We start from the raw sequence: 71,894 nt of genomic DNA, 5'->3' as shown, positions 1-71,894 counted from the left end.
TCCAGGTACAGCAGGGTTTCCGACTTTCCAGAAGGTGTACTTGCAGGTACAGGAGTGTTTCCAGTAAATGTACTTGTACCACTTACACACACACAGACGCACACACACACACGCAGTCCCACAAAGGGAGGGGGGCCGCGCTGCACTTACATACACACACAGACGCGCGCGCACACACACACAGACCCACAGAGTGACTTGAAGCATTGGGACTGATGCCGTGCTCATTTATTGGCTCGGCTGCCCGACTCTTGACTCTTATGCCTACCAACACATTTTTTTGTTGGTGGCGACTTGGACTTTCTTTAAGTGTGTCTTGAAGTACACAAATGTGAAATTTATCGTACCTTGTTGACAAAACCTTCTTGATGAAAAAGATTGATCAAATTTGTCGCTAGGGAGTGTGACTCCTAGGGAATCTCGGACCCAAGTTGGAGGGACACCTATGAATAGTTTGGCAGCGCTAGGGTGTGGCCCTCACAAGTGGTATCAGAGCAGGTTCTTGACTTACTCTGAGATGCTTGTATGAAGGCGGCTTGACCAACCATACCATCTCTGCCACAGCTTCCTTTTCTAAAACTCTGCTAGGAGACCGATTAATAAGATGAACTGCCGTAGCCACTGCCTCTGCCCAATACCCATTAGGCAACTCTGCATGTTCCACTTGGGAGAATGTCTCTGTGCTTAAGAAGTACTTTCCTACCTTTGTTTTCGAGGACGAAAACATTTCTCCAAGGGGGGGGGGGGGTAAATGTGAGGACAAGAGTCCCCAGATAGGGTCTGGCCATGCATGCTAGGTGGGCATCCTAATGTGAAAGGGCTAGGGGCCGAGGGCCAGGGGCTATAAAAGGACATGGTTAGGTGGTTACTAGCATGGGTCATTATCGCAAGTCTCACAAGTGGTCACCATATGGTATGCTCAACATGTACCTCTATGCACTCTCTTATCTGATGAACAGTGACCAGTTTTGATCATCCAGGCATGTAGAGCATATTCACTGGGGTCTAAAAAGTATGTTGGCACTCAAAGATGGATTCAGTAAGCATATCAGAACATAAAAATTGTGTCTGACAATACACAAAACTGATGATAACAGATGAATTAAAGCTCACATTCATGCACCAGCATGCTCACTATGATGTACATTCATAGAGCAACATAACCATGCAGAGAGATGTGTACTGTATGTTGAACAGCAAGAGATCGCGATCTCTTGTTGGAGGACAAATCTTCAGCAATGATGTCCAACTCTCTACCACAATTAATTCATGCTATTTTAAGTTGTTCTATCATTCCAAAATCACTTTCAACCTTTTAAAACACTCTGAAACAAGTAGATAACATAAATCTACTCAATGCATGCCAATGAGCGTAGTCGCCGTATGGCTACACTCGCCTTGCAACCTGGAAGAGCAGAAAACAGATATAATGCGATGCCGGAGCCATGTATCTCGTACCTAGACGAAAGGAGGCTCCCGTCAATGCAAACGTGCACTAATGAGGTCGATGTCACTGCCGTCGATGTCGATGTCGTCGTCGATGCCGATGCCGAATCGCAATGCCGATGTCGAAAACGCAAGTGAAAATGCCTCCGCCGCGGGCGTAATCGTGAGCGTGAACATGGGCTCGTGGACATTGTGGATGTGAGCGAATAGCACTCTCGGATGCTAGAACCGCTCGATGTGGAAAAATCACTGAGAAAACCGCCTGTTTCGCAGCTGCCGAATGCTAGAAAATGATGCTGGGAAGAACTGCGTGGGAAGTAGCTTTTGTAGCTTATTAATTAAAACTTAATTAATAACTAATTGAGCTAAAAGCTCTCTGCAATAGCAAAAAAATGTGTGTGTGAAGAAAACGTGAAGCTCTCCTTCTCTCTCTTGTTGCTCTGTCAGGCACCAGGAGTGGAGAACATACTCTCCAGCACACTCTCTCTCTCACGTTTTTGAACTGAAGAGCTCTCTCTCACCAACGCAGGTAAAAAACGAGTGTGTGTGTGTGTGTGTGTGTGTGTGTGTAGCGCATACACAAGATATCTGCTCTCTCTCTCTTGCAAGCTACTGCCAGTTCACAATCTCTCAAGCAGAAGCACACAAACAAGCTCTACAAGCTCTACACCTTCTACAGAAAAACGATTTCTGCAGCACGCTTTCTCTCACCTTATCCTCCCCAGCTAAGAGCTCGTTCTCACGCGCGGGATGCCGGGATTGCGAATCCAAGCTCTGATACCAATTGTGGGCACTGCGGAAGCGCGTACGAGCTGCGGGAGCGATGCGCGGTGAAGCTAAGCTAGAGCACACACAAAAGTAGGGTTAAAAGTGTTAGTGTTCTATTCACAAGAAAGAAAGATATACACGCTATGGGCGCCCGGCCATCCCGGCCATATGGGCTTTATACCCCAACACAAGACCCATTGTAGTTATTTATATATAATGTTTCAATTGTATCTTAATATTAATAAAACACAATATATATGTTCAAATATGGAAAAGGTTTCGAGGGTCAGTAGCAGCAACTCGTCAAGGGCCTTCAAAGGAAAGCATGGACTTAGATGCCTTGATAAAACTAAAGAAGGAGTGCACTTACGAGTTCTTCCATGGTAGGGACAAGGCAAATCCAATGAGGAGTGCTTTGTAGTTAAGATGTCAACAATTGGTTTGGCATTTGGCCTTGCCTTGGTGAATAGGATGAGGCAAACTAGAACGGGTGACCTTCGTCGAGCATGGGTCCAATTTGACCACACTAGATAAACAATTGACATCAGGGTGACTATGGCTTGCCATGTCTATGACCCCAGGTAACTCACAACACTTTGCAACAATATTTTTAGATCTCATAGTGGAGATTTATGGTGTCGTTATCTTACACATGTATTTATGTTTAGCATGCAAGATCTTTTGATAATAGCTACTTGCGAGATGAAGGAGGAGGATATGGACGCTCAGTGTTTATTTTGGGAATGTATCAATGAAGTGATGACAACCCATGGATGTGAAGCTACCAACTTTCATGGTTCATGGCTGACGAGGCGCAAGCAAATTGGAATGTAGTCCACCATGTTTTCAACAAGGACAAGAAGAATGTGATGGTGGATTGTGAAAGGTCTTGCCATTGGCATTGGTTACAAGCATGCACCTCCACACAAGGCTTGTTCATGTGGAGTCCTAACAAGAGCACAAATAGATGTGTGAAAAGTGGCATCTCGCTCATACAAAAGAGGTAGCATTAGCTGAGTCATGGCTACTACGTCAATGGTGGCGCAATGGAAATGTAGCCAAGAAGAACATTCCATCAATGGATTGTTGGTTGACTTGGTGGGAGGTGCATATCGCGCATTGGGGAAGTGTAATGACAAGGGTGGAAGACAATGGTGATGGCCCTGACACTCCAAGAACAAACTTGTTAGAGGGTAAGCATGGTAGCTGGCTACCAAGAGAAGGATTCCAAAGGAAAATATCCCTATATGATGCGTACACCACTGACATGGCAAATGCTATACTCCAAATCATAAAAGCAAGCTCCTATACAAAAGGGAAGAACATTGGGAAAGGGCCTAGCCTTGAGTAGTTAAGCGCAAAGAGAAACCCATAACTAGCCCAAGTAGTGAGGAAAATTAATTAGGCAACTGAAGGTACTCCTATGTATAAAGAACCTTCACCTTTGTCTAGCAACAAGGAGACATTTCTTAGAAAACGTCCAATCAAGGTCCTGGAGGATGTAGATGATGATGCAAGTCATCATCTTGAATACATTTATGAGGTGTGATATTGCAAATAGAAGGACAGGCCTAGACAGATTCACTTCAAGGACAATGTCACCGAAACTCCACCCCCATGGAGAAACGATACAAAAGTTGTGGCTGTGGTAGTAGTGAAACACCCTCCCGTCACGTAGTCCTAAGTCTCAAATACACTGTAAATCACTCTCAAGGACCTCACAAATAACTAAAATACTAGTTTCCTCTAGGCCCTAAAGTCACAATTAACATTGTTTATGTCCCAAATAACTTGGAACACTTTAATTCACAGGTCTCAACTTTAAATCACAAACCAGTCACAATCACTACTCACTAGCACTTAGGTTTCCAAATTGCTATTAACACTTAGGTTACAACTTGTTCAAAACATGTCATGTCATACTCATTTACCACAGCACACACTTATATGGAAACTCCAATATTTCATTTATTTCTCAGGAAAGATATTCAATTTTTTAGGCAAAATGTAACACCAACTTGCAAATGTTAATGTGAACTTTCATCACTGAAATCATAAAATAGACACAAAGTTTTGGCCAAAAATCAAATATCTGTTTTCCTTAAAAAATGTCTTTCTATCTTCCCTCAATTTCCCAGAATATGCTTTAATGGTTACTAATATGCCATATCATGCACTAGAAAAATCAACATGCATTTCTATGTATGCATATGCACTTAACATATTCACTGTATATACCGCTCCTATGCATTCAACTTAAATCGATCTTTATGTATCTTTTTTTTATGATTTAGTTCATTGTTTTTTATGGAGCAATGCGAATCTCAAAGGAATTATTTTTATGTTTTTGATTTTAGGAAATCTGAAATATAAACCAACCTGAGATTCCAATAAAACAACGAAGCGCTGGGTAAGTCCTTCTTTTCGACTTTAGTTTCACCACTCTAACCCCGAACTCCACTCTCCTTCTACCTCTCTCTCACTCTATCACTCAAATTGGCTCTTATATATGCATACACACTAACAATCATACACATAACCCAACATACATACACACACACTCTAAATGATTAAGCATTTCTCTTCTTACTTATAAAATTCTCTCTTTATTTTCGTGCTCTGTTTTCTGCTTGTAAGCACACACACTCCCTAATTAATCAAGCACACACCACACACACACTCTAATTAGCTACTACCCCCATACTATCAACCCTACACACACAAACATAGATACACACACACTTCATACATCAATTCTCTCTCCTACACACAGACTTCATCAATCACGCACAGGTAGCCATCTATTCTAACACACACACACACAAAATCACGCAGGCAAGCATACATACACATGAAATCTCCTTCTCTCTATCTAATGTTATCCCTCTCTCTCTCTATGGAGTACACATATGCACATACATTCAAGCAGGCACACGTACACACAGACGCATATACTCCTACCCACACACCCACACAAACATGCGCATACATTTTCTCTATTTCCCTACTTCTTGTTGTCTCCCTGGCGACGCTCACCACTAGACACTTGATCATACATAACAAGTCCACAATGTACCACTCACAATGCAACGGACAAGCAAAATCCACAATCGGGGGAGCTGGCAAAGTTCTTGTACAAAAACATCATGACTAAGTTTAGATGTCCCATTGAGTTGGTGAGTGACCAAGGCACACACTTCATAAATGAAGTCATTAAGGAGCTCACCACTAGACACTTAATCATACATAAGAAGTCCACAATGTACCACCCACAATGCAACGGCCAAGCAGAATCCACAAATAAGACATTGATCAAAATACTCAAAAAGATAGTGGAAGGCAACAAAAAGGACTGGGACAGGAAATTGGATAGTGCCCTCTAGGATTTCAGGGCATCTTACAAGGTTACTACAGGCATGACACCCTTTAAGATGGCCTATGGGTTAGAGGCAATAGTGCCCATGGAATTTATTGTACCTAGCTTGAGAATAGCTTTTCAAGAGAAGCTCCTCATGGTGGAGTTCAGGGCACACAGAATACAGGATTTGCTCGAGCTAGACGAGGCAAGGCAGGAGAGAACCTACCTGGTTGAAGCAATATAACGAAGGAAAAAGGCCTGGGTAGATAGGCATGGCAAGAATAATCTGTTCAAAAAAGAAGACAATGTTTTGGTGTTCAATTCTAGGATGGGCAAGCACCTGGGGAAGCTTAAACTGAGGTGGATTGGGCCATGTGTAGTAGAAGAGGAAATAGCCCCATGAACCTTCACTGTAAGAAATCTTGATGGTTCCATGTATGCAGGAAAAGTGAATGGTTACAGATTGAAGATATATTTTAGATCTCCGAGATCCGGGGAAGTTCTACCTCAAGTGTTGAGTATTAGGATAGAATCTATTGCAGGAAAATGACAATGTGCTAAAACTCCAGAGGAACAGAGGAACTCTACTAGTCTTGAAATGGCAACAAAATAGCAAGGAAAAAGCACATAAAGAAACATAATTTAAAAAATCAAAATTAAAGAAAAATGAGGAGGCCTGTCATGATTCTACAAAATCACGCAGATTCCCTTAATGATGGTAACCATATGCAAAAATGCCATGACATGCAAAATAATCTCACAAACACTAGCGACGAGAGAACGAGAGAGAAAATGCAACACAACCAAAGCAACCAACACACTGAAGCCACTCAATATGCAACTATAACCATGACAACCAGGTAGGCAAGCGACAAGGAAAAGGTGAGTGCCAAAGAATTGCAACCAGTTAAGCTGTCATGCCTCCTTGACCTGAACAAAAAGAAAAATGATGAATGGGCTAGCAAGGTAGGCTTCAAGCAGATGATTGACCAAGATTGGGATGCTTTGGCCACCCCTGAGGGAGCAAAACTACTTCTCCAGACTTTTGTAGACAACTCTTTGGTAACATGCCTATGCGCGTGGATACTCAGTTGGTAAAATTTGCGTTGGGGTTACCCAATGAGGGCACCACTGAAGCAGACAAGTCTTATAATGTGCCAGGAGAAGTGCCAAGGAAGGGAGCTATGCATTAGGTCAAGGATGTGGCAGACCCGGAAATAAAAACACAGCTTCAATTCTACCTGTAGAACATCACCTTAATGGCCAAGACAGAGAATATGTATGCCAAGAACTACAACAGACTAGTGGCTATAGAGAAAGGCCACTCAATTAATTGGGCAGCAATATATTTGGAAAATCTCTGAGCTAGAGCAAGGTCATCATTGGCAAAAGGGGGCAACACTGTTGAACATGCCCATCTTAAGGCTCTAGCCAGGGCAGCCCCAGATGATGATGACTCAATAAAACGGATAAGGGAGAGGAGAACAAAGCACAGAGAAGAGGGCACCTCATCTAAGAGCAGGGAGGAAGGCAAGTGGAGAAGCTATACATTAGTTTATGCGTGAAACAGCCCTCATGTGTGTGTGAGTGCCTATAAAAGGCTTCGTAAACTGAGAGAGCCCTTTACATGTACACATTTTGGCTAATGCACGTGGGTGTGAGCGAGATGTTTTTGAAATCAGCTTTTGTCTATCTCTCTCCACTTCTTGAACACTCTCTCTACTTCTTGATAGCTGTAGGCCATGGCTATGGCTGCTCTAAGCTTGAACCCGGTTTACATTTGGCGATCCTGCTGATAGAAATCTCACGATTTCTAGTGAGAGTACTTAGAAATTAGGAAGCTTTAGAGTTTGTAGCAGCCATGGAGCAGAAATCTAAGTTTCTGCAGTGGTGGGAGAAGTTGGAGAAGAAGGTCACACACAGGTGTAAGATCTGTGAATCTAAAGCTCATTCTTGGGGAGCTTGCCCTTCTTATTTCAAGAATTGGAAAGATGTTCTGGAAGATGGAGAGTGCAGCCATGAGGAGTTACTTGATTGCATAGAACTCGCAACAATATGGTGGCAGCAACACCTGGGTAAACTCTTTGATTATGGAGAGCATTGTACAGTTTGTGGGGAGTTGGGACACTCTACAAAGAGGAGAGATTGTCCAATTCTGGCTGTCCAAAAGCTTGACAAGATTCATCAACAAGTTTGGGAATATTGGCTGACGCAGACGAAGAAGTGTACAAATGTGGTTCCAAAAGATGATGATAATAGAGTCCAGCAAGCTTTCACGGATCCTCAAGCTGAGGAAGAGAAGGCTTTGAGATCTGTAAGGGCTGAAGAGACAGGGCGCACTTCAAGAGGCTGCAAGGGAGAGGGTGAACCATGCACCAAAGGGATGGTGGTAGCCTTACACAGCAGTATGGGAAGTGTACTTGTGTATGAGAAGCACTTGGAGGCTGTGGAACTTGAAAAATCAGCAATTGAAGAACACTTCATTGACTACAGCCATAGATTGGTGCAGACGGAAGAAGAATTCATGGAATTAAGTATGTGTGTATCAGAGAATGAGGACATGTATGAAGATGCCAAATATCATGATGATGAAGAAGGAATTTGGGGGCCAATTTGTAGCAGCCAAATGAGAAAATCTGTTTTCCAAATTATGTCTACTTTGGTGTGTTTCATTCAAGATTGTTTCTTGATCTGTATGATGTTTTGGAGGCTGATTTATATTCTATATGATGAGTTTTTTGAGCAATTCATCATTGTGGCTGATAAAAATTTAGAACTACTTGATAGTTGGTTTGAGAAGGTATGCAATTTTCTCATGCATATGAGCAGCCATGTTAATTGTTGGACTTGGAGTCTGCAAGGTCGAAGGGTGAATATGCTCAAATCAGCGCAGATGGAGTTTATTACATTTCGTTCTACATGTGTGTTGGTATGGTGGGCTCAATTAATCAAAGACGTGCATGATGATGCTTTTGATGAAGATGAGCTGCATGTAGGCCAATTGTTCTTTTCAATATGTGGGCAAGATAGCGCTTACATAAAGCAAGACAGTGGCTGCTATCAGGAGCAGCAATGGACATATGAGCCATTCTTGGTGAAGTGCTATGCGGAACAGCTAATTATAATGGCAACACAACATGTGTTCAAGCAATCACTATGCCAGCTGCAAGAACATTCAACTCTGAGTGCAAGATTGGTGTGGGATCCTGGTGGATGACATTCTTTCTTTTTGGGGGCTAGCAAGGTTGCTAGTTACCCCATGGCAGTGTGTGTGCCAAATAGTAGCTCTCTGAGGAAGTGTAATACACACTGATGGCTGCTTGATACACACTGGTGGCTGCTTTGATACACACTGATGGCTGCTTGATACACACTGAAGCTTGCCAGCGCATACACACTCAGACATAAATATCTGAAAATGATGTACCAGTCATCGTCAGCACCAAACCTCTGGTGGTACCAGCAGTACTGTGTGTGTGCAGGCCCAACAGAGCAGCTGGATGCTAAGGGATTTGACCAACGTTGCTGGTCTGAGAGAGAGAGACTCTTGGGCTGCTAGAGAGGCTTGAAACTCATAATGGAGAGCCGAGAGGAAGAGGCAGACGCTCAGGAGCAGATGGCCAGCGCTAGAGAGGTTTTAAAAAGCATAAAATAAAATGATTAGGCTGCCTCTGCTGTTGACGACAAGCATGGGGAAGTGTGGGATGATGAAGCGATGGGTGGCAGAGATGCAGACGGGTCATCTCTTAAACCTTTGACCATAGTATCTGATGTGCCAGATGCCAGAGTGCCAGAGACACTTCCAATATGATGATATTCAGCACTCGAGATTTAGCATCTCTGAAGAGATCAGCCACCATCAGAAGTCATGGGTCAGCATCAGCTATCAGATATAACATCTGATATCTGAAATCTGAAGCTGATGGACCAGCGTCAGAGATATTTTTATCTGATGGGCCAGTGTCAGATAAATAGGCAGATGCAGATATATCTGATGGCCAACAGAGCCAGATTATGTATGGAATTAGCGGCCGGCAGCGATTTGATTTGATGGGTCAGCGCCAACGCCAGATACATCTGATGGGCCAGCGCTTCCATCTGATGACAATCAGCATTTCCATCTGATCTGCTAGAGAGAGAGACTTGCAACTCATAACAAAGAAGGCCAGATGCTTGAGGCCATAGCTTGTATCGGATAGAGCCAGTGTTTCAGTCGTCAGCTTATCAGAGTTCAGAGGCAGAGTCAGATATTCTCTGAAAATGGTCAGATATTGTTTGATGGACCAGCACCAGCAAGCTAGCACCAGAGATTTTTATCAGATAACCGAGCAGCTATCATTGCACGTTTTTATATGGAGCGGGGGGGTGTGTGCCGTTGCTGGTCTGCGAGAGAAATGGTCATGTGTGGGTGTGCAGGCTCAATGGGGAAGCTGACTAAACCTGGCTTGGGATGCTCATAATGGAGAGGACCGAGAAGAAGAAGCCAGCGCCAGAGTTTTCAAAGCCAACATGCATGGCGATGGCAGAAGTAGATGGTTAGCGCGCCAGAGGCAAAAGGCCAGCGGCCGGCGGCAGAGGCAGATGGCTAGAGGAAGAAGCCGGCCGTGGCGGCTACTGATCTTCTCATGAGCTGCTAACTTGAGATGCTTTATATCTCTAATCATGAGATGCTTGACCTCCAACTTGAGATGGATAATAACTGAGACTAAGGGCACATACATACATACTTATGCTGGGGAAATGCCAGTCATCTAGCCCAGTGGTTATTAGTCCATTTAGACTGGGCACAAAATGCATATATTGCCCCTTATGCTACTGGTCGGCCAGTCAACCTGCTGCCCAGGTCCACATCTGCTCCTACTTGGCCTTACTCTCTGCCAGCTACTCCCTTGACCTTGACACATGCCAACTGCCATACATACCTGCTGGATCTACTGATTGGACATGTTCACTAATTGCTTGTTGTTAGTACCATGGGTGTAGGGTACCTGTACACGTGAAAGATTAACAATGTAGGAATGTGGGGAGGGAAATGAGGCAGAGTAATGTAAATAGCCCACGTGTGAACATCTTTGGCATGGAGAACACTTGGACAAACAGGCCGACCTGAAGTGGTCTGGCTAACTAGGATGAAGCTAGCTAACTAGCAGTATTCTAGCCGACCCAACACTTGCCTCATCCTATAAAGAGAGACTACTCCAGCCATTAATCTATCTATCATCAAGGCAACAAATCACCATCATCAAGCCCTACACATTAGCAACAGTAGGGGGGCCTAAAGCATGTAGCAGAATCAAAAGAGCCTCCAACATCAATTTAGCATTAATCAAGAAGTAGAATACAAAGTTTCTGCATCAGTAGGCTCAGCAAAATAATGTCAATTTATTGGCTAATTTCTTTCAGCTCTCCTATAGTTTCAAAACTTATTCTACATAAATATGAAAACCAAGAACTTTCAGTAGGACAAATGCCTCAAAAAGTTCTATAAAAGGGATCCAGTGCCTGGCCATTATCACATCCTGAATCTTACACTGCTTTTCTGTATTTCAGCGGCGACCTGCTGCTCCAGCCCCCGAACCTACTGCTACAGCCCCAACACTGTCGCTGCTATGTTTCAGCGACAACCTGTAGGCTCCAGCCCCGACACTGTCCAGACAGCTTCATGATAGCTGCGTTTTGCTGTCTTGCTTCTCCAAATGCTGGTCAACTGCATCCGGACTGCTTCCACTTTTGTTTTAGCAATTGTCAACTAAAGGATTGCTGCATTTTGCTGGTTGTATACTTATTTATGAAGTCTTCATGTGTTGCAAAGCTCGTGTGCTGACATGCTGACAATATGATGAGCAGACATAGCAGCAATACTCAGACCTGCATACACTCCTGAGCTTCTTGTCGTCCATCCAAGTTTCTAATGTCATCAAAGCTATCCCTGCCCACAGATGAGCCTGCTATTACTGAAGTGTTCGAAAAAACTACTACATCCATTAAATTTGATTGAGATCAGATTAGTATCAGGACAAAACCCAAATTCCAAGCTCACAATTGGCTGCAATCAAATGGGTATTGCTCACAGTTGGCTACAATCAGCACTCCATGAGGAGATAAACCTCTGAAATGCCTATTATTTACTAAAGGGCAAGTATATACACAGCAGAAGAAGCAAGTAAGAACAGTGGATATTTTAGCAGGTTGACTTGTGGAAGCTATTGCTATTACTAAATAGATCATCATCATTAGAAGCATTCTCAAAATAGCTCTACAAAAGCTCACATTGTGAGTGTTGGCTCTCATTGAAAAACAGTTACACAGCAGAAGAAGCAAGTAGGAACAGTGGATATTTTACCAGGTTGACCTGTGGAAGCTATTGCTATTACTAAACAGATCATCATCATTAGAAGCATTCTCAAAAGAGCTCTACAAAAGCTCACACTGTGAGTGTTGGCCCTCATTGAGAAACATACTGCACCAAAACTTGAAGCTGACCAAAGAGATCATTTTCTCCTCCTCCTCGTATCTTCCTTCAAATGTTGAATGGCTCTGCATAACCAGTTCTCCAAAAACAAGTCACAATTGTTCTTGTCCACAATACCACATAGAGGTTTAACACATGGCATACCCACTGAATATTTCAGTTTGGCATGTCATTTTGCATTCACCCTTCTTATCTTATAATGCTCATCCATGGAACCACAAAGATCCGTCATAGGTGTGGTCAACAAGCTGAACATAACCTGTAGCACACCAATCTTTCAATTTGCTCACAGCTTCGTCGTCTTTGAGATGAGAAATTCTTTTCCCACTGTTATGCGTATACATCGTATCTACATCCAATGATGAGAGAGCGCTTGTCTTGTTCACCTCTTCTCCTGTCTTCATTTGGCATAAAACTGGCAAATATTTGCAGAGGCTAGGTACATATAGCATAAAGATAACATCTGGCCCACAATCATTGTCCGGACCTGTACGAATGTAAGTGGAAAACGAGCCATTGGATTCGATCGCATTGATCCAATCAAGCAACCTATACTCAGGACTCACATCTTTTACGAGACATGCTAATATTGGGTCATCAGATTGGACTAAATATGCCTTCTCTTTGTAGACATCGCCTATCATTTCTGTAATGCCACTATGCAGCATTTCAATTGGTGCCTTGCCATCAAAAAAGCAGCCCAAACCACTGGCTGCATACAGCTCATAGTCCTCTCCAATCTTGGAGTCAGATGCTTTAGCACTATGAACATATCTATTGATACAAAGGTTGCCAAACCGAATAATATTTGATTTCAAGTAGCTCAGCAGCCCTCTCTGCACAATGGGCTCATCGATCTTCACACATGCAAATACATCATACTCTCCATCAAATGGAACTTCACCTTCGTAAAAGAAGACCTTCTCGCCTTCGTGACATTCGATTGCTAGCCTTCCAATGCCATATTCTACCATCTTGAGGGCAGCTAAATCAACAAATTGAATACTCGACATGCCTCCAAAGTAAAAACCCAACACCATGTCAATCAAAAAGGCAATTTGTTTAGGATCATTCTTGTTAAACAACTTCACTATGTCATCCTTGACAGATCTGAATAGCTGCAATTCCACACCACTTGAATTGCATAATGCGATGACAAAGTTGACAAAGAAATTTGTGCTACCATTGCACTGCCCAGCCATGTATCTCTCTAAGGCGGTTACAAAGAATCTATATCTTCCCTTGTAGATACTGAATATCTTGTTCATGTCTAAATTATGAGTATCAACAAAATTATCTGCATAAGCTATCATTTCTTCCTTAACCTCAAACCCTTTGAAATCCAAAACCTCCGTATACTCGAAGCGTTGTTTTACTGATCCAGATTGGAACACCGATTTAAGCTGAAGAAGTGTTGCTCCTGTACCGGAGACGACAATGGCTGGAGTCCTTGGGCATTTTGAAAGCTCTACCAGCATCGGATTGAGAATTGACCTCTGTCGATCTCCCAGTGATACCGATGCAAATCTGTTACTGAGGTACCGATTTATCTCTTGACATTCGTCTATTGCTATGAAGCCATTCCAACCTAATTTCCCTTGCAATTTCTCAATCATTTGCCAAAACATTGTGCACACCTCAGTCCAATGCAAATCATCGTCTTTCAAAACGAATGTGTTCATAAGTGCAAGTGTCAGCTCTTCAAAGACATCCCTCACACCGAGCCTCTGAGATTCTAGTTGAAGACACATCCAATCATAGCTGGTGATCTCAGGTCTTCCTTCCTTGCACTTTGCCCAAAGAAAAAGCCGTGCAAATACTAAAGCTCCGATGCAACAAGATAGTGCTGTCGTATCAGTAATTGGCATCTCGGTACCGAACAATTTGAGCATGTGTTGCGCTACAGCCAAGACATCTCGTGACCCAGAATATCCTCCCACAGTTGAGTCTGCCAGACCGGTGAAGAGAAGGCAATTCCTTTGGAGTCCCCATTCCAAAATGGTGCGAGTCTTTCCGACGCCGCTTGCACCAAGGACAACTATCAAGTGCATCAGACTGTTGTTGTCAGAAAAGATCTGCTCTCCATGGAGCTCCGATGTCTTGGATGGAGAATCCAATGCCGTCCATAGGAGACTTGGCCTTGTAGGTGAACCAAAAGTGCAGACTTTGTGGCGTCCAGGACTGTAAACATGTTGCCAAGCTCCATGGCGGGGTATGCTATCCAAGGATGCATGGGTAGAATCCCAAACACGGTTACATAAGTGCATGACAAGCTTTTCCCCTACAAAAGTTCCAGAAGGACTGTGTAAGGGGACATTCGATTGTAGCAGTTCCAACTCCAAATACGCCTCAAGGTCTGTCAACAAGGGTGGATCGTGCAGGTGCTTGACAGAAGACATGATCTTTGTTGCCGCTGCATCAAGGTCATCCCCAAGAGCTCTCAGCAGCCTCACGCGCTTCGTGGGCGACCAGCCTTTCACGGCCTCTCTGACCAGCTCCATCGCAGCAGGTGTCAATTGGAGGCCTTAAACATAAGCAAGCGCCTCCCTCTCTGTGTATCTCCCTCTCTATTTCGCTTTCTATCACCCCTCCTCTCTCTATCTCTCTCTCTCTTTCTCTCTCTATCTACATATATATACACATATATATGTATATATCTCTTTCCCTTTCCCTCTCCCACCCTCGTCAATATCACACGGTGGCTTTAAGAGATATATACGTATATATGTGTATATATATGTAGATAGAGAGAGAAAGAGAGAGAGAGAGATAGAGAGAGGAGGGGTGATAGAAAGCGAAATAGAGAGGGAGTACACAGAGAGGGAGGCGCTTGCTTATGTTTAAGGCCTCCAATTGACACCTGCTGCGATGGAGCTGGTCAGAGAGACCGTGAAAGGCTGGTCGCCCACGAAGCGCGTGAGGCTGCTGAGAGCTCTTGGGGATGACCTTGACGCAGCGGCAACAAAGATCATGTCTTCTGTCAAGCACCTGCACGATCCACCCTTGTTGACAGACCTTGAGGCGTATTTGGAGTTGGAACTGCTACAATCGAATGTCCCCTTACACAGTCCTTCTGGAACTTTTGCAGGGGAAGAGCTTGTCATCAACTTATGTAACCGTGTTTGGGATTCTACCCATGCATCCTTGGATAGCATACCCCGCCATGGAGCTTGGCAACATGTTTACAGTCCTGGACGCCACAAAGTCTGCACTTTTGGTTCACCTACAAGGCCAAGTCCCTATGGACGGCATTGGATTCTCCATCCAAGACATCGGAGCTCCATGGAGAGCAGATCTTTTCTGACAACAACAGTCTGATGCACTTGGTAGTTGTCCTTGGTGCAAGCGGCGTCGGAAAGACTCGCACCATTTTGGAATGGGGACTCCAAAGGAACTGCCTTCTCTTCACCGGTCTGGCAGACTCAACTGTGGGAGGATATTCTGGGTCACGAGATGTCTTGGCTGTAGCGCAACACATGCTCAAATTGTTCGGTACCGAGATGCCAATTACTGATACGACAGCACTATCTTGTTGCATCGGAGCTTTAGTATTTGCACGGCTTTTTCTTTGGGCAAAGTGCAAGGAAGGAAGACCTGAGATCACCAGCTATGATTGGATGTGTCTTCAACTAGAATCTCAGAGGCTCGGTGTGAGGGATGTCTTTGAAGAGCTGACACTTGCACTTATGAACACATTCGTTTTGAAAGACGATGATTTGCATTGGACTGAGGTGTGCACAATGTTTTGGCAAATGATTGAGAAATTGCAAGGGAAATTAGGTTGGAATGGCTTCATAGCAATAGACGAATGTCAAGAGATAAATCGGTACCTCAGTAACAGATTTGCATCGGTATCACTGGGAGATCGACAGAGGTCGATTCTCAATCCGATGCTGGTAGAGCTTTCAAAATGCCCAAGGACTCCAGCCATTGTCGTCTCCGGTACAGGAGCAACACTTCTTCAGCTTAAATCGGTGTTCCAATCTGGATCAGTAAAACAACGCTTCGAGTATACGGAGGTTTTGGATTTCAAAGGGTTTGAGGTTAAGAAAGAAATGATAGCTTATGCAGATAATTTTGTTGATACTCATAATTTAGACATGAACAAGATATTCAGTATCTACAAGGGAAGATATAGATTCTTTGTAACCGCCTTAGAGAGATACATGGCTGGGCAGTGCAATGGTGGCACAAATTTCTTTGTCAACTTTGTCATCGCATTATGCAATTCAAGTGGTGTGGAATTGCAGCTATTCAGATCTGTCAAGGATGACATAGTGAAGTTGTTTAACAAGAATGATCCTAAACAAATTGCCTTTTTGATTGACATGGTGTTGGGTTTTTACTTTGGAGGCATGTCGAGTATTCAATTTGTTGATTTAGCTGCCCTCAAGATGGTAGAATATGGCATTGGAAGGCTAGCAATCGAATGTCACGAAGGCGAGAAGGTCTTCTTTTACGAAGGTGAAGTTCCATTTGATGGAGAGTATGATGTATTTGCATGTGTGAAGATCGATGAGCCCATTGTGCAGAGAGGGCTGCTGAGCTACTTGAAATCAAATATTATTCAGTTTGGCAACCTTTGTATCAATAGATATGTTCATAGTGCTCAAGCATCTGACTCCAAGATTGGAGAGGACTATGAGCTGTATGCAGCCAGTGGTTTGGGCTGCTTTTTTGATGGCAAGGCACCAATTGAAATGCTGCCTAGTGGCATTACAGAAATGATAGACGATGTCTACAAAGAGAAGGCATATTTAGTCCAATCTGATAACCCAATATTAGCATGTCTCGTAAAAGATGTGAGTCCTGAGTATAGGTTGCTTGATTGGATCAATGCGATCGAATCCAATGGCTCGTTTTCCACTTACATTCGTACAGGTCCGGACAATGATTGTGGGCCAGATGTTATCTTTATGCTATATGTACCTAGCCTCTGCAAATATTTGCCAGTTTTATGCCAAATGAAGACAGGAGAAGAGGTGAACAAGACAAGCGCTCTCTCATCATTGGATGTAGATACGATGTATACGCATAACAGTGGGAAAAGAATTTCTCATCTCAAAGACGACGAAGCTGTGAGCAAATTGAAAGATTGGTGTGCTACAGGTTATGTTCAGCTTGTTGTAACCACACCTATGACGGATCTTTGTGGTTCCATGGATGAGCATTATAAGATAAGAAGGTTGAATGCAAAACGACATGCCAAACTGAAATATTCAGTGGGTATGCCATGTGTTAAACCTCTATGTGGTATTGTGGACAAGAACAATTGTGACTTGTTTTTGGAGAACTGGTTATGCAGAGCCATTCAACATTTGAAGGAAGATACGAGGAGGAGGAGAAAATGATCTCTTTGGTCAGCTACAAGTTTTAGTGCAGTATGTTTCTCAATGAGGGTCAACACTCACAGTGTGAGCTTTTGTAGAGCTCTTTTGAGAATGCTTCTAATGATGATGATCTGTTTAGTAATAGCAATAGCTTCCACAGGTCAACCTGGTAAAATATCCACTGTTCCTACTTGCTTCTTCTGCTGTGTAACTGTTTTTCAATGAGGGCCAACACTCACAATGTGAGCTTTTGTAGAGCTATTTTGAGAATGCTTCTAACGATGATGATCTATTTAGTAATAGCAATAGCTTCCACAAGTCAACCTACTAAAATATCCACTGTTCTTACTTGCTTCTTCTGCTGTGTATATACTTCCCTTTAGTAAATAATAGGCATTTTAGAGGTTTATCTCCTCATGGAGTGCTGATTGTAGCCAACTGTGAGCAGTACCCATTTGATTGCAGCCAATTGTGAGCTTGAAATTTGGGTTTTGTCCTGATACTAATCTGATCTCAATCAAATTTAATGGATGTAGTAGTTTTTTCTAACACTTCAGTAATAGCAGGCTCATCTGTGGTGGGCAGGGACAACTTTGATGACATTAGAAACTTGGATGGACGACAAGAAGCTTAGGAGTGTATGCAGGTCTGAGTATTGCTGCTATGTCTGCTCATCATATTGTCAGCATGTCAGCACACGAGCTTTGCAACACATGAAGACTTCATAAATAAGTATACAACCAGCAAAATGCAGCAACCCTTTAGTTGACAATTGCTAAAACAAAAGTGGAAGCAGTCCGGATGCAGTTGACCAGCATTTGAAGAAGCAAGACAGCAAAACGCAGCTATCATGAAGTTGTCTGGACAGTGTCGGGGCTGGAGCCTACAGATTGTCGCTGAAACATAGCAGCGACAGTGTTGGGGTTGTAGCAGTAGGTTCGGGGGCTGGAGCAGCAGGTCGCCGCTGAAATACAGAAAAGCAGTGTAAGATTCAGGATGAGATAATGGCCAGGCACTGGATCCCTTTTATAGAACTTTTTGAGGCATTTGTCCTGCTGAAAGTTCTTGGTTTTCATATTTATGTAGAATAAGTTTTGAAACTATAGAGCTGAAAGAAATTAGCCAATAAATTGACATTATTTTGCTGAGCCTACTGATGCAGAAACTTTGTATTCTACTTCTTAATGTGATCAATGCTAAATTGATGTTGGAGGCTCTTTTGATTCTGCTACATGCTTTAGGCCCCCCTACTGTTGCTAATGTGTGGGGCTTGATGATGGTGATTTGTTGCCTTGATGATAGATAGATTAATGGCTGGAGTAGTCTCTCTTTATAGGATGAGGCAAGTGTTGGGTCGGCTAGAATACTGCTAGTTAGCTAGCTTCATCCTAGTTAGCCAGACCACTTCAGGTCGGCCTGTCTGTCCAAGTGTTCTCCATGCCAAAGATGTTCACATGTGGGCTATTTACATTACTCTGCCTCATTTCCCTCCCCACATGCCTACATTGTTAATCTTTCACGTGTACAGGTACCCTACACCCATGGTACTAACAACAAGCAATCAGTGAACATGTCCAATCAGTAGATCCAGCAGGTATGTATGGCAGTTGGCATGTGTCAAGGTCAAGGGAGTAGCTGGCAGAGAGTAAGGCCAAGTAGGAGCAGATGTGGACCTGGGCAGCAGGTTGACTGGCCGACCAGTAGCATAAGGGGCAATATATGCATTTTGTGCCCAGTCTAAATGGACTAATAACCACTGGGCTAGATGACTGGCATTTCCCCAGCATAAGTATGTATGTATGTGCCCTTAGTCTCAGTTATTATCCATCTCAAGTTGGAGGTCATGCATCTCATGATTAGAGATATAAAGCATCTCAAGTTAGTAGCTCATGAGAAGATCAGTAGCTGCCATGGCCGGCTTCTTCCTCTAGCCATCTGCCTCTGCCGCCGCTGGCCTTTTGCCTCTGGCGCGCTAACCATCTACTTCTGCCATCGCCATGCATGTTGGCTTTGAAAACTCTGGCGCTGGCTTCTTCTTCTCGGTCCTCTCCATTATGAGCATCCCAAGCCAGGTTTAGTCAGCTTCCCCATTGAGCCTGCACACCCACACATGACCATTTCTCTCGCAGACCAGCAACGGCACACACCCCCCCCGCTCCATATAAAAACGTGCAATGATAGCTGCTCGGTTATCTGATAAAAATCTCTGGTGCTAGCCTGCTGGTGCTGGTCCATCAAACAATATCTGACCATTTTCAGAGAATATCTGACTCTGCCTCTAAACTCTGATAAGCTGACGACTGAAACACTGGCTCTATCCGATACAAGCTATGGCCTCAAGCATCTGGCCTTCTTTGTTATGAGTTGCAAGTCTCTCTCTCTAGCAGATCAGATGGAAATGCTGATTGTCATCAGATGGAAGCGCTGGCCCATCAGATGTATCTGGCGTTGGCGCTGACCCATCAAATCAAATCGCTGCCGGCCGCTAATTCCATACATAATCTGGCTCTGTTGGCCATCAGATATATCTGCATCTGCCTATTTATCTGACACTGGCCCATCAGATAAAAATATCTCTGACGCTGGTCCATCAGCTTCAGATTTCAGATATCAGATGTTATATCTGATAGCTGATGCTGACCCATGACTTCTGATGGTGGCTGATCTCTTCAGAGATGCTGAATCTCGAGTGCTGAATATCATCATATTGGAAGTGTCTCTGGCACTCTGGCATCTGGCACATCAGATACTATGGTCAAAGGTTTAAGAGATGACCCGTCTGCATCTCTGCCACCCATCGCTTCATCATCCCACACTTCCCCATGCTTGTCGTCAACAGCAGAGGCAGCCTAATCATTTTATTTTATGCTTTTTAAAACCTCTCTAGCGCTGGCCATCTGCTCCTGAGCGTCTGCCTCTTCCTCTCGGCTCTCCATTATGAGTTTCAAGCCTCTCTAGCAGCCCAAGAGTCTCTCTCTCTCAGACCAGCAACGTTGGTCAAATCCCTTAGCATCCAGCTGCTCTGTTGGGCCTGCACACACACAGTACTGCTGGTACCACCAGAGGTTTGGTGCTGACGATGGCTGGTACATCATTTTCAGATATTTATGTCTGAGTGTGTATGCGCTGGCAAGCTTCAGTGTGTATCAAGCAGCCATCAGTGTGTATCAAAGCAGCCACCAGTGTGTATCAAGCAGCCATCAGTGTGTATTACACTTCCTCAGAGAGCTACTATTTGGTACACACATTGCCATGGGGTAACTAGCAACCTTGCTAGCCCCCAAAAAGAAAGAATGTCATCCACCAGGATCCCACACCAATCTTGCACTCAGAGTTGAATGTTCTTGCAGCTGGCATAGTGATTGCTTGAACACATGTTGTGTTGCCATTATAATTAGCTGTTCCGCATAGCACTTCACCAAGAATGGCTCATATGTCCATTGCTGCTCCTGATAGCAGCCACTGTCTTGCTTTATGTAAGCGCTATCTTGCCCACATATTGAAAAGAACAATTGGCCTACATGCAGCTCATCTTCATCAAAAGCATCATCATGCACGTCTTTGATTAATTGAGCCCACCATACCAACACACATGTAGAACGAAATGTAATAAACTCCATCTGCGCTGATTTGAGCATATTCACCCTTCGACCTTGCAGACTCCAAGTCCAACAATTAACATGGCTGCTCATATGCATGAGAAAATTGCATACCTTCTCAAACCAACTATCAAGTAGTTCTAAATTTTTATCAGCCACAATGATGAATTGCTCAAAAAACTCATCATATAGAATATAAATCAGCCTCCAAAACATCATACAGATCAAGAAACAATCTTGAATGAAACACACCAAAGTAGACATAATTTGGAAAACAGATTTTCTCATTTGGCTGCTACAAATTGGCCCCCAAATTCCTTCTTCATCATCATGATATTTGGCATCTTCATACATGTCCTCATTCTCTGATACACACATACTTAATTCCATGAATTCTTCTTCTGTCTGCAGCAATCTATGGCTGTAGTCAATGAAGTGTTCTTCAATTGCTGATTTTTCAAGTTCCACAGCCTCCAAGTGCTTCTCATACACAAGTACACTTCCCATACTGCTGTGTAAGGCTACCACCATCCCTTTGGTGCATGGTTCACCCTCTCCCTTGCAGCCTCTTGAAGTGCGCCCTGTCTCTTCAGCCCTTACAGATCTCAAAGCCTTCTCTTCCTCAGCTTGAGGATCCGTGAAAGCTTGCTGGACTCTATTATCATCATCTTTTGGAACCACATTTGTACACTTCTTCGTCTGCGTCAGCCAATATTCCCAAACTTGTTGATGAATCTTGTCAAGCTTTTGGACAGCCAGAATTGGACAATCTCTCCTCTTTGTAGAGTGTCCCAACTCCCCACAAACTGTACAATGCTCTCCATAATCAAAGAGTTTACCCAGGTGTTGCTGCCACCATATTGTTGCGAGTTCTATGCAATCAAGTAACTCCTCATGGCTGCACTCTCCATCTTCCAGAACATCTTTCCAATTCTTGAAATAAGAAGGGCAAGCTCGCCAAGAATGAGCTTTAGATTCACAGATCTTACACCTGTGTGTGACCTTCTTCTCCAACTTCTCCCACCGCTGCAGAAACTTAGATTTCTGCTCCATGGCTGCTACAAACTCTAAAGCTTCCTAATTTCTAAGTACTCTCACTAGAAATCGTGAGATTTCTATCAGCAGGATCGCCAAATGTAAACCGGGTTCAAGCTTAGAGCAGCCATAGCCATGGCCTACAGCTATCAAGAAGTAGAGAGAGTGTTCAAGAAGTGGAGAGAGATAGACAAAAGCTGATTTCAAAAACATCTTGCTCACACCCACGTGCATTAGCCAAAATGTGTACATGTAAAGGGCTCTCTCAGTTTACGAAGCCTTTTATAGGCACTCACACACACATAAGGGCTGTTTCACGCCTAATGTACAGCTTCTCCACTTGCCTTCCTCCCTGCTCTTAGATGAGGTGCCCTCTTCTCTGTGCTTTGTTCTCCTCTCCCTTATCCGTTTTATTGAGTCATCATCATCTGGGGCTGCCCTGGCTAGAGCCTTAAGATGGGCATGTTCAACAGTGTTGCCCCCTTTTGCCAATGATGACCTTGCTCTAGCTCAGAGATTTTCCAAATATATTGCTGCCCAATTAATTGAGTGGCCTTTCTCTATAGCCACTAGTCTGTTGTAGTGCTTGGCATACATATTCTCTGTCTTGGCCATTAAGGTGATGTTCTACAGGTAGAATTGAAGCTGTGTTTTTATTTCCGGGTCTGCCACATCCTTGACCTAATGCATAGCTCCCTTCCTTGGCACTTCTCCTGGCACATTATAAGACTTGTCTGCTTCAGTGGTGCCCTCATTGGGTAACCCCAACGCAAATTTTACCAACTTAGTATCCACGCGCATAGGCATCTTACCAAAGAGTTGTCTACAAAAGTCTGGAGAAGTAGTTTTGCTCCCTCAGGGGTGGCCAGAGCATCCCAATCTTGATCAATCATCTGCTTGAAGCCTACTTTGCTAGCCCATTCATCATTTTTCTTTTTGTTCAGGTCAAGGAGGCATGACAGCTTAACTGGTTGCAATTCTTTGGCACTCACCTTTTCCTTGTCGCTTGCCTACCTGGTTGTCATAGTTATAGTTGCATATTGAGTGGCTTCAATGTGTTGGTTGCTTTGGTTGTGTTGCATTTTCTCTCTCGTTCTCTCGTCGCTAGTGTTTGTGAGATTGTTTTGCATGTCATGGCATTTTTGCATATGGTTACCATCATTAAGGGAATCTGCGTGATTTTGTAGAATCATGACATGCCTCCTCATTTTTCTTTAATTTTGATTTTTCAAATTATGTTTCTTTATGTGCTTTTTCCTTGCTATTTTGTTGCCATTTCAAGACTAGTAGAGTTCCTTTGTTCCTCTGGAGTTTTAGCACATTGTCATTTTCCTGCAATAGATTCTATCCTAATACTCAACACTTGAGGTAGGACTTCCCCGGATCTCGGAGATCTAAAATATGTCTTCAATCTGTAACCATTCACTTTTCCTGCATACATGGAACCATCAAGATTTCTTACAGTGAAGGTTCATGGGGCTATTTCCTCTTCTACTACACATGGCCCAATCCACCTCAGTTTAAGCTTTCCCAGGTGCTTGCCCATCCTAGAATTGAACACCAAAACATTGTCTTCTTTTTTGAACAGATTATTCTTGCCATGCCTATCTACCCAGGCCTTTTTCCTTCGTTATATTGCTTCAACCAAGTAGGTTCTCTCCTGCCTTGCCTCGTCTAGCTCGAGCAAATCCTGTATTCTGTGTGCCCTGAACTCCACCATGAGGAGCTTCTCTTGAAAAGCTATTCTCAAGCTAGGTACAATAAATTCCATGGGCACTATTGCCTCTAACCCATAGGCCATCTTAAAGGGTGTCATGCCTGTAGAAGTAACCTTGTAAGATGCCCTGAAATCCTAGAGGGCACTATCCAATTTCCTGTCCCAGTCCTTTTTGTTGCCTTCCACTATCTTTTTGAGTATTTTGATCAATGTCTTATTTGTGGATTCTGCTTGTCCGTTGCATTGTGGGTGGTACATTGTGGACTTCTTATGTATGATCAAGTGTCTAGTGGTGAGCTCCTTAATGACTTCATTCATGAAGTGTGTGCCTTGGTCACTCACCAACTCAATGGGACATCTAAACTTAGTCATGATGTTTTTGTACACGAACTTTGCCAGCTCCCCCGATTGTGGATTTTGCTTGTCCGTTGCATTGTGAGTGGTACATTGTGGACTTCTTATGTATGATCAAGTGTCTAGTGGTGAGCGTCGCCAGGGAGACAACAAGAAGTAGGGAAACAGAGAAAATGTATGCGCATGTTTGTGTGGGTGTGTGGATAGGAGTATATGCGTCTATGTGTGTACGCGTGCTTGCTTGAATGTATGTGCATGTGTGTACTCCATAGAGAGAGAGAGGGATAACATTAGATAGAGAGAAGAAGATTTCATGTGTGTATGTATGCTTGCCTGCGTGATTTTGTGTGTGTGTGTGTTAGAATAGATGGCTACCTGTGCGTGATTGATGAAGTCTGTGTGTAGGAGAGAGAATTGATGTATGAAGTGTGTGTGTATCTATGTTTGTGTGTGTAGGGTTGATAGTATGGGGGTAGTAGCTAATTAGAGTGTGTGTGTGGTGTGTGCTTGATTAATTAGGGAGTGTGTGTGTGCTTACAAGCAGAAAACAGAGCACGAAAATAAAGAGAGAATTTTATAAGTAAGAAGAGAAATGCTTAATCATTTAGAGTGTGTGTGTATGTATGTTGGGTTATGTGTATGATTGTTAGTGTGTATGCATATATAAGAGCCAATTTGAGTGATAGAGTGAGAGAGAGGTAGAAGGAGAGTGGAGTTCGGGGTTAGAGTGGTGAAACTAAAGTCGAAAAGAAGGGAGTTGGTGGGGAAGGACTTACCCAGCGCTTCGTTGTTTTATTGGAATCTGAGGTTGGTTTATATTTCAGATTTCCTAAAATTAAAAACATAAAAATAATTCCTTTGAGATTCGCATTGCTCCATAAAAAACAATGAACTAAATCATAAAAAAAAGATACATAAAGATCGATTTAAGTTGAATGCATAGGAGCGGTATATACAGTGAATATGTTAAGTGCATATGCATACATAGAAATGCATGTTGATTTTTCTAGTGCATGATATGGCATATTAGTAACCATTAAAGCATATTCTGGGAAATTGAGGGAAGATAGAAAGACATTTTTTAAGGAAAACAGATATTTGATTTTTGGCCAAAACTTTGTGTCTATTTTATGATTTCAGGAAAGTTCACATTAACATTTGCAAGTTGGTGTTACATTTTGCCTAAAAAATTGAATATCTTTCCTGAGAAATAAATGAAATATTGGAGTTTCCATATAAGTGTGTGCTGTGGTAAATGAGTATGACATGACATGTTTTGAACAAGTTGTAACCTAAGTGTTAATAGCAATTTGGAAACCTAAGTGCTAGTGAGTAGTGATTGTGACTGGTTTGTGATTTAAAGTTGAGACCTGTGAATTAAAGTGTTCCAAGTTATTTGGGACATAAACAATGTTAATTGTGACTTTAGGGCCTAGAGGAAACTAGTATTTTAGTTATTTGTGAGGTCCTTGAGAGTGATTTACAGTGTATTTGAGACTTAGGACTACGTGACGGGAGGGTGTTTCACTACTACCACAGCCACAACTTTTGTATCGTTTCTCCATGGGGGTGGAGTTTCGGTGACATTGTCCTTGAAGTGAATCTGTCTAGGCCTGTCCTTCTATTTGCAATATCACACCTCATAAATGTATTCAAGATGATGACTTGCATCATCATCTACATCCTCCAGGACCTTGATTGGACGTTTTCTAAGAAATGTCTCCTTGTTGCTAGACAAAGGTGAAGATTCTTTATACATAGGAGTACCTTCAGTTGCCTAATTAATTTTCCTCACTACTTGGGCTAGTTATGGGTTTCTCTTTGCGCTTAACTACTCAAGGCTAGGCCCTTTCCCAATGTTCTTCCCTTTTGTATAGGAGCTTGCTTTTATGATTTGGAGTATAGCATTTGCCATGTCAGTGGTGTACGCATCATATAGGGATATTTTCCTTTGGAATCCTTCTCTTGGTAGCCAGCTACCATGCTTACCCTCTAACAAGTTTGTTCTTGGAGTGTCAGGGCCATCACCATTGTCTTCCACCCTTGTCATTACACTTCCCCAATGCGCGATATGCACCTCCCACCAAGTCAACCAACAATCCATTGATGGAATGTTCTTCTTGGCTACATTTCCATTGCGCCACCATTGACGTAGTAGCCATGACTCAGCTAACGCTACCTCTTTTGTATGAGCGAGATGCCACTTTTCACACATCTATTTGTGCTCTTGTTAGGACTCCACATGAACAAGCCTTGTGTGGAGGTGCATGCTTGTAACCAATGCCAATGGCAAGACCTTTCACAATCCACCATCACATTCTTCTTGTCCTTGTTGAAAACATGGTGGACTACATTCCAATTTGCTTGCGCCTCGTCAGCCATGAACCATGAAAGTTGGTAGCTTCACATCCATGGGTTGTCATCACTTCATTGATACATTCCCAAAATAAACACTGAGCGTCCATATCCTCCTCCTTCATCTCGCAAGTAGCTATTATCAAAAGATCTTGCATGCTAAACATAAATACATGTGTAAGATAACAACACCATAAATCTCCACTGTGAGAACTAAAAATATTGTTGCAAAGTGTTGTGAGTTACCTGGGGTCATAGACATGGCAAGCCATAGTCACCCTGATGTCAATTGTTTATCTAGTGTGGTCAAATTGGACCCATGCTTGACGAAGGTCACCCGTTCTAGTTTGCCTCATCCTATTCACCAAGGCAAGGCCAAATGCCAAACCAATTGTTGACATCTTAAGTACAAAGCACTCCTCATTGGATTTGCCTTGTCCCTACCATGGAAGAACTCGTAAGTGCACTCCTTCTTTAGTTTTATCAAGGCATCTAAGTCCATGCTTTCCTTTGAAGGCCCTTGACGAGTTGCTGCTACTGACCCTCGAAACCTTTTCCATATTTGAACATATATATTGTGTTTTATTAATATTAAGATACAATTGAAACATTATATATAAATAACTACAATGGGTCTTGTGTTGGGGTATAAAGCCCATATGGCCGGGATGGCCGGGCGCCCATAGCATGTATATCCTTCTTTCTTGTGAATAGAACACTAACAGTTCTAACCCTATCTTCTGTGTGTGCTCTAGCTTAGCTTCACCGCGCATCGCTCCCGCAGCTCGTACGCGCTTCCGCAATGCCCACAATTGGTATCAGAGCTTGGATTCGCAATCCCGGCATCCCGCGCGTGAGAACGAGCTCTTAGCTAGGGAGGATAAGGTGAGAGAGAGCGTGCTGCAGAAATCGTTTTTCTGTAGAAGGTGTAGAGCTTGTAGAGCTTGTTTGTGTGCTTCTGCTTGAGAGATTGTGAACTGGCAGTAGCTTGCAAGAGAGAGAGAGCAGATATCTTGTGTATGCGCTACACACACACACACACACTCGTTTTTTACCTGCGTTGGTGAGAGAGAGCTCTTCAGTTCAAAAACGTGAGAGAGAGAGTGTGCTGGAGAGTGTGTTCTCCACTCCTGGTGCCTGACAGAGCAACAAGAGAGAGAAGGAGAGCTTCACGTTTTCTTCACACACACATTTTTTTGCTATTGCAAAGAGCTTTAAGCTCAATTAGTTATTAATTAAGTTTTAATTAATAAGCTACAAAAGCTACTTTCCACGCAGTTCTTCCTGGCATCATTTTCTAGCATTCGGCAGCTGCGAAACAGGCGGTTTTCTTAGTGATTTTTCCACATCGAGCGGTTCTAGCATCCGAGAGTGCTATTCGCTCACATCCACGATGTCCACGAGCCCATGTTCACGCTCACGATTACGCCCGCGGCGGAGGCATTTTCACTTGCGTTTTCGACATCGGCATTGCGATTCGGCATCGGCATCGGCATCGGCATCGGCATCGACGACGACATCGACATCGACGGCAGTGACATCGACCTCATTAGTGCACGTTCGCATTGACGGGAGCATCCTTTCGTCTAGGTACGAGATACACGGCTCCGGCATCGCATTATATCTGTTTTCTGCTCTTCCAGGTTGCAGGGCGAGTGTAGCCATACGGCGACTACGCTCATTGGCATGCATTGAGTAGATTTATGTTATCCGCTTGTTTCAGAGTGTTTTAAAAGGTTGAAAGTGATTTTGGAATGATAGAACAGCTTAAAATAGCATGAATTAATTGTGGTAGAGAGTTGGACATCATTGCTGAAAATTTGTCCTCCAACAAGAGATCGCGATCTCTTGCTGTTCAACATACAGTACACATCTCTCTGCATGGTTATGTTGCTCTATGGTTGTACATCATAGTGAGCATGCTGGTGCATGAATGTGAGCTTTAATTCATCTGTTATCATCAGTTTTGTGTATTGTCAGTGTTGGGGTAAAGGCGTTATGCCCACCCTTATAGTGTGTACAAGCCCATAAGTTATAGTACATAGTACACTTAGTACTTTTAATGTACTAAGTGCACTATGTGTACTAGTGCAATATACATGTGTGATAGGGGAGTCACACACTCATGCCTCATGAGTTGACTTATCCCCACAACTCTCTCTCTCTCTCTCTCCCTTGTGTTTCTCTGTGTATGTCTCCTACATGACCTAACCCTAACTTAGTACACTTAGTACTTTTAATGTACTAAGTGCACTATGTGTACTAGTGCAATATACATGTGTGATAGGGGAGTCACACACTCATGTTGACTTATCCCCACAACTCTCTCTCTCTCTCTCTCCCTTGTGTTTCTCTGTGTATGTCTCCTACATGACCTAACCCTCCTTCTCCCATCAACTGGTATCAGAGCTTAGTGATCCCTCCCTCTTCCCTCTTCTCCTTGATAGCTGAACGAGCTGCTTGCTTTGCTGCTGTCATACTACAGCTGTGGCAGAGAGCGCTGAGCAGCTTGCATCAGGGTCACAGCATCCAGGCGGACAAGGAGTCAGTCGCAGCCAATCAAGCGAAGAGAGCTGTCGACTTCAGGCGTGTAGAAGGCGCACGGCGAAGCAAAGCGCAGCCAGCCCACGTGGCTGCCCAACCATTTACTAGGCGAACATACGCTAGGCGATCGAAGGCTGGCGGGCGTTGAGCCATTGGCGAAGCCAGCAGCACAAGGCGAAATTGAAACGCCCGGCGTTGAGCGAAGGCTGCCAGGCATATGGAGTCGGCCGGCCACCTAGGCGAGTAGCGCTAGGCGAATACGTCAGGCGAACGTGAAGCGAAGGCTATCACGTCATCTGTAGTTCAGCACTACTAGGCGAAGCAAAGTTGGCGCTCAGCAGCGAGTGAACCAGGCGAAGCGGGTGGCCCTTCAGCGTGAGCAGTGAGCGAATACACAGGCGACACATCAACTGGTAGTTCGCCTCTTCGAGTTCCTTCAGTCACGTCTGCAAGCGCTCCTGGCTCCACAAAACGATGGTAGTCCCCGGGAAGGGCAAACGCAGGCCTTGAAGAGGTGAAGAGGCTGATACATTCATTACTCAATTCCAAAGCATCCAATGCCCATCAAATTTCTGCAGAGCAGCACCAAATTCATCACCCCCCTTTCCTGCAACAGAAAATCAGAAATCAAGGTATTTGCCTCAATTTTTTTTGGGGGATTTGCAATTGAGCAGGTGCAATCATTAATTGAGTAAATACAGGCGCCGAATTGCTCAATTTTTTGAGCAAAATTGGCAAAATTGGGTGACATTGGTCACAATCAAGATAAATTTGCACGAAATTGGTCAAATCAGGATCAATTTGCAGGAAATTGGATGTCGAAATTTGGGGCTTTTGATGTAATTGTGCAATTAAGCACTCAAACATGCTGTATGATGTGAGAAATCACACATTTGGGCAAAATTGCAGCAAATTGCAGTGCAAATCAAGGGGCTTTTGTGCCGATTTGGTTGATTTGCATGCAGGCAATCGCATTTGATGCTGTGGATAATGTGTTGATGCCTTACAAGCACTCAATGTGCCTGTAAATCAAGGGGCTTTCATGTATTGGATGTATATGTGGCCAGGGGGAAGCATCGTGAACACTCTGGATGCCTTCATGTGCGTCAATGTACCATGTATGATCAGAAATTGATCTTAAATCAAGGGGCTTTTCAAGTTTGTATGCTTGTTGAGCTTGGCAAAGCAGCAGGCAAGACATTTATGCCTTGAATCCTCAAAAATCAGCTTGCAGTCAAGGGGCTTTTGCCCAATTTCTGTTCGGGACTGCTGTATGCAGTGTACAGGACTGTAAAAGTCTGATTTTCACTCATTTGGACAGCCAGGGGAGCATTTGTTGCTATTGTACCTGCTGGTACAGATTTGGCACAACTTTGTGCATGTTTTGGCATGGCTGTACACTGTTTTGAGTGACCAAAAGGTTCAATTTCAGCTGCTGTACTTGCCGGTACAGGTTTGGTACATCATTTGTGAGCAATTGGTACTGTTGTACAGTACTTTGGAAGGGCAAAAGAGCACATTTAAGGTGTTGTCCAAAATCTGCAGCAACCAGATTTTGGTGTTTTCATCACATAAAGTGGGAGAAAAGTTGCATTCTTGCTTCCGCAGTGGGAGATAAAGCTTGGGAGAAAAACTGTGAGCACTTTGTGTGCTTTTGGTGCAGTGTTTGCACATTTTGCAGGGAGTCAGGCATTGACAGGTTGCATATTGCTATGGCAACCACAGGTGAGAGCTCTTCATTGCTTCACATCAAGAAGCTTGAAGGCTCGCATAATTATGATATTTGGCAAACCCAGTGCTACAATGTGTTGCTCCAGAAAAAGCAGCACAAGCCTATCAAAGAAAGGGGCGTAATGCCCGCTTCTCTTACTGCTGAAGAGTGGGAAGATATGGATGAGCTGGCAAGATCTACTATCATGTTGTCTGTGTCAGACTCATTACTTTTCAGCATTCGTGAAGAGAAGACAGCTTGGGGAATGTGGCAGAGATTGCAGGACTTGTATGCCCAACAAAGTGCCTCAAGCAAAGTGTATTGGTTGAAGAAACTCATAGGTCTTCAGATGAAGGAAGGGGCGTCTATGACAGCCCATCTAAATGAGTTTAATGGTATTGTCAACCAGGTCATTAATCAAAAGTTGGCGATGGACGATGAGTTCAAAGCCACTTTTCTGTTATGCACTTTGCCAGAGAGTTGGGACACATTTAGGACAGCCACTAGCAATTCGAATGCTATGCTGTCATATGCAGATGTTGAGGGTGCTCTTCTTCAAGAAGAGATGAACAGGAAAAACAACTCTGTTGGAAAGTCCAATGCAATGAATGCACGTGGGAGATCCCAGCAAAGGGGGAAAAGCCAAGAAAGGGAATGGAGCAATTGTCTCGTTTGGGTTACTTGCCTTCTCTAAAGTTTTCAAGTTTTCAATTTTGTGAGCATTGTATATATGGTAGGCAACTACAGTGCCCCCACAAGAAAGCTCTTGGACAGAAAGATGCTCAGTTAGAGCTTGTGCATACAGATGTATGTGAGATGCCTCAGCTTTCTTTGGGAGGGGCAAAATATTTTGTGTCTTCCATTGATGATGCCACACGCAAGGTGTGGGTCTATCCTCTTCGTTTGAAGAGTGATACATTCTCAGTGTTTGAGAAGTTTGTTGCTCTTGTTGAGAATCAAACTGGCAAAACACTGAAAGCTTTGCGTTCCGACAATGGTGGAGAGTACATGTCCAAACAGTTTCAGGACTTTTGTGATGCTAAAGGCATCAAGAGGGAGCTCTCTACTCCTTATGATCCTCCACAAAACGGGACAGCAGAGAGGATGAACAGGACCATTCAGGAAAAGGTCCGTTCTATGTTGTCACATGCTGCATTACCTCATGGTTTTTGGGCTGAAGCTGTTATGACAGCCGTTCACCTTATAAACAGGTCACCTAACACGAGGCTTGGTGGGAAAGTGCCAGAAGAGGTATGGACAGGGAAGCCTCCGTCATACAAGCACTTGAGAGTGTTTGGTTGCGTTGCGTACGTGCACATACGCAGGGAAATGCGCACCAAACTTGATCCCAAGTCTCACAAATGCATATTCCTAGGATATGGTGACAGAGGTGAAATGGGGTATAGACTTTGGGATCCCATGAATAGAAAGATCATACGCAGCAATGATGTCATTTTTGATGAAACATGCATGTATAAGGAGCCTGCAAGGCAACAGGAGCCTGGCAGAGTCATCTTTGATGACAATGGACATCATGGACAACAACAAAGGGTTGTAAATCAGCCATTACAGCAGGAAAACCAGCCCTTAAATGGTGCTGAAAATGGTCCAAATGGACAGCCACATATGGCAGAAGATATCCCTATGGATATACCACAGTTAGAGGAGATACCGGGCATGATTTTTCAGCCTTATGGCATGGAACAGGAGCCACCAATAGGTGATATGCAGGCTGGACAGCAACCTGCAAATGATGGTCATTGGGTACGGAGGTCCACAAGAACCTCCAGAGCCCCTGACAGGTTTGTTCCAGGGGTTGACTACTTGATGCTTACTGACTGTGGGGAGCCCTCATGTTATAAGGAGGCTTTACAGAGGGTAGACAAAGCTCTATGGGAGCGTGCCATGAAGTCAGAGATGGATTCTCTGCATAAAAATGGAACATGGAAGTTGGTGCATTTGCCTGCAGGCAAGAAGGTTTTGCCATGCAAGTGGGTATACAGGCTCAAAGTTGCACCAGATGCAAAGCCAAGATACAAAGCCAGGTTAGTGGCTAAGGGCTTCAAGTAGGAATATGGTGTGGACTTTGATGAGATCTTCTCTCCAGTGGTCAAAATGACCACACTTAGAGCTGTGTTGGCTTTGGTTGCACATGATGATCTGGACTTGATTCAGATGGATGTGAAGACTGCTTTTCTTCACGGTGATCTCCATGAGGAGATATATATGCAGCAGCCAGAGGGTTATGCAGTAAGTGGAAAGGAGAAGCTTGTATGCAAGCTGAAAAAGAGTCTTTATGGGCTCAAACAGGCACCAAGAGAATGGTATCATAAATTTGATACATTCATGAAATCTCAAAAATTCAGGAGAAGTGACATAGATCACTGCTTGTACACCAAGAAAGCTTTGGATGGCAGTCTATTGATCCTCATCTTGTATGTTGATGATATGTTGATTGCCGGGAAATCTCGTAAAGAGATGGATGCCTTGAAGAAGAGGCTGCATGAAACCTTTGATATGAAGGATTTGGGTGATGCAAATCACATCTTGGGTATGCGGATACTTCGGGACAGAAATCAGCATGTGTTGTATTTGTCTCAGAAGGAATACATTGGCAAAGTCTTGCAGAGGTTCAATATGGACGGGGGGAAGAAGACTAGTACTCCTTTTCTTTTTGATCATTTTTCCATTTGTAGCATTGCTTTTTAATGTGTCCCTTTTTGCCACAATAATGGCATTCCAAATCCTTTTTGGAGCGAGACTAAGACTAGTACTCCTTTGCCTCCATATGTGAAACTCAGTGCTATGGACAGCCCACAGTCAGATAGAGACAGGGCTGATATGGCCAAGATTCCGTATGCTTCAGCTTGTGGCAGTCTCATGTATGCCATGGTTGCTACTAGGCTGGACATTGCATTTGCAGTGGGAGTGGTTTCTAGATACATGGCCAACCCTGGCAAGAAGCATTGGGAAGCAGTGAAAGGTGTCATGAGATACCTGAAGGGCACACAGGATATGTGCATTTGTTTTGGCAAACAGGATGCATTAGTGCATGGTTACACGGATTCGGATTATGCCGGTCATCCAGATAACCGGAAGTCTACTACCGGTTATGTATTTACATTCACAGGAGGTGCTGTGTCATGGATATCCAGGATGCAGAAGTGCACAGCCTTATCTACTACAGAGGCCGAGTATATTGCAGCCACAGAGGCTTGCAAGGAGGCATTATGGCTATCTCGGTTAGTGGTTGATTTGGGCTATACAGGGGATATTCCATTGTTGCATTGTGACAGTCAGAGTGCCATCCAGTTGGCAAAGAATCCTGTCTTTCATGCAAAGACGAAGCATGTGGATGTGAAGTATCACTTCATCAGAGAGGTGATAGAGAACAAGCAAATTCAGCTTGTTAAGATTCACACGGATGACAACCCGGCTAATCTGTTGACAAAGAGTTTGCCTCCGGAGCAATTTGCTCATTGCAGACACTTGATGGGCATTGGATGAGGCCAGTTTCAGCCTTGATATGGCCTTGTATATTATCATGTACATGTTGATTTTTCTTTTCCTTCATTTAAGGGCACTTTGCCTTTAAGTGGGAGGTTGTTGGGGTAAAGGCGTTATGCCCACCCTTATACTGTGTACAAGCCCATAAGTTATAGTACATAGTACACTTAGTACTTTTAATGTACTAAGTGCACTATGTGTACTAGTGCAATATACATGTGTGATAGGGGAGTCACACACTCATGCCTCATGAGTTGACTTATCCCCACAACTCTCTCTCTCTCTCTCTCCCTTGTGTTTCTCTGTGTATGTCTCCTACATGACCTAACCCTCCTTCTCCCATCAGTCAGACACAATTTTTATGTTCTGATATGCTTACTGAATCCATCTTTGAGTGCCAACATACTTTTTAGACCCCAGTGAATATGCTCTACATGCCTGGATGATCAAAACTGGTCACTGTTCATCAGATAAGAGAGTGCATAGAGGTACATGTTGAGCATACCATATGGTGACCACTTGTGAGACTTGCGATAATGACCCATGCTAGTAACCACCCAACCATGTCCTTTTATAGCCCCTGGCCCTCGGCCCCTAGCCCTTTCACATTAGGATGCCCACCTAGCATGCATGGCCAGACCCTATCTGGGGACTCTTGTCCTCACATTACCCCCCCCCCCCCCCCCCCTTGGAGAAATGTTTTCGTCCTCGAAAACAAAGGTAGGAAAGTACTTCTTAAGCACAGAGACATTCTCCCAAGTGGAACATGCAGAGTTGCCTAATGGGTATTGGGCAGAGGCAGTGGCTACGGCAGTTCATCTTATTAATCGGTCTCCTAGCAGAGTTTTAGAAAAGGAAGCTGTGGCAGAGATGGTATGGTCGGTCAAGCTGCCTTCATACAAGCATCTCAGAGTCTAAGTCAAGAACCTGCTCTGATACCACTTGTGAGGGCCACACCCTAGTGCTGCCAAACTATTCATAGGTGTCCCTCCCACTTGGGTCCGAGATTCCCTAGGAGTCACACTCCCTAGCGACAAATTTGATCAATCTTTTTCATCAAGAAGGTTTTGTCAACAAGGTACGATAAATTTCACATTTGTGTACTTCAAGACACACTTAAAGAAAGTCCAAGTCGCCACCAACAAAAAAATGTGTTGGTAGGCATAAGAGTCAAGAGTCGGGCAGCCGAGCCAATAAATGAGCACGGCATCAGTCCCAATGCTTCAAGTCACTCTGTGGGTCTGTGTGTGTGTGTGCGCGCGCGTCTGTGTGTGTATGTAAGTGCAGCGCGGCCCCCCCTCCCTCTGTGGGACTGCGTGTGTGTGTGTGCGTCTGTGTGTGTGTAAGTGGTACAAGTACATTTACTGGAAACACTCCTGTACCTGCAAGTACACCTTCTGGAAAGTCGGAAACCCTGCTGTACCTGCAGTACCTGCTGAAAACCCTGTACCTGCAAGTACACATGCTGAAACCCTACTGTACCTGCAAGTACATCTGCTGGAAACTCTCCTGTACCTACAAGTATTCCGAAACTCTACTGTACCTGCAAGTACACCTGCTGGAAACCCTACTGTACCTGCATTACTGGCTGGAAACTCTATTGTACCTGTAGTACCTGCTGAAAACTCTACTGTGCCTGCAAGTACACTTATTGGAAACCCTACTGTACCTGCAAAACTTGCTGAAACCCTACTGTACCTGCAGTACCTCCTGGAAACCCTACTGTACCTGCTGTACTTACAGTAGTACCTGCTGCACCAGATGTACTAGTTGTGAACCGACTCTGCGTGTAAATGTTTAGTACCTACTATTGGAAACCGCGTACTAGTACCGATTTGTGTACTTGCACCTGTTCATGTGCATGTACCTGTTTGTGTACTTGCATGTGTTCATGTGCATGTGCCTGTTTGTATACTTGCACCAGGGAATCTTGAGCCATGGTCTCTGCGGGGGTGTGTGCCATGCTCTAGTACGAGAGCACCTGTTTGTGCGTGGTGTCAGAATGACAGTTTCGCGTTCACTACCCTCTCCAGGTGTATGAGACTGGAGACCAGGCTACTTTGACTCATTTGACGAGTCCGGCATCGACAATCTACTCCAACACGTATTGCATTGAATTATGTGGCTGGCACGTCCTTGGAACTTTGTGCATATTAAATACTGCAATAATATACTTTAGTATTGGGGGCTCGGCCCGTTCGCGGCCTCAATGATAGTGTACCATGTAGTGCTTGTCTTTTGCATATTATCTTGTGCAATGATGTATCTTTCAGTTGGTTGATGCATTGTGGCTATTATATTTTAAGTGTTGACGTATTGTTCACGAGACGGTGCCCACACCTAGCTGGTGTAGCTACATGTGACCTCCTAATCACAGTAGGCAATATTGGGTAATCCCAATAGCTTGGAATGGACGGAAGAATGGAGCTAAGCCCTAGGCTAGTCCCCGACAGTAGCACCAAATATGTCAAGAGCTTACCTTAGCCTTTGCCAAATCATGTGTCGTTGAGTCTTGCCTTTCGATCCCCAATGCAACTCCCCGATATGGGTGCACTAGCTTGTCTGTCGCATCCTCACTCCGTTGCTACACCAGAATACTCTTTGCTAAGGGAGTGAAGGAAAAGCTCTTTTTGCCTAGATGGAGGCAAATAGAGATTGGCCTTCGAGGCAGTGGTTCTCTCACAAGAGGTGAGGGAAGAAGAAGAAGCTAATGCAAGAGGGAAACATACAAATAAACTTATCTAACATGCATCCATTAAGCACGCAAGATTCAATAGCATACATGCGAGCAAGAATAGAGAAGGGAAGAGCTCACAAGTATTCTATTGCAAGGGAATGAATGTGTATTGCTTAGTGTCAAAATTGACTTATATACAAGTGACAAGTTTTTACACTGGGCTAGCGAAACTTAAAAATGGTCCAATCACTATTTACTAGTCTTAAGCAAGTCAGTACACGAAGTCCTTAAATTTTTTCTATTTGACATTAAGGTCAAGGTAAGACTACTTTATAGCCGTCTTACAAAAGATAAGTGCCCATTCGAGCGAGTAAGGTCAAGGTAAGACTACTTTATAGCCGTCTTACAAAAGATAAGTGCCCATTCGAGCGAGTAAGATGGTGCATTGTCTTATGGGAGGCCAAGTAGATGAAACCATGCTAACCTACGAAGTGGTTAGCAGCTCTCCTTCACAATCTCATGCCCCACCTTAGTCCCCACACCCACACCTACCATCATCTTTGCCAACATCCATTTCCATCATGACCTTGACCACATCGTAACCCCTCTGGACACCCACACTTATTTCCACGGAGAGATATAGTGTGGTGTGCAATTTGCCGCTGAAATCATACAAGTACGGAGTGTTGTGTTCATTACAAGTGCCACCGGAAGCTCATTGTTGGTACCAAGAAAACCCAACAAGATGGCTGCCAACAAGCACAAAGCTCAAGCTTCAACTTCGAAGCAAGCAGTAAAAGAGCTGGAGGCACAAGCCCTTAAACATGCCAATGAACCAAAACCAGAGGTCAAAAGAACAAGACCTTGAAGAGCACGCGTAAATGTAGAGCACGGTCAATCGTCAAGGACAACGATGTGATAACCATTGAAAGTGGTCCGGACGAGAGCTCCGAAGTTGCCTCCCGTACAGAGACAGCAAGCAATCTTCCGCACAGACCTGCTCTTCCCAAGGAAAAGAAGCCCCATAGATTACAAACACCTTCTGACGAAACTCAAGGAGTACCCCTTGTTTCCACCATCACGTCCCAACTCTCCTGCATCATCCATGACTCCACCCATGCCATATCACATGCTCCTCAGTAAGTGATGGCACACTATGAGGCAGTAGTTAGCCGAGTACATGCACCCAATGGACTCTCAGTTGATATATGTAATGCTATTGGGATTAAGCAGGGCTGTCCACTTTCACCTACACTCTCAGGTCTATACATTGATCATATTGCAGCCTTTGTGGACAGTTTCGGAGGCAGAGGCTCACCATTGGCCTAGACACTATTGCCCACCATATTGCTATATGCAGACGACATTGTCTTGATCTCAGATTCAGCGGAGGGTTTGCAGAAACACTTGGATGCATTGGATAGATCTTGCAGGGAGAGGCATTTTACGGTCAATTTGGGAAAAACTAAGGTTATGTTCTTCATCACATCTTATGTGATCACGTGACAATTATCTTTTTTATATAGAGAGGGCCCAGTGGAGGTTGTGCAGAAATATGTATTACCTTGGAGTCACTTTTACGGGTCCCAAGTTTTGCATGATCACAGTTGCCACGGACCGACTAGCAGGGGACGTGCCTCTCTAGGCCGTTCGGAGAGACTGTTTTTAGGCACATTTCCAAGAGACCAGTACTAAGTGTTGGTTCTTTGACATTTTTGTATGACCATTAGCTATGTATGGTGCAGCCTTTTGGGCCAGGCCTATGGAAGAGAACATAGAGAGGCTACAGGTGATGATGTTGTCATGCATGATCAGGATTAAGCCATTAGTACCACTGTACCACATGACATTACACAGGCAGAGTTTAGGGTCGCCTCACTGGTTACAAATGCCCTCTTTCAGACCATCACATTCAGCATTTATACACTCGACAGGGACCAAGGAGAGAAGCCTACAACTTGGGAATTTACCTTTTGTAAGAATAGAGCTACAGTGATATAGCTTGCCAAGGTGGTGTTGGTTCCCTTTGGTGGGTTCACTATTTTGGCAGGTAGATGCTTGAAGTCGAGGATATGATGGCAATGAGATTAGTGAGGAGGGTAGTACTTGATGAAGCTCAGACGACACAAGGATGTAGAACTGAGGCAGCATGCTGAGAGACAGGCCTAACCTCCGCAGGACACCTCTCAGAGAGCCATCACAGAATTTTTTGCGGTAGAGGCATTCACATTAAAGTCTACCACCCATACCATTGCCTCTACTCTGATATCAGAGCCCAACAGCCATACTTGCGCTTCAGCTCCGCACCCCAAAGGAGTTCTTAGTGAGCAAGCTCAATCTATCCTACAAGCCAGACACCCTCGATCCAGAGCACCACCGGCCTCCATCCGACAGAGGCAGATTCCAGGAGATTCTCTACCATATGACATGCTTCCATCACAGTGGCCTGACATTCCCTCCACCATCAGATCAGTTCTAGCCTTTTGGGTATTATCATTAGCTGATCATGGCATATCTCACTCTACACAAGATCATCTTCTGATTACATGCACATACACTAGTGTTAGATGTTTTGTTTTTACCTTTTCTTTTACTTTTCCATGGCTCGGTGTATCCATGGTACCATTGTATCACTTTTGGTCTCATAGACCCTCGGGGTCTGTCATAGACGTTGATATTAATTTCTTTCTTTCTTTGTTTCTCTCTTTGAGTCCTCATCACAACCTCATGACAGCTAGCTACATCTAGGCACAAAACTCCAGTTCTATAGAGAGCAATTCCGAGTATCTCCACAAGCTTTTTTTTTTGGTGAAACCAGTGTCTAATTAATCACTCAAGGTATAGTACAAGCATAGCTGCCCTTAATAAAGGACAAGCTAAAAACAATGGAAAAACACATCTAATTGCCTAGTAGTGATCTCCCCCAAGGCGTAAGAGTACTGGAGAGATTCACGCTAAGAGCGTCTGAAGTAGGCATAGGTATCAACTGACCGGTCGGTAAAGACTCTCTGATTACTATCATGCCATGGGCAGGATCAAAAGGACCCCTCTTAAGTCCTCCATTTTTTGTGCCCCACCATGCGACCACAGCAATCACCTCCCAAACTCATGTGGACCAGAGAGAGCAGAGACTCACAGCCAAGCCTGTGACCCTCTGGCACCACGCACCTGGGGAGTTACCAGAGAGTCAATGTCCCCGTCCCCAAAGACCTTCACCCGCCAGCTGCAGATTCAGGACATCCTCAGACACCATAGAGATGTACCACCATAGGAGGTGGACATTGCTTCACTATACACCCCTCGGGAGGAGGAGGACATCTGATGAGCTTTAACACTCTTCACTGTCTACACGGGTCCACATAGTATGTGGGCTGGTTTCACTTTGGTAGATGTTTCTGACATTGTGTTATTCATGGACCATATGTACTCATTCTTGGTCTCATAGACCCTTTGCATCTTTCATAGATGTTAAACATAATATATTTTTCTTTCTTTCTTTATCTTACACACACATGTGCACATACATGCACAAATGCTTGATTTGTTACTTCTTGTCTTTCAATATAACAATCTTTTACAGTAGTGCTGTAACATTAGTAGCAGTGAGAGTAAAGAACAGCACTGCAGGCATTTTGTTGATCACTTTTTAGTATTGCCATTGCAGCACCATAGTGATACTATGTTTTCATTGGGTGAAGCAAGCCGTTGTACGGAAGAAGGATAATGAACTTCTTCGATTGTATCCGCCTGGGCGCATCTTTCATGTGGTGTATAAGCAGCCTGGTGTATATCATCATGTACCTTTGCGGGTTCGGGTCATGGACTCTGCAAAGGATTGCTTCAACAGAATTGTGTTGTCTGCCTCTGCCGCAACTCGAGATCACTCGGTTCTGCACCTTGTTCACCATCTAAAGGCAAGACCCTCTACCCATCACATATTTTGAAAGATTGCAAGTGGAGAAATCTGAAAGAGGCCAGAATGACACCCCTTTTTCACTAAATAACAATGCAGTTTTGTGTGGCTTCTGCCGGCAGACATACAGGGCAGCTGAGGGAGCGGAATGCCTTGGAGTTGTACTCAATCTAAATTGCAATGGATCCAAAATTCCCACCTCAGAACACAAAAAGACTTCTTATTCATTCTGCTCTCAAATAACATATCCACCTTAAGCAGCTTACACATAGTGTTCCCCTGCCAGAAAATCTACAACAGGTGACGCAATCCTGCACAGGGATTATCGAGCCCATCAACCACCCTGCCCAACATCTAAAAAAACAGCAATAAAATTAATGCACCTTGAATATCCGGTTTTCATTTATTTACAAAGAACGCACCCTGGTTTCTGTGTGAAAGGCATTGTTTCTTTTTATCATATTTGCAGATGGGGAAAAAAATGTAAGTCTGGTAACTATTTTCACATAATTATACCAGATTGTAAGTTATCAAAACTTATAGCTCTTCTGGTTATTATTTTGAAGTTGATGATATCAACACCTTTGTGAATTTGTCGAAAATTCGGATGGATTTGAATTGCTGAAAAAAGGAGGACTTTAAGGAGGTTGTCTAGGAGGCTGCCAAATTCGTATAAAGCAAGCTTTGATGGCGACACTAGTGGTACCAGTGCCGACACCATTAGCTTTCACATAGGTACCAGAGAACTTGGGAGAGAAAGGACTCGTGATACACTAATGATGAACTGTAGTGAGCATGACCTTAATTTGAAGCACCACTGACACCATTGTGACTAAACTCCATAAAAAAGCATTTAGATATGGATTCGGATACTTGAAAAAAGAAAGGAGATTTTGATGATGACGGTTCAATATCCTGGGCAAGAAGAAGATAACGATGATCACAATTTTGATGAGGTAAGGTTCCATGTCTTGGGAAAGAACTTTGTGGTGGTGGTGGTGGTAATTGTAGGAAAAGCATTTGCTCAATGCGCCACACTCGTGTTGTTATTGTGGGTGATGAATGTGCAGCACCTATTTTGTAAGGTTCCCTATTGCCTCCGCTATTATATTCTATTGATAATTGTAGGAAAAGCATTTGCTCGATGCTCCACACTCGTGTTGTTATTGCGGGTGATGGATGTGCTCTATTTTGTACGGTTCTCCATTGCTTTGTTATTCTGTTATATCCGAAGGTAGATTTGGTGAGATGGCCCAACTTGCAAATAAAGTAGCCACTCATATCCATCATCCTCCACTGTGGTGGAAAGTTGGATGTAATAAATTACACTCTAAAAGTTAAAAAGTCTTGATTCATATGAGTTGTGGAAAATTGCAGCAAAGGGGTTGATACAAAGTCCGGTCTTACTCTGGATCCAACAGATTCACTATAGACCATATCATTGGAATATACTCTTGCTTGGTGTGGAGGCAAAGGAACGCAGATACGCTATGTGCCATCGCCACCAGTGTCATTGGTTTGGTGATGATCCTATTTAGCATACTACCAAGGCTTCTAAAACATGGCAAGTTCTTAAAAACTAGTATGAGACAAGGAATCAGACAAGGATTTAAAACCTTGAGAATCAGCAATAGCAACCAAAAAAGGCATTTTTGAAGGAGTAGTAGAGCAATTCATATCATGAATAAAGAATCTGTAAGATTAGATAGTAGATCACTAAGATCAGTGAAGAATTGGCACGCATCAGATGATGATAGTGGGGATCACGAAGATCAGTGAAGAACTTGTATGAAAGTACATCATACTGTTATCCTCAAAGTATGATGGTTTGATAATCTCACTGAACATAGATGTGGTGCTTGTCTCTTATTTTTTAGGAATTTGACGGAATGCTAGTGAGGCGCAGATATGTTTAAAATCCAGAGATGGTAGTGATGTATTCTTTGCAAATGCAAAGCAAGGCAAAGAGAAGGGCTCCAGTAATCCCTAACGTTTCTAAGAAGAAGAAAAAAAGTGTTTCTACTGTGACGAGCTTGGTCACGTGATCAAATCATGTAAAGGAAGCGGATGAGAAGAATGGCACTTTGAAGGAGTCTCAAAACAGATGAGAAGAATGGCAATCGAAGAAATCTATGCAAAGACAAAACGTTCCTCAGCATCTAATGGTTCCAGATCATCCCTGAAGCCTATGAGGGAGTCCATCCTGTTAGTGATCAGAAACTATGCCATATGCCTAGTCATGGGATCAAGTACTAGTGATACTAAGAAGTTTTCTGATGTCTCCTTCATGTGTCAGATGTCAAGAAGAATCTACTGTGATTTAAGGTTGCCTTCGATAAGGTTGGTGCAATCATCACAAATACCAGCGGTAATGTCGTAGGGAGAGAAAACCGGCACACGAACTTGTATGAGAGCTGTCAGCTTTTACAGCCCAAGCGGATGTCGGGATAAGCAAGCTATGGTATGAAAGGAGCTTTATAGTCTTAAAGAGATGCAAAGGACTAGGATTGTGGCACATCTACTAGTATTTTCGAAGATGTTCAATATGTATGAAGCTTGTATGATGGAAAAGCAATACCGGCATGCATTTCCATCAATGACTTTAGTAGGAAAATGTGGGTGTATTCTCTTTGAGATAAGTATTGAGATAAGGCTAAAGCTTTTGAACATTCAAAATACCGCATAGCTTGGTAGAGAGTGAGACAAGAAAGGGGTTGAAGAAGTTTCGAATAGATCAAGGAGGAGAATTTACATCAAGTGAATTTACACTTGCTCATACTCCGCAACAAAATGGTGTTGCAAAGAGCAAGAATTTCATAGTTGTGGAGATGGTGCAGAGTATGCTCAGAGCAAAGGAAAAGGAATGCATGATTATTTTTAGACCGAGAAAGTTAACATTGTAGTGCATATCCTTAACATGATTTACACAAAGGCAGTGAAGGGCATGACACCTCAAGAAGATTATTCTGGTAAGAACTATGGAGAAGGGGTTGGCCGTGTATCTATATAGGGCTGTATACATAGGGCGGACATGACATGATTGCCTTACATAGGTCTATGGTCATAGTTGATGCCAGTATAGGTCTACGGTCATAGTCAATGCCACTGTCCACGATGGCATTGACTCATAAAGATGTACTCATAACTCCATAGCAGATACTCTACCTCCCACGGTCATCCGAGCTTATCTTGGGCTCCGTTTGAGTCCCAGAATGTCAAGTTAGGGTGTTCAAAGGTAAAGTCTACCTACTCCATGTGTGGACTGTTCCGAGATAATAGTCCAGTGTAGCATGTAGCCTATTTGGCACTGTGCCAAATCTAATCCAATATTTGTTTAAACCTTCTGGCCTCCTAGGCCACCATACGAGGAGGTCGAGCGCTCGAGCTACCCAACCATGGCTACTCCTCATAATCGGGGCCATACAAACTGTTGAGATATCGAGCTCATCTAGTGAGGCGGTGGACACTGATGACCCGCCTGGGGGATAGGCCCCACACTTACACCACTAGCATGGTTGGTGAGATCATGGGTGATATACGGCCAATGGGATGAGAGGCTGTGTGACAGCCATTCTAGAGACTGGCATAGTTATAGCGCCAGCTCATTTAGTTGGGTTCACACTATAGAGAACCCTAGTATGTATTTGGTTGAGTACCTTTTCATATAGTGTGTACTCTTATCTTTGTATATGGTGTGTTGAGTGTTGTGTGAAGAAGAAGAAGATTTTCAGCCTCTCACCTTGTGTGTTCTCTTTTAGGGTTTTGTGAGTGTGTGTGTGCTTGCAAGAGCTGAAGCTCTCTTCTCCCCTGCATCTTTTCATGGTATCAGAGCCTGGTTCATGCTAAGGGCTGAGCTGCAAGCAAGAGAAGCATAGGAAGCGGTACAAGGATAAGAGCTTCAACTACTCTTCCCTATTTGTGTTGGCGACTACACCCTTGTCGGGAGAGCACTAAGGGAGGCACCAATAAACGATCTCTGATTGAGGAGCTTTCTTCGTGGGAGTAAAGCTATAGGGCAACTACATTGTCCTATCGGATCGAATTTTTTGGGCCGAAAACGCGTTTCGGGCACGTTAAAACCTCCGTTTTTTGGAAAGCAGGCGATTTCGAGCATTGCGGGTAAGTCATCGATTCTCTGTAGAACTCTGTTTTAAGAACTGCAGGAAGACAGATTGGTTGTGCAAACATTGTGTGCTGCAAAGGAGGTCAACAGTTGCCATTGGGTGTATGTATGCACATTGAGGTCACTGGTTGTTGGGACATTTGTGTGTAGTACAGTATCGCTGCAAAAAATAAAGGAGTTTGTGCAGAACAAACCAGAGTGCTGTTTCTGGTAAATTTGTGTGTCTGGCAAGATGTCAAATAATGGCATAAACGAGATTGTTGTTGAGAAGCTTGATAAGAACAACTTCCATGCTTGGAGGTTCAGGTTGACAAATTTCCTAATGGAAAGGGTTATGGGACTACATAAAAAGTGAGCATGAAGAGGCACCGGATATCAATCCGACTGCTGCAGATGTGAAAGACTTCAAGGATTGGAACCAAGGAGCCAAAAAAGTTATGTATTGGCTCTCTATCAGTATACAGGACACCATGATTGGGTACATACAGGATGCCAAGTCCCCCAAGGAGGCATGGGACACCTTGGTAAAACTCTATGAAACGAATACCAAGGCACGAAAGATACAGTTGAAGAATGAACTTCATATTGTGGAGAAAAAGAGTATGTCTATGAATGACTATGCATTGAAGATCAAGGGTATTGTGGAATCCCTTGCATCTATTGGCGTTTCAGTAGATGATGATGATAAGGTGGAAGTCTGTCTACGTGGTCTCGGGCCACAATACAAGGCGTTCAAGACGTCTATTCAGACTCAGAAAAACATTCTCAATTTCACAGATTTGGTGTCTATGTTGATTATAGAAGAGAAGAGCTTGGATGAAGACCAACAGTCTTCACAAAACAAAAACAGTTCAGAGCAACATGCCTTCTACACAAGTTCAGGAAGAGGACGAGATAGAGGAGGCCTTGGACACGGCCAAGGAGGTGGCCGAACAGGTAATCAGAATTATGGCCAGCAGGAGCAACAACAACAGTCCCAGAATTCACAACAACAACAACACGTAGGTGGAAGAGACCAATTCAGAGACGGGGAGTCAAAGAGGTCGTGGAAATTGGCAAAGGCAGTATAATGATACACGTGGATGCTTTTATTACGGTAAGCCTGGACATGTGCAGGCAAATTGTTATAAGAAGCAGGCTGACATGCAAAATGGAAAATTGCAGCAAAACAACTATGTATCCTCGAGCAAAAACAATGAGGATAGTGAAAGGTTGTTTGTTATGCAGCCTGTCGTTAATGCCATGTCTGAAAATATTGAAGCAGCACATAAAGATGATGTATGGTATGTTGATTCAGGTGCTTCGAACCACATGACAAGTCATGGGGAGTGGTTCAAGGAGATAAAAAACCTTGAAAGACCAGGTTTTGTGGAAACAGGGAATGACACTGCTCATCCAATTACCCATGTTAGAGATGTACCATTGTCTATGCAGGATGGCAAAGTGAAGTACCTTGCAGATGTACTTCATGTTCCGAACATAACAAAGAATCTGGTTTCAGTTGGCCAGATGATTGAGCAAGGTTTGCAGGTTCGGTTTAACCCTGATGGTTGTTATGTTGAAGACTTTAAAGACAAGTGCAGGTTGGTTGCAAAAGGCAACAGAGTGGACAAAATGTTTACATTGAATGTAAACATGCCTGAAGTGAGTGCTGCGATGTTTGCGAATGGTTCAGGAATTGTTGCAGACACAGACATTTGGCATAAAAGAATTAGACATGTGAATGTGCAAAGAATGAAGTCTATGCAGACTAAAGGAATTGTGACAGGGTTGTCAAAGTGTAAAGTTGAAGGTATGCAGAAAATATGTGAAGCATGCCAATTTGGAAAGCAAACAAAGCATGTATTTTCACATGATAGAAATGTGATGTGCATTGGGTCGTACGAAGACCATGTCTATGGGAGACTGCAGGTATTATGTGACATTTATTGATGACCACACGGAAAGCGTGGGTATACTTCATGAAGGAGAAGGGTGAGGTGTGCACTCATTTTCAGAATTTCAGAGTTATGGTTGAAAAGCAAACAAGAAAATATGTAAAGTGCCTAAGAGGTCAGATGGAGAGGGAGAGTACTTCTCCAATGAGTTCTCTGAATTTTTGAAGAAGAATGGTATTCGGAGACAGTTTACATGCAGATACACTCTGCAGCAAAATGGAGTTGCTGAGCGAAAAAACAAGCACATTGCTAAGATTGCGCGAGCATTTGATGGGAGAGAAGAATATGCCGCATAGCTATTGGGCTGAGGCTGTTTTTACAGCAGTTTACATCATGAAAAGGACTCCAACTACAGCTATACATGATGTAACTCCAGAGGAGAGGTTTACTGGCAAAAAACTTGATTTGTCTCACCTGAAAGTCTTTGGATGCATTGCATATGTGCATTTGCCAGATGAGCTGAGAACTAAGCTGGATCCAATAGCTAAAAAATGTGTGTTTATTGGGTATTCCCTTGAGCAAAAGGGATACAAGTGTTATAACCGTGTTACACGTGAGTTGAGGTAAGCAAGGATGTTGTTTTTGATGAGATGAGCAGCTAGTATGCTGCTGAAAAAGAAGTTGTTGGGGCTGTGTGAGTGGAAATGTGGTTGCACAGAATGCAAGTCAACAATCGCAGTCTTTGAGTGGACCAGGAGAGTCCTCATCTAGTGATCCAGTTGATAGACCATGGAGTGGCAGGCTGCGTCATAATACCAGTCCTGCAAATGTGATTAGTACATCACATAAAGGCAAAGAGAAAGTAGTTGAACCCCTTAGTCTCTCTGACATTTCTGCAGGGCATTCTCATGTTGATGGAGAGTCTAGTGGCTCAGAGATGAGCCTTGATGAGGATCTTGGGATACCAGCTATGAGAACACCTAGTATAAAGAAGGCTATGGAAGCCATGAATGCAAAGCTGCAAAGATTTGGGAGAGTGAAGAATCCTATGCAGAGGTTTACCTATGATGGTTATGTGGCACATCACTATGCATACATGGCAAAAGTTGTACAGGTTGTAGAGTCCACATGCATTGATGAGGTTGTTGGAAATGTGTGTTGGAAGAAAGCTATGGGTGAGGAGATGGATGCACTATATGGAAATAAGACTTGGGATTTAGTGCAATTGCCTGAAAGCAAGAAAGCCATTGGATGCAAGTGGGTGTACAAAGTAAAACATAACAGTGATGGAAGCATAAGCAGATATAAGGCTAGATTGGTAGCCAAAGGATATGCGCAGACATATGGCATTGATTATGAGGGAACTTTCAGCCCAGTTGCCAAGATGGCAACAGTGAGAATTGTGATAGCAGTGGCTGCGTCAAAGCAATGGTCTTTACATCAGATGGATGTAAAGAATGCATTCTTGCATGGGAATTTACAAGAAGAGGTGTATATGTTACAGCCACTTGGTTATGAGGATGTGAGTCACCCCAAGCATGTTTGCAAGTTGAAGGCTTAAAACAAGCACCAAGAGCATGGTCTGACAAGATTTCTGAATATCTTCTCACTATTGGCTTTCATGTAGCCAATGCAGATCTCTCGCTGTATGTGAGACACAGTGATAGAGGGGTTGTGCTTGTTGTCATCTATGTAGAGGGGTTGTGCTTGTTGTCATCTATGTAGATGACCTGATCATTACGGAGGACCATGATACAGAGATCTTTGATGTAAAGATCTTGCTTAGACAGAAGTTTGAGATGAAGGATCTGAGGGAGCTTAGATATTTCTTGGGTATTGAGGTGATTAGGTCACCACATGGTATTCGATTACTGCAGAGAAAGACAATATGGCTTGGACATGTTGTCCAAGTATGGTATGCAGGCTGTAAGCCTATCTCAGTGCCATTGGATCAGAATGGCAAGTTGAGTGCAAATTCAGGAGAGATTTTGGAGGATCCTACTATGTATAGGCGCATAGTAGGAAGCTTGATCTACATGACGATCACCAGGCCATATTTGAGCTATGCTGTTGGGTTGGTGAGTCAATTTATGCAGGTTCCTAGGAAGCCGCATTTGGATGCATTGAGATGCATACTGAGGTATGTGAGGTCTACTTTGCATTGTGGACTATTTTATGAAACTGGGACAGAGATATGTGTACATGGGTACACAAATGCTGATTGGATTGGAAGATCTACTAGTGGCTTCATGTTTTCTTTGGGGAGTGTTGCTGTGACTTGGAGCAGCAAAAGAAGCAGCCTACGGTTGCTCTATCCAGTACAAAGGCCGAGTACAGAGGTGCTGCTATGGCAGCATGTGAGGTAGCTTGGTTAAGAAAGCTACTTGAAGATTTGGGTCTATCAGTGGATAGATAAGTTGTCATTTTTTGTGACAACATTAGCAGTATACAGCTGGCCAGGAACCCAGTTTTTTATGCTCGCACGAAGCATATATAGATCCACTACCATTTTGTCAGAGAGAAGGTTTTAGCAGGAGACATTAGCCTTGTTTATGTCAGCACTCACACAGGATTAGGTCACTGACATCTTCACCAAAGAATTGGGTACGGAGAAGCTTCGCAGATTCAGAGCTTCGCTTGGTGTACATGAGATGGAGTTGAGCTCGAGGGAGAGTGTTGAGATATTGAGCTCATCTAGTGAGGCGGTGTGGACACTGATGACCCGCCTGGGGGATAGGCCCCACACTTACATCACTGGCATGGTTGGTGAGATCATGGGTGATATACAGCCAGTGGGATGACAGCCTGTGTGACGGCCATTCTAGAGACTGGCATAGTTATAGAGCCAGCTCATTTAGTTGGGTTCACACTATAGAGAACCCTAGTATGTATTTGGTTGAGTACCTTTTCATATAGTGTGTATTTGGTTGAGTACCTTTTCATATAGTGTGTACTCTTATCTTTGTATATGGTGTGTTAAGTGTTGTGTGAAGAAGAAGAAGATTTTTAGCCTCTCACCTTGTGTGTTCTCTTTTAGGGTTTTGTGAGTGTGTGTGCTTACAAGAGCTCAAGCTCTCTTCTCCCCTGCATCTTTTCACAAACTTGAGCTAGTTGTGGTGCCTGGATAATATAATATGAGGATGGAGCATTGATATCCAACACTCCCCCTCAATGCCCTCAATGTTCCACTCGAAGGTGAACTACCTCCGTGATCCGATGCCGAGTTGATGAAGATGCTGCACCATGTAATCCCTGCTAAGAGCCTTTGTGAAGGTGGCTGCACAATTCTCTCTCGATGGACATTATATTATGTTAACCTCCCTGAACATGATGAGCTCATGCACAAAGTGATAATGAATCTCAATGTGTTTCTCGTGCGAGCATAAAACACAGGATTTTGAGCAATGGCCATGTAACTCTGGTTCACATTACATTATTCTAAGATGCTTCTACACCACTCCCATATCCTGTAGAATCCTCCTCCGCCACAATGCCTCAAATGATGCAAAGATGGCTGTCCAAAGAAAGAACTCTGAGAGTTAGCACCATAAGCATGCTGCATGTTCGGAAACTCTCCAAAAGATGGAGCCTGTGGGAAGGCACCACTATGACCCTGAGGAAGGTTCTTAGAACGCACCTTCTTCTTCTTCTTTTCAGGCTCTATACGGGATCTCATAAATTCAGCAAACTTCTCACTTTGTGTGAGCTGCATAAACACATCCATAACACCAGCCAAACGATTTTTAAACGGAGCATCATCTTCCTCTTTACCAAGCACATCTCCTGGCTGTGTTACATCCTCATAATGCTCATCATCTGCGGCCTGTTCTCCTGCAAGAATATCCTCAGATGCATTTCTCTCAAGAGAGGTCTCTTGCTCTTCCTCTTCATGATAAAAGTACTCATCTTCTGTATCAGACATGTTGCTGAATTATTTTTTTTCAGCGATGACTTTCCTCGAGTCAACCACGAGCTCACCCCCTTAAGAAAGTTGATGATTGGTCCCGAGGACAGAACCTTGAAACCGGCCTCTGGTAGAAACCAAAGTGCGGTAGACTAGCAGTCACCCTTCCACTTGTAGTCCAGATATAAAAACAAATGTGATTGGAGCTAGAGTGCCCCAAATCTGAAAAGAGAACGACACCTGTTGGCCCCAAAGCTTGGCGCCCCTTTCGGTATTTCTTTATTCAATTTCAAAAAGATGTAAAGCTGAGTACAACAAAACCAGCCAGGAGAGTACACCTGTATGTCCAATCTGGCAGCCCACAATACCTCTTAGCACAGAGGATACACACACAGATCTGTGTCCCACAAAAGCAACACTCTGTGTTCCCCTCTGATCAACCAAGACTATTCAGCAGGGAAGCCTTGAGCACACATCTGGCATATCCCATGTACATGGTTCCACAACTCAGCACATACATACATTCACTGTCCAATCTCTGTTTCCACCCTTTCAATCTGCCATACCCCTCCTCTCACAAGGGGCCAGATAGCACAACTCTGCAGCAGACATAAGCCAATGGAAAGAAAGATAGATGGACTAGTTCAGAGCTTACCAAAATCAGCTCGTGAATCTGCACCGGAGGAAGTGACTGTACCCGTCTGTACTTGCAGTCGCTTGTTTCAACAACTTTGCTTCACACGTGTGCACTTGACTGTACAAATCTGCATGTGCAACACGTGTGTACCTATCTGTACCTTCCTCCTTGCAGCCGCCTCAATGCTGTACCTGCAGCTCTCTGATGATGCGCCGACTGTACCAAGTGAGGCGCCGCCTGCAGCTGTACAACACTGTACGGCTCTATCTGTACCAGTTGTACAGAACTGCAGCAGTGCACCCTGCACGTGTGTGTACCTGCTGGACAGTTCTGCGCCTGCAACTGTCTGGACAGTACTGCAGCAGTACAAGCTGCACGTGTGTGTACCTGCTGGACTGGTCTGCGCCTGCAACAGTACCTACAGGTCTGTACCTGCTCCACAACCGCCGCCTAGGCCTGCAGCAGTACTTGCTATCGTACAGCTCTGTACGGGCAGTTTCCACAGTGTTGTACGGCTTGTTTTCACACACAGTAATCAGCAGTTCTTCTCTCACACAGCAGCAAAAACGTATGCAGTCCACCAGCTTCTCTCCCACGCCTGAGAACTTGCACGACTCTCCAAAAGCAAGAGAGAGAGAGGGATGAGAGAGGCGTGTAACTCCAAAAGTGGAGTTGCCCCCTCTCCAAACTTATCCTAGGGCCCCAACTTTAATAAACATTAAAGTTCCCTAGGGGCCACTAAGGCCTAGGGGCAACCATAAATAAAACATTAAAAACATTAATGTTTTGGTCCCCCTTCACATCTGAAGTGTCCACACATCATTCTCATTTGTCCGGGCACCCCAAATGTGAATCTTTTAATATTTTTGCTCAGCAACCACCATGCCCACACTTGTGCTGTTCCATTTTCACAAGGTCATGACAAGTGGGATCCATCTTTGTAGCTTTCATCTGCAAGTCACGAAACTTCTCGAGGTAGACCTCATAAGTGAGGTGCTACAAGGTCATGGTCAAAGCGGAAAACCGGGCAACAACATCATAATCATCCTCTTTCTTGAGGAATTCTTTCTTGAAAACGTCTTCGAATTGTGCCCAAGTCGTTGGCTTAGGGTTGAGTTCCTTCCACCAAAGTAAAGCTTTGCCGGACAGGAAAGCTGCTGCTAACTGAATCTTCTTTCCATCATCATATGGATGAAACTGAAAGTGAACTTGCCACTTGTGTAGCCACGTGTCCACGATCTCCTTGGTGCGCTGCTTTTGCTCGCCCCCGAACGGTTCCGAAGTAATGTTGGGCCTAAAGCAGAGGCCAAGGTATCCATTCCCGAGAAAGTAGAGAGGGTAGTGGTTAATAGAGCGATGGAGTTCTGCAAAGCTTGCATCTGGGCTACGATTTGTGCCTGACGTTCCATCGAAGAAGCTTCGAGAGCTACTTTGAACTCTTGGAAATCTGATTTTGACACAAAATCGTCAAAAAGATCAGCATCGGTGCCTTCCGTAGCCGGCAAGCCTTCGCATTCCACAAGAGGCTCCAACTCCGATTCTTGGATCGACATCGTGAAGACGATACGTGGAGAGAAAATTCAATCTTTGCACACAAAAAGTGCGAGTGAACTTAAGAGCTTGAGAGCTTGAAAACTTGAGAACTTGAGAGATGTGTGGCAAGAAGCCCACTTGAGGGGGTTTATAAAGGTTTTCCAAAAAAAACTAAAAGCCCCCAAAAGCTATGCTTGGCTTTTTCTTTGCTTTTGTGTTTTTTTTTCTTGAATATATATATATATATATATTCTATTGTCTTAAAAAAAATAAAACACCTTGGAAACCTTGGAGGAGTTTTTAAACCTTAAAAAAAATTTAAAACTCAAAAAAAAAAACGAAAGCTCTAAAAACGACGTAAGCTTTTCCTAGCTTTTTTTTTTTTTGTCTTCCCCCCTGGATTCACCCGCCGGCATCCTGGCTGCCGTCGCTGGATGCGCTGTCGTCGCCTGCGTCATCCTCTCATAGGCCTGGCCATAAGCCACGTGGCCTGGGCTGGCTACGCAGGCCTGGTCTGGGCGCTGCCCGGCTAGCTACGTTGCCTGGCCTGGCTGGGGTACCTGCCCGCCTAGCGTAAGCGCTGCCAGGGCTAGCTGCGCACGCTTGGCCGCATGCCTGGCAGGCCTGGCCGCCTAGCGTAGGCGCTGCTGCGCTGCCTGGGCTGGCTACGCATCTGCCTACACAGCCGTGGGCGCCCCCAGCAGGACCTCTTTCAACCCCTTGGGCGGCTGTCAACCGTGCCCAACTCGACTAGTATGCACACCCGCCAGCAACACGTCAACCAGCACTTATGTCGCTCTCTCTCTCTTACGTGTTCAACGAAAAGCAAACATGTTTTTTTTTCTTTTTTCTCTCTCTATAGTACATGCGACTGCACAAACGATTCAGGCCTCTTCTTCATGCAACGCAATCAACCCTTCCATCTACCATCTCCCCATCAACATGGGTGTCTTTGATGAAGAAAAACACATACTATTCTGAAATCTGCAGTATGCACAAAAAAAACAGCAAGCTTTTTAACACATACCTTTCTTCGACCTCTTTTTCTCTACCTATCGACTTGCTCGTTCACGAGGTATGCTCTGATACCACTGTCAAATCCCCACGGATCCCCTCGTGATCGATCTTGGTTCGAAACTCGAATCCTGCAAACAAACGAACAAACAAACAACAAAGGGGGTGCAGGCCTGACTCACCTCCCAACCATGACAGCCGTGGGCGAGCCCACAGTCTTGGTTGTCCCCACCGAGCCACGAGCTGAGCTAACTAGGATGACGTACCGACCAATCTCCTCCTCGCGACGTCCCATACCGCCACGAAGCTACCCTCGTGGGCCTCGAGACTGCTGCCGGCCCCTCGACTGCACAAAGCAGGTGCACGTCTGCACTAGATCCAGGCTCCAAGACCATAGAGCTCTCACAAACTCACGAGACTCTCTATATTACAATAACTAACCTTGGCTACCCTTTTATAGGCTCTTGGCCGGTCATCGGGCGTCCACACTTGGCCGCCCGCCCGTCCATACTTGGGTGCCCGCTCGTTAGTATTTCCCTAACTCAGCTCGTCAATCAGCCTGCCTAGTTCCAAGCTTCCCCAAGCCTCGAAACTAGTCTTGCATCCGTATAGCACACGGTAGATACACACTGTGCACATGACAAGTTCTTGACAGGAATGATAGTGATATGATTGTGGCATCTGGTACATTATGCCATGGGTTATACAAGTTAGACAAATATGTCAAAGTTGCTTATGTTGCACATGCAATGATTGCCACATCTGCTATGCCCAATGCAGAGCTTTGGCATGCACATTTTGGGCATGTTAACTTTGAAAGTTTGATGCTTTTACATAGGCATCAGATGGTTTCATACATGCCACCCTTAGAGACACCGCCTAAACATGTATGTGAGGGTGGCCATGTGAACAAGTGGTAAGTGTGGTTTCTAAACCTTGGTTTATTTTATACAAGTTTGCAAGCTATGATGGTTTTGCACACCCGTTTAATAGGGGGTGGACACTTCATTTAAATAAAGGCAAGTCCAGCCAGCCAAAAGGCTTGTTAAGGGGCATCTTCATCTTCTCTCTTGTGATGGTGGATGAGTGTGTTTGGGCACCCTTATATGGGTTCCCAATACCCAAAGGGGCAAGTGGGGCCATGTGTGTGGGCTGGCTGCTGCTCATACCCTGCCAAACAGTACGGCTGCTGGTGATACTGCTGTGCCTAGATGTACCCACACCATCTCCTTGCCGGCTGCTGGTCTGTACACCCTGCTGCTGTTCCTTACAGTACCACCGTACCGCTGACATCATCACTGCCAGATGCTGCCCCTGTGCATTCACCCTCTGTGTGTGTGTGTGTGTGTGTGTGTGAGAGAGAGAGAGAGAGAGAGAGAGAGAGAGATTGATTTTACAATCCATCATGTCACCTTTTCCACTGACATGGTTTTGCTGATCATTTCCTAACACAACAGGATTCTTCATTGACTAGCTGCCTTTTCATGGCCTTACACCTCCTTTTCCACTCAATCTGGGTGCTTCCGGAACTTTCTGGCACTGCTTTTTGCACCCTGCAACTGACCTAGCTAGCAACGATGGGTTTACACATCCTATATCTACAAAGGTTGATTGTCCTCGTTCATACTTTATTCTGTCACTTTTATTGGGAAAGGAACTTCCTGGGCATTTCGGACCACTCCCTGTGCTTTTTGCACCATGCTGGCAACCTGGTCCTAGACACACCGTTGTTCCCCCAATTCTTGGGCTTTGTCTTTATCCTTGGTACATCTCAAATCTCCATAATAGAGCCCAATGAACACATCATCAAACACTAGACCACACCAGAAACATTATCGTGACTCTTATAGCATATGATACCAAAGATCAATAGAAACTTTATCACCGGCTACTGGGTTGCACTGGACAGGGGACTCAAGATGGCCAGCAATGCAACATGGGCTATTAAGAGCATGCACGACATTGTAGCAGGACAAGTATGGTAAGCCCCCCACTAAAAGCTACAGACAATTTACTATAAGCTGATTCTAGCTTCTTTTGGATGCCATTCACGCATGAATGGATGTGGCGTTGACAAAAAACACGGATATACATGGCTTGGAAAGATCAAAATCTCCCTTCTAACGGCTAGTCAACTGCACTGCACTCTTTCTCTGTCCTGTTTTGTCGATCTTATCAGCCTAAACCTAAGGGTAAAAGGGCATGAACTTAAGCAATAGAGTCTGAAACTTCATTCCCCAAAAAAACAAAAAAAAACCCAAAAAAACCCAAAAAAAACCCCAAAAAAAAAAAAGAGGAAAAAAGAATAAGGTAAGGGCATTGCAAAGCAGATGGTCGATAAGAAGTTTTCTGTTAAAAAAAACGGAAGTTGTTTGTAAGAAAACCTGGAAGTGGGTTGGTGCTGGAGATGCTGGAGCCAGAATTAGGAGTGCAGGACTCGCACTTGATCATACAGAGAGAGGTCGCTCTATTGCTGATGATGGTATTGTTATTGCTACTGCTGCTGCAGATGAGATTTCCATTGGCATTCAAAGACCCAAGACGCAGGGAAGACGATGGGAGGGCCATGTTGATAGCAGCCATGATCCTTTGTTTTGATCGCTTGTCACCATTTCATTATCCATATGTATTGGGGCCTTCACACTTGGGAGGAAGACGATGGGAGGGCCATGTTGATAGCAGCCATGATCCTTTGTTTTGATCGCTTGTCACCATTTCATTATCCATGGGGCCTTCACACTTGGGAAATGTAGACTTCTCTACATTGGAAATTAAGATTGCTTGCCGTTACACACTTGGCTGCCTCATGGGATGCTGATGGGCAGTGGAAATCTTTGTTTCACACTTGGCTGCCTCATGGGATGCTGATGGGCAGTGGAAATGTGTGAAGCCCTTTGGTCCTAATTTAAACCCTATGTGTTTGCCTACCTACAAGTTTGCATGTAACATGTGTGAAGGATTAAAGGTGTCGCGACCCCTCACTTTCTAAACTTAGTCCCGCCACCACAAGCACCAACAATTTTTTCCCTTGGGTTATTCAATATTTCTCCAATTCCAAACTTGTTTTCCAAATCATCTAGTCAATATGGTGGCTATATGGCTTTAAACACTTAGCTCAAGGTAATGCTGCTAAAGTCGTCAATAATAGCTTATGAGCCATGAGCCTTGCCCCTTAAAAGAACCATTGGGTATCCCATTTACATTTTGGTCTCACTCAAAAAGACTTCATATGAACTAAGGTGTCATGGTACTTCTTCATAGAGGTGAATATGCTTTTAAGGGTATTTCTAACTCCTCCCTCAAGAACTCTAGTAGTGTTGATTGGCATCTCAAGGGGGTTGCTCTATAAAAAACCCATACATCATGTGCATGCAAGCATGTATTTTAAAATACTCTTATTTTTAAATTTTTACATTTTTTACAATTGTTATTTTGTGTTTGGATTTTGAATTTAAAACTCTCCTCTCTAAATTTACATAAATAAATTGCAGTAAACACTATTTGTATAATCCCCTCACAACATGTTAGTCCCAACCCCCCTAGTGCACTTAGGTGCTACGTTATATGTGAGGCCCAGCCCATCTCCCCCCTCTTGGGATCACCCTCATGGGTAGTTGTGTGCCTCCCACTTGGGATCAGGATGGATGATCCTCCGGAACCTAAGGGGGTTTCAACAAAGTATTATCCATATCTTTTTGCCCATTTTAAAACTTTTCTAAATAAGCAGCAGAATATATATCTTAATTATATAGAGGAAACGGGGGAGGAGACTCGAGCCTGTATCCAACCTTGGTCATGAACCCCATGATAGCCACCACCCTACCACTTAGTGATGGATTTAAATTGATTTTCCATTAAGTTCATCATTCCATTCAAAAGTCAACAAACAATTTGTAATTTCCATTAAGTTCATCGTTCCATTCAAAAGTCAACAAACAATTTGTAATTTCCATTAAGTTCATCGTTCCATTCAAAAGTCAACAAACAATTTGTAATTTCCAATTCCAATACAAATTTCTTCATGATAAGATTTCCTACACTTGAGGCCCATCCTCATAATTATGCAAGTTCATGTGCCTAACACCGACTCCTATTCTAGATACCTTGGTCCACGACCTTCCATACCCGAATGATCCATGGGATTTTTTATTACTCCATTGCCGGACACTTCCAGGAGAGCCGTATAGGTCGTAGCCTCTCCTAGGATTGCATCATTAGACCTCGTCCTGGTCACCTAGTGGGGACCCCAGGAGGGGGTTAGGTCAAGGCCCCACAACTCCTCATCAATTCCTTCATTAAACGTATGTTAATCCCATTTTGGATTAACAAACATGATCCTCCAATTGAGGACATTAATAAGTGTCATGAAATGGCACTATAAAAGTTGTACATTATGAGATATTGGCCACCCAAGCCCTAGTTAAGTAAGTTTTGGGCGTCCAAGTGTGAATAAGGGCCAAATGTATATAAGGCATTTTCTCATAATGAAAAGACACAATCCCCTTTGTGCTATAGAGAGCTCTTCCTTGTGTCTTGAGAGAGATTGAGAGAGAGAGAGAGAGAGAGACAGAGAGAGAGAGAGAGAGAGCTCTTCCTTGTGTCTTGAGAGAGATTGAGAGAGAGAGAGAGAATTCTAGCATTGTTCCTCTTCTATGCTTGTATGATTCATGCTTGTGTGGGAGAGTGAGAGAGAGTGATTGCCTTATGCGACAGTGCGAGCGACTCTACGGTGACAGCGTGGAGGTGGAGCTTGGAGGTTGGAGCTTAATAAGTGAGCTTGGAGGTTGGAGGTTAATAAGCGAGCGACTCTATGGTGACAACGTGGAGGTGGAGCTTAATAAGTGAGCTTGGAGGCCTCAAGGGACTCAAGTTCGAAGCATTGGTAAGTGCCCTACGACAGTTGTGATCTATTGCTCATCCTTTAGGTGAATGCATTGAGTTCCCTCTTGGAGGTGTGGTAGCCCATAACATTTTTGGCGCCGCTGTCGGGGAAACACCTTCGTTTCTTCCTTCCTCTTGGAGTTTTAGCTGCCATTGCATAAGATTCATGATTGCCCTTGCATTTTGGTAGTGCATTGTGTAGAAAATGAATGGATAAGATTTGTGTGGTAGTAAGAAATCGTGTGAAATTGGTTGTGATGTTGTGTACGTGTGTGGTGGAGTGGTCTTAAAATAGAGCTTCACTGTTTTTTCTTGCTAATTTTGATATTTGCAACAACTCCTAAAGAAGTAGGTGAATACCCCAATGCCGACGACAAGGAAATAAGAAAGCTCGAAGATGCCAGGGCCTTAGTTAAAGAATGGCAACGGCTTCATGAAGCCAAGCTAAGGGCTAACCGGGTCAAGGATACAATTTATCCACGAAACGAGCCAACCAGGGAAAGGGAATTGGATGTACCTAACCCAATTCCAGAAGAAACAGAAGAGGGATCCTAAGCAAACACAATGTCCAGAATGTTTGAGGAAAATGTGTTGGGGGATCCATCCATTCCTTTCCTATGGAGGAATGTGAGTCACGCACATGGGGAGAACCCTCTATCTCCAAAGAACCCAGAGACATAGAAAGTCGCATGGCTGTACTGTCCACGCATGTACAAATGCCATTAGGGCAAGTATTACACAATTCACCAACCCTATGGACAGATATAAAAGAATGGGTAGAAGGTGGACTAAAGCTAATCAATACTATAGATGAGGCTCTGCCACCTCTGGTAGAAAGAACCTTCAGACATACAAGGAAAACCCGAGTCGTTAAGATACCAGTTAATCAACTGGGCATTATGTACGAAAGCGATGACACAAATGATGACAATCTCGATTCATCATAATGGGTACCAGCACAGCAGGCACTAGCTATCTTGGATGGTGGGACGGGGGTTAGCATCATCACAAAACATTGCTGGGAAAATTTGGGAAAACCTGATCTAAAAAAAGCAGATCTAATCGTTAAAATGGCCGACGGAACATCTTCGAGGCCCATTAGACTTCTGGAGAATGTGAAATTCAAAGTTTACGTTTCACTCCCATCATACATTTGTGATCATGGGCTTCTTGCGCCAACCTGATTCATATGACATAATATTGGGAAGACCCTTCATCCAAATTGGTGCATGATTGGGCCTTAGATCACGTGTATGTATGTAGGGATTCGCAAATTTTAAAGATTGATTTGAGAACATGGAAAGCACACCCCATAGAAGGACAATTGTTTGGTAATGCTTCGGTCACAATAGAACGGACCACCTTTGTACAAATATGCTAGCCCTCTGTGGGAGATCCCAAGGAAGAAGAGGAAATGGAAATGTATGCGTCACTTCCTCCTTCGGACTTCAGTGAAAACTGGATGCATGTGTTGGACACCATGGATGTGATGCAACCCAGGGGGAACCAGTATGTGGAATCTGGTACCGTCCCCACGACCTCTATCTGTATGGTTAATTGGTAGACCATTGATGAAGCATCAGAAGAGGAGACGTTGAGTACAAAAGGGACCATAGCACAAGGCCGTACCAATGCTCACACCTCAGACGGTGGCAAAAACAGAAACAATATATAGTCTGACGAATGCCCTATTACGAAGAAAACCCACGAATGCCCAGTGGTTGAGATACCTTGAGGCCTCTAAGGTACACGATGAGTTCTCCAAGGATTGGGGTGAGGAGTTGAGTAAGATATTGCTGGAGGGAAGACACAAGGAGAAAGTCGCCCTTTAAGAGTTAGAAACACCCAAGCTTACAAAAGCGAGGCACCAAAAACGCAATAAAGCCTTGGCAGAAGCAGAACGTGAGGCTAGAAAGATCATGACTAAAACCAAAAGTGTAAATGATGACAAACCAGACTTGCTCTCAGTACCCAACCACTTCAAAACCTATATTATTGACGAACGGAAAGTGGTATGACTGACGCAAACAAGGGTTAAGGAGGATGGGATGTCCACACCATATGATGGCCCGCCGACATAAGTCAAGGAAGTGGATATTACGGAACTAGGGGAGGAAGCTCGACATGTATACATTGCTAAGGACTTGAAGAAGATGAGCTCGTCGCTCTTAAAGTATTTAAGGATTGTTTTGCCTAGAATTACAAGGAGATGAAGAGGGTACCACTTGAGGTAGTACAACATACAATTCCAATCATGGAAGGGCCAAGACCAACCACGCAAAAACCATACCAAATGAATCCTAAGTATGCGGCAATTGTAAAGGAAGAAATATCCAAGCTCATTGCTACGGATTTCATCTATGAAATCGAACATACGGATTGGTTGTCACCAATCGTAATAGTGCCAAAAAAGAATGGAAAACTTAGGATACGCGTTTATCTTAAAAAGGTCAATGCAGCCCCTAGGAAACACCATTATTCACTGCCCTATACGGAACATGTTTGGCTAGGGAAGAAGCTTACAGCTTCTTAGATGGATTCTCCGGTTATAATCAAGTGTCCATAGCACCAAAGGACCAATATAAGATAGCTTTCAATACAATGTGGGGGGACATTTATATACAAGGTTATGCCCTTCGACCTCACCAATGCCCCAGCAACACAGTTGATGTGCACAGTCTTCAAAGGACTACTTTACAGAAGTGGTTGGAGGTATTCATTGACGATCTGTGTACACACACTTAATGGGCATACATTTTGGCCTGCTTGAGGAAAGTGTTCGAGCGATGTCGATTATATTGTATATCCCTGAACCCTTTAAAGTGTCAGTTTTGGGTCAAGCATGGTGTGATAATGGGACACATTGTCTTTAAGAATGGTATATCCATGGATGATAGTAAGATCAAGTTGATATTGGAGCTGCCACCGCCCACTAATTACAAAGGTGTGCAAAGATTTATGGGCCATGTGGGGTATTATCACCGCTTCATAATTTTCTATACTGAAATAGCCAGACCATTGTACAAGCTCCTCATTGTTTTTGAAGGACTGAGGAATGCCAGGAAGCATATGATCGACTGAAGCAAGCATTGGCTAGCGTGCCAATTATACAACCCCCCAATTGGGATCTCATATTTCATGTGCATATTGATGCATCAAATTTTGCTATTGGTTACGTACTAGCCAAGCTTGGTGAGTTCAAATTGGACTATCCAATCTGCTTCGCTAGTCGTCAGTTAAATGATGGAGAGGTGAACTACACCACCACAGAGAGGGAAGGATTGGCCATGGTTTACGCCATCAAGAAATATCAACATTACCTCTTGGCCAACAAATTCGCATTATTCGTGGACCATCAAGCCTTGTGTGGGTGACCTCTTTTTGAAGTTGCTCCTTCGCTTGTTCTAATTTGGCATTGAGGTCCACATTGTCCCCTTGATTCTTTGCACGATTGTTTGGCTGAGGACCATGTTATTTCTCTCCACAGGGCATTATACCTTTTCTCTTGCTCCTCAAGCTCTTCATGTGAGGATGACATCCTTATGGGGGTAGCTTCCAGGTTGGCTTTTAATTTTTGCACTTGTGTGGATGCATTGTTTACCTGTTTCCAGAGGGCGGCGTTACGATCGTGGAGCATGTGCGTTGTCAAGAGGTGGCACTGCCAGACCTATTGTTCTTGCTCCCAGATTGCACTTGTGCGTGCTTCTCATGTTGTCCTTCCATGGTCTCTTGCAAGAATTGTTGATAGTCGATGTTCTGCAACAAGGAGGCCAGCTGGGGTATTCTTACTTCATCTTCCAACTTTCTTCTCTTGCTTGGACTGGATGGCTCTGCCTTTTGCTTGCATCAATTAGGGCCTTTGTTTCTTGTATTGGAGCTGCGGCCACCTCAACGCCTTGTCTTTCCTCAGCCTGGTATTGGTGTTGTTTGTTTGGGAGTTGTTTATGTTGGTGTGTCTGCCAGAGTTGATTCTTTGAGGGGAGATAGATTTATAAAGATTAGTTGAGAGATGGGCTTGTCAGAGGAGTAACTTGTTGCATGAGCTTCTGTGTGGCTTGGCTGAGAGTGGTTTCTTGCAATGCCTCTTAGTATGTGCGGATTTCCTGGGCCACCTCCTCTAATCTATGTGACTCAGCAGCTATATTTAGAAGCACTTCTTATCTATCTTCTTTTTTTGCCCCTTCTTGATCTACTTCATGACTTCCTGGGTCTCCATCAAGATAGCCTGCCCTTCTTGTATATCTTCAACTGCTAATTTGGGTTAGTTTGGTAGTAGTGCCAACTGCATGTGCTCCTATGGTTCGGGCTCCTTTAGAGGCCTTTTTTCTATGTGATTGAGAACTTGTGTGAGTAGGTATGGGTTACAAATTTTGGATTGGTGGGCCTTCAAGTAGTTCTCCATTCCCTTATGGACATAGTATGCCCATTCGTCTTCTTTCTCCGCTATTCACGGCGTGAACATTTTGGAATTTCTTCACGTCATGAATCTTTTCGAAGTTTGAATGCATAAGATCGATACCTTCTCATTTTTTCCTTCATGCTCAAGCAATCAAACATGCACATGATGAGTGAATGATACCTTGCTTACCTCTTAACCATTGTGCAACCATTGGACACCCTTCCATTTTATTGCCCACGAGAAGCAAGAGGTCACATGGGCACTTTTGGGCATTTGTTGATGCAATTGTTTTAGCTCTATGTGGGAGTTTTTAATTGTTCCTCCACACCCAACTGAACAATGTTGTTCCTTCCACCCAACTGAACAATGTTGTCACTGCGTCTTGTGGTGGAGGGCTTTTATCTGTGTCTCTTTATTGAACTTCTTTTTTTCTACCTTTAGGTTCCTTGTTCAGTTCTGTAACCGGAGTGGGTACTTCTCGTTTTGCTGTGGCAATTCCCAACCCATTTGGCTGAGTTGTCTTTTTCCTCCACACAAGGGTTGACGAGGTTCTTGCTTGAGTTGGGAGTTGATGTTGTATGCTCTTACTACTCTCTTTTTTATGACTTGAATTGCTTGTGGTATTGGCCACCACCACTGAGTGGGGTTTGGGTATCCATATTGCCGTATTGCCTTGGTAGTATCCTTGGGCTCGCAGTAAGTCCTTTTGGACCCATTGCTTATGGAACCTTTGAGGTCTATTGGGATGCTTGGAGTCCTGCCAATCTATTTGTGTCGAGGTTCTTGCTTGAGTTGGGAGTTGATGTTGTATGCTCTTACTACTCTCTTTTTTATGACTTGAATTGCTTGTGGTATTGGCCACACTGAGTGGGGTTTGGGTATCCATAATACCATATTGCCTTGGTAGTATCCTTGGGCTTGTAGAGTAAGTCCTTTTGGACCCATTGCTTATGGAACCTTTGAGGTCTATTGGGATGCTTGGAGTCCTGCCAATCAATCTATTTGTGTCAGCAAGGTCTGACTTTTGAATTTTTTGCAGATTCTTCTTGTGGTCTCCATATATCATCCATGGTGTCTTTTGTGTCGGGTTGATTTTTTGGCACCCACTTCTGTGTACCCTTAGATGTTGGGTATTGTGTGTGCATGCTTCGTGGGCCTGATGTTGGTTCTTTTTTATGAGGTGTTGCCACTACACTCGTTGTTGTTTGTTCATCAGTTATGATGTGTTTCCCTCTGTTATCAAGCTCCATAAGGGTATGGACATGACCTTGTCGCCCGTGCTTAACAATGCTGTACTTTCTTCCCATTGGATATTGCATTTACTTGCACAGATCCAAGATATTGCATTTACTTGCACAGATCCAAGATCGTTCTAGAATCATTTCCTCTTCCATGGAACCTACAAGCATGACAAACACATTCCCAACCAAGGAATTATTTCTGATGAAAATGTTAACATTTAAAAATCCCTCAGCTCTCGTAGTTATCAAGTGAACACTACGTACTTTCGCATGTGGGTTCAAGGTGTGGTCTATCTGATGCCACCCAAGTTTCATATGAGATCAAGTTATGACTTGACCCCGTATCTATTAATGCAATGCTTGTTGCATGGCCTTTAGCTGTAGTAAGTCCCACCTTGAGTCGTACTAGCTCAATGTTTAGTTCCTCTTCATCCAAGAGAGTCACAGAAGCCATGTTGACATGTATCAGTCTATTGTGTAGTAATTGTTTGGCTTTGGCCTCCCTAGCCTTAGCTTCTTCTTGAGCCTGCTGGATTTTTTCCTTTGCAAGCTGTTTTTGTTGTTTTAAGAGATGTCCTTGTTGCAAGAGCATCTCTTGGGTCAGTGGTCCAAAATATTTTTTAAATTTACTTCCATTAACATAACCCTCCATCTATATGCGTCAATTATCTCAATTCGAACAGACCCCTGAGGTATGATCTATGATACTCGGAATGGTCCCAGGCCTCGGTATTTAAGTTTCTTTTTCCTTGTGCTTCCAACACCATTTATGCGGACAAGGTCCCCCGTTTCTAGTTCTTTTTGCTTTAGATTTTTATCGAACCAATGTTTCTTGCATAGTTTTTCGACCATGAGTCCATGTGATGCTATCAACATGGTCTCATCAAGCTTCTATAAATCAATTAGCCTTTCAAAAGCTAATGCATTCTTCGTCAGACATTCTTGTACGACAATCATTAAGCTTGGGAGCTAAGGATTCCATGAGCATAAATGCTTCAACACCATAAGCTAGACGGAAGGGAGTGTACCCCGTTGCTACCTTATAGGAGGTTCGATACACCCATGGGGCTGCTGTCAGCTTATGTTCCCAGTCTGTTCGACTTGCTTCCAAGGTTTTTGTCAAGATAGTACACAAAATTTTGTTTGTACTCTTTGGTTGACCATTGTCTTGTGGATAATAAGGTGATGATTTTTTATGGACCACTAAGAATCGCACAAGTAAATGATCAATCACCTCCTTAATAAAATGTGAGCCGCGATCATTGACTAATTCTAATGAGCAACCAAACCTCAAGATAATTTGCTCGTATAAAAATTTTGCTGGCATCAGCTCTCTTTGAGGCTCTGGCTTCTACCTATTTTGTGAAATAGTCCGTGGCCCACGATCATGTATTGGGCTTGGGGATGGATGTGCCACTGGACTAATAGGTCTCACAAAATCTATTCCCCATTTCTCGAATGGTTGTCTTATAAAAACAGGGGTGAGAGGCATCTTGTCCTTTTGATGTGGGATAGCGAAACATTGACATTCTTCGCATATTTTGACAAATTCTATGGTGTCTCCAAATAACGTAGGCCACCATTGTCCTACTTGAAGCACTTTTCAAGCTGTGATTTCTCCAGCAAAATGCTTTCTTGCTATCCCTGAATGAGCTTCATCCAATATGGTGTGATGAACTCATCTTCTCTAACGCATCTTCTTACCACATTATCTTTTCCTAGCTTATATAGGTCTCTCGCAATCAGTTGATAAGGTGCAACAAGCTTGATAAGCCGTCGCATTTTATCTTTGTTCAAAGGTATTTCCTGCGAAAAACCATAAGTTAGATAATCTGAGATTTCCTCAATCCATTCGGGTACCATATCTAACTTGAACAAACAAGCATGAGGGAGATAATCATCAACACCAGTTGTTGGTTCCCCATTTGGAATTCTTGACATGTGATCGGCTAACACATGCTGTATTCCTTTTCTTATCGTGATTGTAAAGTCAAACTCCAACAATAACAGCAACCATCGTGCGATTCTCCCCATGGTGTAAGGCTTATTCAGTAGGTATAATAAGGCTTGATGGTCCACGAAGAATACAAATTTATTAGCAAAGACGTAATGTCGATATTTCTTGACGGCGTAAACCATGGCCAATCCTTCCCTCTCTATGGTGGTGTAGTTCACCTCCACATCATTTAGCTGACGACTAGCAAAGAAGACTGGATAGTCCAATTTGAACTCACCAGGCTGGGCTAGCACGCAACCAATAGCAAAATTTGATGCATCAATATGCACGTGAAATATGAGATCCCAATTGGGGGGTTGTAGAATTGGCACGTTGGCCAATGCTTGCTTCAGTCGATCATATGCTTCATGGCATTCCTCAGTCCATTCAAAGAGAATGAGGAGCTTGTACAATGGTCTAGCTATTTCAGCATAGAAAATTATGAAGCAGCGATAATACCCCACATGGCCCATAAATCTTTGCACACCCTTGTCATTGGTGGGTGGTGGCAGCTCCAATATCAGCTTGACCTTGCTATCATCCATGGATATACCATTCTTTGAGACAATGTGTCCCCATATCACACCATGCTTGACCCAAAATTGACACTTTAAAGGGTTTAGGGATATGCGATATAATTGACATCGCTCAAACACATTCCTCAAGATGGCCAGATGGTCTGCCCATCGAGAGTGTGCACACAGATCGTCAATGAATACCTCCAACCACTTTTGTAAGTAATCCTTGAAGGCTATGCATATCAATCATCATTGAAATGTTGCTGGGGCATTGGTGAGGCTGAAGGGCATAACCTTGTATGTAAATGTCTCCCAGATTGTATTAAAAGTTGTCTTGTGCTTGTCCTCTAGTGCTATGGACACCTCATTGTAACCGGAGAATCCATCCAAGAAGCTGTAAGCTTCTTCCCTAGCCACTCTTTCCAAGAAATGTTCCGTATAGGGTAGTGGGTAATGGTCTTTCCTAGTGGCTGCATTGACCTTTTTAAGATCAACACATACCCTAAGTTTTCCATTCTTTTTTGGCATAATACATAATTCCATCATCCACGCTGCTGTACCCTTGAACTCGGTTCAACTCCTGTGGAGTTTTGCTTTCCTGCATAAGTAGGGTAGCAATAGGGCCAAAGAATCTATCCTGCATGATCTTCTCTCTTGCTTCAATAATCAAAGGATTTGACACTACAGTAATTGCAAGCAAGGAGGCTTTTCTGCTGAGGGCATCTGCTAATACCACATTTTCTTTGCCTGGGCGGTACTTGATTTCAAAATCAAATTCCTGTAGGGTCTGCATCCACCTTCTTTGGCGCATTGTGAGATCCTTCTAAGTGAAGATCCACTTTCAGCTCTGATGATCTGTCATCAAAGTGAATCTTTGACCCAGTAGGTAATGTCTCCACAACTTTAGGGCATATACTACTGAAAGTAGTTCCAGGTCATGGACAACATAATTCCTCTCATGCGTTCTGAGTTTTCGGGATTCATAGGCCCCACTGCATGACCTTCCTGCATGAGTGCACCTCCCAGGAGGACAAAACCACTGGCATCAGTTACTACCTCAAAGGGTAGAGAGAAATCTGGCAGCTTTAGAACGGGATTGGTTACCAAGGCAGTCTTCAGCTTATCAAAAGCACTCTGGCAGCTGGCAGACCATTGAAATGGGATATTCTTCTTGAGAAGATTAGTCAGGGGGAAGCTATGAGAGCATACTTTGGTATAAAAATTCTATACCAACCAGTCAATCCCAAGAATCCTTTGACTTCTTTCACTGTCTTTGGTTCAGGCCAATCTATGACTACTTGGACTTTTTACGAAATCTGGAGAAATTCCATCTTTTGATACGAGAAAGCCCAAGTATTCAACATGGTCGTCGGCAGAGAAAGTGCATTTGCTCTTTTTTGCAAAGAGTTGGTGCTTCCTTAGAATCTCAAGAACTTTCTTGACATGAGCTTCATGGTCAACTGCATTCTTTGAGTAAATCAGAATATCATCAAAGAAAACAAGAACAAAATCGTCCAAGTATTCTCTGAGAATGTCCTGCATTAATCGATTGAATGTAGCTGGGGCATTTGTCAATGCAAATGACATGACAGTGAATTCATAATGCCCATACCGAGTATTGATGGCTGTCTCTCTTTGGAATATCTTGCTCAGTAATCCTGATCTGATAATACCCTGATTTGAGATCTATCTTTGTGAAGATCTGGGCTCCACTTAGCTTGTCCAGAAGCTCATCAATTCTGGGGATAGGATACTTATTCTTAACTGTCAGAGCTAATTAAGACCTCTGTGGTCCACACAGAGTCTTAGGGTTCCATCTTTCTTTTTCTGAAAGAGAACTGGCGCACCCCAAGGTGAAACACTGGGTCTTACAAACCCTTGTTCCAACAGCTGTCTAAGCTGTTCCTTGAGTTTAATGGCTTCATGAACTGGCATTTTGTACGTGCGCAGGAGGGCTACTGGCTGAGCTTCGGGGGTCAATTCTATCACATGATCTACTTCCCGAATTAGAGGCATCTTTGTTAATTCTGCTGGGAATAAATCATCATAATCACTTAACCATTCAGGTTCTTTAGCTTTTAACTTTGAGTCTATTGGATTCATTTTGACAAGATAAATGCGCTGCTTCTTTTTAAGTCCTTTTAGTAACTTAGAAGCTTTTACTAATTGCAGACTTGGGGATCCTGAAATTTCGATTCCTTGAACCTTGTTTCCGTGAAGGTCACAGAAGGAAATGGTTCCATTATGACAGTGAATGTCAGCTTGATTTTTGTGGAGCCAATCCATTCCAAGGATCCCGTCGAAAATTCCCAAAGGTATAACTCTGAATTGACAGTCAGTTAAATTCCCATCTAAATTGAACTAAATACGATCTGTCTCAAGGTGAGTGAAAAGAATCTTCCCACTTGCCAATTCAACTTGCATAGGTTTCCTTGATTTTTGATCTAAGACTAGCTTACGCAAGCATCCAGGGGAAATGAAATAATGAGTACTGCCTGAATCAATCAAAAGCTTAAAAGGCTTACCCTAATACTCAGGTGGAGTATGAATGACGGAGAATTGGCGATTTGGCCCTTGGTTTTCAATTGCAGCATAAATCTGTCCTCTTTCCTCTTCCACTACTTCTGCAATTGTGACTGCTCTAGTCTGAGGCGGAATTCTTTCTCTTTGGTTGCCCCAGTTCTGGGAGAAGGAGTTCTGAGGCTACTCTGGAGACAGAGGCAGACGGCTGAGCTGGAGTTCTCCTGGGATTGCTCTGATTTGGGCGAGATGGACACCCTGATTTGACTGATAGGAAGGGGCTGGTCTCTGCACTCTCAGTCCTTGACTTCCCTGTCCCCTTGACATGGCAGGAGTCGGGCAGTCTTTCAGCTGGTGACCAAAACCTTGGCATCCAAAACACCGGTTCTCACTTCTGAGCTCATCCCTCTGAATCCTTGAAATAGGTGGGGCTCCTGAGAAAGTGTTCTGGGGGAAGGGTCTTCCTTCACTTCTGAATCTTCCCGCATCTTGATTCTGAATTGGGCCTTGCTGCCTCTTTGGGGGAGGAAAGTTTGAAGTACTTCTCGGGGTTTGGAATCTTTTAAAGTTAGAGGGTACAGGCTTTGGTGGGACCTTAACAACAAAGGCTTTGGCAAAGTCTTTTGCCATTCTTACTGCCTCAGCCATTGAAATAGGTTTGGCATTCTTCACTAAGGTGTCCAATGGCTCGTTCATTCCTCGAATGAACCTGGCCATCAGCTGCTCTTCATCCAATTGTGGGGAATATTTGAGAAGGGCAAAAGCTTGATGGTACTCTTCATTGTCCGGCTATCCTGCTTTAGTTCCAAGAATTCATTCATCTTAGTTTCAAGGAAGCCCGGAGGACAAAACCTCTTTCTCAGGTAAGCTTTAAGATCGGTCCAGGTCTGGGTATTCTGGTCGAGACGGTTAGTCTCGTAGTGATTTCTCCAAGCGACCTTGGCTATTTCCATAATCTTTAACCTAGCGAGAGCCATCTTGCTTCTCTCATTGAAGCCATTTACATCAAAGTATTCCTCCATTGCCTCAATCCACTTTTCCACTACTTCACCTATAGCTGTTCCCCTTCACCTTTGAAGGGACCAGGCTGGGATCTATGCAGGGCTTTTCGAACATCCGGATCTAACTCTTCGTCATCGGTTAGAGGATCCGGTTGCCTTTGCACGGGCCGCACGCCTCATGATTCTGACAAAACGAGATTTTTGTCAACTTAACTTTGATAAAGATTTATGATTATTTAATTTTTACGATTTATTCTTTAAACAGATAATTATTTCATCATACTTCATGAAACAAGATTAACCATATTCACAATCATGAAAACAATTTGGATTTTTTTGTAAAACATCGTTTATTATCAAAAGTTTTTGATATATACATAGAGCATCACGGCTCCCAAAATCATTGCCTCAATCGTATTTGCATAAAGAAGCGAAACTACGAAGGAGACAAACCATGGTACACACGATTCATTACAAAAAGAGGTGCTGTAATTCTATCTCTAGGGATAAAGCGGCTAAGAAGTCTAAAAACTCGGCATGAAGTTCTGAAGTTCCTGGGTGAATGATCAAAGAGTTGTACATACTGAACAAGTCCTAGCCTTATCAGAATCATGGCTAAGGAAATATTTTGCCTGAGCCTGTGACGCTGACTGGTACTGACATTAATACACCGTCCTCCACAGAACCACATATACCGACGTCGCTCAAGAGGATCAGGAAAGTAAAGACTCTCAAAATGTCATGCGAGTCTCACTCTGCTTACTCGGGTTGTAGCAGAGTTGATGAGGTGCTCAAATGCAAAGGCTATCATATCCTGACTCTGGGAGAGTTCAGGAATGCCAGATAGATTCGAGGTATCCATCTATAAATTCCAATTCAATTTATGAGTTTTCAACTTTTGAAGTTCCTTCAACATAATATTAACAAGCGAAAACATTATTTCCCAGATTTACTTTAAAATTTTAAGCAATTTCTACTATTGTTACATAAATTTACAATAGCGCTCTGATACCAACTGTGAGATACCACTGCCCCCTTCGCGCATCGGGGATTCCCGATTGCTGGCAGCAGCGGAAGCAGCTCTCTCTTGCGCTCGCGGAGCAGGGTTTCCCACTCGGGGCCACGTCCTTGAATGTCCGGGCACGAGACTAAGCTGGTGGTCATTCCGAAAACCGAAACCGGGAAAATTTCCCATGCTCGGAAAGCGGGGACGATTCCACCATTTTGAATTTCTTAACAAATTTTTCTAAAATGAGGTCAAGACTGAACTAACCTTCATCTGAATAAATCGGATAGAAGGGAAACTATAACAGACTTAACTTGAAGAAATCAACGCTTTTTTCCTAATTGAATTAGGCACAATCGTTGATCTATTCATTTGAGAAGTCTTCAGGCTTTTAATTAACTACTCGAGTTCTAAGCATAATCTTATTAATCAATTTTATTATTAAAACTCTACTGATT

The 71,894-nt window shown here is 43.7% G+C and overlaps 1 protein-coding gene, 1 long non-coding RNA gene and 1 pseudogene across 4 annotated transcripts; 2 read left to right on the top strand and 1 right to left on the bottom strand.

Annotated features, from left to right (window-relative positions):
- Positions 1–14,865: 14,865 nt before the first annotated feature.
- LOC147619920 (uncharacterized) lies at positions 14,866–17,729 on the top strand (annotated as a pseudogene).
- Positions 17,730–27,148: 9,419 nt separating this feature from the next.
- Positions 27,149–41,438, top strand: LOC147619919 (uncharacterized). 2 transcript variants are annotated; one of them, XR_015270102.1, is made up of 3 exons: positions 27,149–27,319; positions 40,538–40,787; positions 40,909–41,438. XR_015270102.1 is itself a non-coding variant. In XM_086825779.1 (3 exons), the coding sequence occupies exons 1-3, from the start codon at positions 27,828–27,830 to the stop codon at positions 41,041–41,043; spliced, it is 582 nt and encodes a 193-aa protein (XP_086681905.1). In that variant the 5' UTR covers positions 27,381–27,827; the 3' UTR covers positions 41,044–41,438. The 2 variants fall into 2 exon arrangements, 1 of the variants encoding a protein (XP_086681905.1); XM_086825779.1 differs by lacking the exon at positions 27,149–27,319 and adding an exon at positions 27,381–28,024.
- LOC147619918 (uncharacterized) lies at positions 40,868–56,575 on the bottom strand. Of its 2 annotated transcripts, none has more exons than XR_015270104.1 (2): positions 56,259–56,575; positions 40,868–41,097 (listed from the first exon to the last, which is right to left on the bottom strand). It is a non-coding gene; the product is annotated as an uncharacterized LOC147619918 (long non-coding RNA). The 2 variants fall into 2 exon arrangements; XR_015270103.1 differs by lacking the exon at positions 40,868–41,097 and adding an exon at positions 55,763–56,102 and having other exon boundaries at positions 56,259–56,547.
- Positions 56,576–71,894: the final 15,319 nt, after the last annotated feature.

Source organism: Cibotium barometz, chromosome 32, assembly GCF_041138505.1.
Source record: "Cibotium barometz isolate CiBa-2024 chromosome 32, ASM4113850v1, whole genome shotgun sequence".
Lineage (NCBI taxonomy): Eukaryota > Viridiplantae > Streptophyta > Polypodiopsida > Cyatheales > Cibotiaceae > Cibotium > Cibotium barometz.
This window is presented reverse-complemented; position numbering and strand designations above follow the sequence as displayed.

What these genes read in the sequence shown, in the direction of transcription:
- LOC147619919 (XM_086825779.1), top strand. Translation starts at nt 27,828, where the DNA reads ATGTCCACGAGCCCATGTTCACGCTCACGATTACGCCCGCGGCGGAGG. An exon ending in GGGAGCATCCTTTCGTCTAG is followed by an intron (nt 28,025 to 40,537) that starts GTACGAGATACA and finishes TTGCCATTGCAG; the next exon opens with CACCATAGTGATACTATGTT. An exon ending in ACCTTGTTCACCATCTAAAG is followed by an intron (nt 40,788 to 40,908) that starts GCAAGACCCTCT and finishes TTCTGCCGGCAG; the next exon opens with ACATACAGGGCAGCTGAGGG.